General features: G+C 39.3%; 1 protein-coding gene across 1 annotated transcript; it reads left to right on the forward strand.

Moving 5' to 3' along the window:
• The first annotated feature begins 14,249 nt into the window (after nucleotides 1-14,249).
• On the forward strand, nucleotides 14,250-19,651 carry LOC145801680 (uncharacterized). Its single transcript, XM_082893418.1, has 9 exons — nucleotides 14,250-14,447; nucleotides 14,545-14,574; nucleotides 14,664-14,914; nucleotides 14,995-15,201; nucleotides 15,281-15,370; nucleotides 15,466-15,552; nucleotides 15,648-15,989; nucleotides 16,087-16,170; nucleotides 19,408-19,651. Exons 1-9 carry the CDS (start codon nucleotides 14,252-14,254, stop codon nucleotides 19,420-19,422), a joined length of 1,302 nt encoding a protein of 433 aa, XP_082749544.1. The 5' UTR covers nucleotides 14,250-14,251; the 3' UTR covers nucleotides 19,423-19,651.
• Nucleotides 19,652-72,089: the final 52,438 nt, after the last annotated feature.

Below are 72,089 nucleotides of genomic sequence, written 5' to 3' on the forward strand. Positions count from 1 at the left end.
CATGGCCGCCACGTGGAATGGCAAAGTAGAAGCCACCAGGCTGAGGCCCATGACATGTACTCAACTAAGGCATTGATTTCCCAATTGGGTAGTGAGTGTTTTCCTTTGATCACTGTTTTGTTAAGGTTTGAGGGCTTTAGTGGTATTTCAAAGTCTCCATTTGCAAGAAGTCTTGTGGAGAGAGAGTGCTCATAATTAATCACACCTAATTAATAAAATGTAGTCAAAATTTGGACTTGTTTGGTTTTTTCTACCTAAATTAAAAGTTAATAATTAGATAAAAAGGTTGGTTGTCACAAATATATATACATATATACATATATATATATATATATTAAAAATCATTCAAAATCTATGATTGGTTTTAATTTTCTGAATTCATTTTTCTAAGTTTTTTGTTTTTCATATTTTTTTTTGTTTGTACTAAATATTTTTAAAATTTTAAGAAATTTTTTAAACTTTTTTAGATGCACCTTATTTAGATATATCTAAAAAGTATTTGTTAAAAAAATATTTTTAAAAATCAATAAATACGCAATAATACAAAAAATTTATTGAATTTTTTTTTTTGGTTTTTGTATTTTTGGTATTTAGTGAATTTTTTAAAGATTTTTTTCACAAATATTATGTTTTTGTTAGTGTATTTATGTTAGGTGTATTTAAAAATAAAAAAAAAATTACTTAAAATATTTAAAAAATTCAATAAAAATAAAAAAAAATGAAAAAATAAAAAAAATTTACGATTTAGAAAAACCCACTTCTCCAATAATATCCTACAACTAAAATTTTTTTTAAAAAAAACCCACTTCCCAAACACCGACGTAATGTGAGATGTATATAAAGCAAGTAAAAAGGAGTGAGAGAGTGCTTACCATCAAGATGTGGTTGAAAAGGAGGAAGAGCTGCAGAAGCATAGATATGCTGTAGAGACAGAAGATGAACAAAATAGAGCATAGAGAGAGAAACAGAACCATTAGCTGATGCTGTAGTGTAGCTGTGTTTAGCAATGAGGAAAGAGATGAGAGTGAGCTATATATATATATAAAAATAAAAGGCCTTGGGTGTGGAGAGATACAAAAAATAAAAAATAAAAAATTGTTTGGTTTTGATTTTAAAATAATTTATGGAAAATTTTATTTTTTTATTTTTCGTATTTTAATATTTTTAATGTTTTTTTTTTTAATTTTTAGACATATTTGACATAAATACACTTTAAAAGTATAGTATTTGTGAAAAAATATTTAAAAAATACACTAAATATCAAAAAATACATTTTTTCATATTTTTGTGTATTTATTAATTTTTTAAAATATTTTTTCACAACTATTTTACGATTTAGATACATCTAAGTAAGGTGCATTTAAAAAAGTAAAAAAAAAAATTGCTTAAGATTTTAAAAATATTTACTAAAAATAAAAAAAATACAAAAAATAAAATACTCAATTTTCAGAAAACTAAATTTAGAAAACTGAAACCAAACACACTGAATATGTTGTTTTGGAAGATTCGGTAAAAATGGATTTTTTTGGTCTTTTTTTAAAAAAATTATGTAAAAAAAATAAAGAAATAATATGATTCAAAATAAATTAAAAGTCAAAACTTGACTTTTAATAAAAAAATCAAAAAGTTAAAAAAACTATTTTTAACTTCTTTATCAAAAGAGACCATTGTATTTATTCAATGAAGTAAATATAAAAATAAAAAGGGAAAGAGAGAGTGGGATGTTAATATTAAAATAATTAAACTATTATATTTATTTTAATATTTTACTGATTTTCAAATAGTACAATATCAAAATAATTAAGAATTTTGTTTTTTTAAACGTAAAAAATGAAGTTACATTAGGAGGTCAATAATGCAACATGCATCAGTGACTTTCCACATTGATTAGCACTAATGTGCGATTGATGCAAAAGCAACTACTGGCTAATTTATCTTCCTAAAATTACTAAATTTCAAATTGTACAATACCAAAATAATTAAGAATTTTGTTTTTTTAAACGTAAAAAATGAAGTTACATTAGGAGGTCAATAATGCAACATGCATCAATGACTTTCCACATTGATTAGCACTAGTAAATGTGCGATTGATGCAAAAGCAACTACTGGCTAATTTATCTTCCTAAAATTACTAAATTTCAAATTGTACAATACCAAAATAATTAAGAATTTTGTTTTTTTAAACGTAAAAAATGAAGTTACATTAGGAGGTCAATAATGCAATCAATGACTTTCCACATTGATTAGCACTAGTAAATGTGTGATTGATGCAAAAGCAACTGCTGGCTAATTTATCTTCCTAAAATTACTGAATTTCAAATAGTACAATACCAAAATAATTAAGAATTTTGTTTTTTCAAACGTAAAAAATGAAGTTACATTAGGAGGGCAATAATGCAATATGCATCAATGATCTCAGCTGTTGCAAGGAGGATTGCAAGGAGGAGTTGCAAGGAGGGGATCCCAACTACTAGTAAATCTATCAAAAAATCTGTGATTGATGCAAAAGCAATTACCAACGTTACTCGGTAGTTGAACTACCAACCTTTATTCAAAATTTAAACTTAGATGTGAAAATAACCATGTAATTATTTATTTATTTACAATTAAGAGGGTTAGATTTATAATTTTAGGCTGTGTTTGGTTGAAAATTTTGAAAAGAAATTTTAAAAGGAAAAAAGAAAAAGTGTGTGAAATATGTTATTCACATTTCATATATATTTTTTCTTTCTCTTTTCAAATCTTTTCTTAAATCCCTCAACCAAATACAACGTAAAAGTATAAAAACCAATTTCTTGTATATTAAGTTGGTTGGGACTAAAAAAGTATAAAAATATAAAATAGACAAAATAACTGATTAAGACAAAATATTACATTCAAATCATAATCATTTTATTTTTTCTTTCAAAAAAAAAAGAATGAAAAAATTCTTTCCGAACAAAACTAATTAGTTAGGTTAAATTAATCAAAAAATTAAAAAATCAAGCTAATTTTTTTTTTCCCAAACGACCCGTGAATATAGGCATACATATTCAATGTTGGAGCCTACCTTACTGGCGGATAGTTTTTAGTCACAACTGCCCTACTAACTTGAAAACACACCTCTTGCAAAAATAAATGGTTTCATTTGATTTTTCAAAAAAAAATTGTGACATCCTCATTTTTTGTTGTATAATTTTTTTTTTTTCATATTGTAGTTATTAATTTTTTTTAACATTTTAAATACACCTAATATAAATACAACTAAAAATAAAAAATACAAAATAAAAGTAGTGTATGTGAAGAATTTTGGAAAAAAAAAAAATTTGTTTAAAAACAAATATAAAAATAGACTTTTTGTGTGTGTGTGTGTGTGTGTGTGTGTTTTTCTTGTTTTAAATGAACCATTATTATATTTTGGCATATTTTTATGGGTAAAACACCAGTAAATTTCAAAATATGGTATTGTAAACTGTTTAATCCTCCATTTTTTCTTATGAACCCAAAGGTCCTATTAAAGTGAAAATTATACAAAAGGGTAATAACTTACATGTTTGGCTTTAATTTTTAAGGAATAAAAGTGGGTTTCTCTAAATGTGAAATTACATATTTAGGCAATCTGCATTATAGAAGTTTTAGATTTTTCCTCATTCTAGAACAAATCTCACATTACGAACAAATACGTAACACTCCAATAACGTAATATTCTAATGTAACACACTAAAAAACTCCTTAGTATACTTTTTCTAAACATAATAACGTAACACTCCAAATAAAAAAACTCCTTAATAGAAAGTATTACTGTAAATGTAATTTTTAAATAATATCTTAAATCTACTTTTTCAATGGGACTAATTGGTCTATGAGAAAACCCTTGTGACTAAATGGATCACCATTCCTTAAAATGGGATTTATAAGTAGATAGAAAAAACATTAAAGACAAAAAAGAAGAAAAAAAAGAAAAACAAGAATCGAAAGGTACCAAACATATTAATTTAAAACATCCAAAATTCTCTCTCTAAAATTGAGCGCCCTCTCTCTCTCTAAAATGTTGTTCCAGTAGATTTGAGTACAAAATATGATTAATTCAGCTCATCTCTTCATATGTATAGGTTTGATTAACTTAAGATGCTAATTAAGGATTAACTTAACTAATTAAGGCTAATTAATTAAAACTTAATTTTTATGAATTGAATCAAATTTTAATTAAACTTCCCAAATGGTTCTAAAAATTATGTCATCCTAATTAAACTTATCACTTTCGGTTTTTGAAATCATTAAGACTTTCAATTTCTGATCTAAAGTAGAAATCACAATAGATAATTCATCAAATGGACAAATATGCACAAATTACACATCAAACGCATAATTAACATTTAAGATTAAATAAATATAACTATACTACATGATGGGATTATCAATAGCTGTGGGATTTGAACCAATGCCCTTTCGGACCAAAGTCGAAGGCGTATTTTGACAACTATGAAAAAAGTTAATTATTAAGGGAGGAGAAGAAAAAAATATTACTGTAGACACCCCATTTTTGACTGTCCTCAAGACTTGGATGTCACCGTTTGAACACTCGGTGATCATCCATGATTGTGTTCGTTTGGAGTTCCCGGAGGTCTCGGCTCGCGCGCCTTGCCTCAGGATCCCCGAACTCGACTGTTTAGTGTCTGGTTTTGCACCAAACACTTTTGTTTTGCCTTAGAGGGGCAGGGAATGCCTTGTGAGACATCCCCATACACCACCGGCAGTGGCTGGAGGCCACCGGCTGGTCTTTTTCTTCCATCGGCAATTTTGTTTGTCGGTCGGCACACTTTATTGCCGGTCGGCATAATATGTTGCCGGTCGGCACTGTTTTTTGCCGGAATAGCTTTTTTGGGCAGCCGACCACTGTTCCTCCACTTTATGGAGATATTTTGTGCCAGCTGTGATAGCTGGCACCAACTCCTTTCCCCTCCATACACGTGTATGGAGGGATTTCCCTCTAGCCAAGCTTGTTGAATAAGCTTTGCAAGAGGGATCCTTATAAGAGAGAGGCTTTCCTCTTGGTTCTAGGTTAGAAAAAGAGAAGCAAAATCAGTCTTGAGAGATATAGATACATATTATCTCTATACCTCTCTCCCTCTCCCTTCTTGTGTGTGTTTCTTGGCCCAAAAGGTGTGTTTTACCTTACTTTTGCACCATTACACACACCATTACACCTTAGTCCGAGATTGAGGGACTTGGGGGAGTTGTTTCTTGAGTTTTGGACTGGTTTTGATCCAAAGAAGGAGGTTAGGCCATTTGTTCTTCAAGGGTTCTTCAAGGGTGAGCATCTTCCCTTTTATTCCCCAAACTTGCATTGGTTTTCTACCTATTTTGTTTATTGTTTTGGCTCTTGTGTATAACATAAAAAAGGCTCATATTTTCCTGCTCTAACACTTTCATTAAGGTCACTTTGTGGTTTGATTGCAAACTCACCCTCTTAGGCCTTGTTTAGCCTATTTTGGTGCCATTTTGATAAGGTTTTGTGCACTTCAGCCTCTTGATCTTTTGACCACCAAAAATTAGTGTATTTTAGTGTCAAAAAAGTTGGTTTGAAGTCTTGCATAGGGGAGGGACACCCCTCTCCCTTTATGGTTTTGTTTCCTTGCCTTTTGGGCTCAAAAGGATAGCATGTGTGCTTGTTGTTTCTTGGCTTCATTTCAGTACTTTTTTAGGCATCTTAGGTCTTACATAACCTCTGTTTTTGGTCGGATTTGGGCCCCCTTGTATGCTTGTGATACTTGCTTTGTATTGCTCCATCTTGCTTAGAAATACATCCCATGATTAGGCCATGATTTTTGTGTGTGTTGGCTTGGTTCCATGAAGCATTTAGCATTGTTTTTTCATGCTTAAAAATCTGTTGGTTATCAACTTGGTCATGTTTGGCATATTTGTTATGGTTGCTATGTATTTTGGCTTGTGAGCCCTCAAGTATATGAGTCATAAGTGCTTTGGTTGGTCTAATTTGAGGAGTGGAGGTTGTTTGCCATGCCATTTTAGTCCAAAAATCATGCCTACATGTGTGCATGCATGGTCTTTTCCATATCTTGAGGTTGTGTCTTCCTATGCCTAAGAATGAGCCTTGGTGTATTTGTTTCATAGGGCTTATTTTAGTTGCCATATTAGGAGTTTTTGGGGTCATATCTTGCATGCATAAATTCTGTTTTTACTTGTTTTAATCATGCCATGAATGGCCATGTTGGTGGGGGTAAGTTGTCTCCTTTAGTGCCTTAGCTTTGGGACCATAAGTTTGCTTGTTAACATGAGTTGATTGTCTATCATTTTAAGCACTTTTGGCCACTGTTTTGAGAAGGGTAAGGGCCTGCCCCCTTTGCCACTTCAAGCCCTCTTGCATGCTTGCTCCATGTTTGCCGCATATTTGTTCCATTAAGCTTTGTAGCACATCAATTCCATGGTCAATTTGCTCCATGTTTGCATCATGTTTGTATCTTGCGCACTTGGTATCATACATTTTGTCATGATAATTGCATATTGCTTGTTGTGTTTTATATCTTGGTGGCGTGTTACATTTGAGGCTTGTGAGCATTACATGCATTGCATTTACTTGGTTTGGGGTGTCAAACCAAGTGTGGGAGTCAAGGACCATTCGTACTTCAAGTGATGTAATGTGCCTTGATCCCCGGTCATCGGGACCTTTGACTCTAACTTGATAAGGCCTCGGTTTTCATGTTGTTTGTTGCATGCATTTTCATATCAAATGGCAAATTCGATCCTTTGACTCACCATGTACCATTGATGATTCAAGGATCGAAAGTCATGCTTCTTTGAGTCCAAAATATGATAAGAAGTAGGACCATGCTTACATGTGTCCAAAAACTCCATACTATGCACTGTCTGTCCTCTGTTTGCTGTCAAATTGTCTATTGCAGGAAGTTTCTGCCGACCGGCAGAATTTAGTGTCGACCGGCACTATCTGGAGTGCCGATGAATCTGATAAAGTGCCGACGGGAATTTTGGAGTGCCGGTGGCAATTCTGTCTGGCCGGTGGTGCTCTGCAGGATGTAGAGAGCTTGTTCCAGCACTTTGGAAATTTTCAGAAAGACAAGGTAGTACAAACAGAGGCGACAAGAGTATAGTACGGGTTTTCCGGGCAGGACGGATTCGAGCATGCATCATCTGCGCGCCCCGAGGCAGAGGCTGTGGCCACCCTCTTCATTCTTTTGCTTCTTTTTTTTTAAATTAATTAGGAAATTTTGTAATAATTTTATTTGTTCATTATTTTGGGACTGTAATATTAATTCGAACCCTCTGAGTGAGGGTAAACATGTAATAAGTGTGGGTGAGTGTGTGTATGTCTTCCAATCCCCATTTCTTTCTTCCCTTTTATTTACCAGCCTATGATGGTAGATTAGGGCATTTTTGAAATTAGCATACCTTATGATATGCATGCGTGCATTCATGCATCTGTTAACATACACCGGGCTCGGTACATCATGCTAACCGCATTTGTATTTTAAAATTCCAAAATTGAATACATGAATTAGTTGGTTGCATATCGTATGCCATATCTAGGTTAACCGAGCCTAACTAGAATTGCACCTTGTATGTGTTGCATTAGGCAAAATAACATGAACTAGGACACGCGCATTTGCTAACTAGTTTATTGTTTTGGCACGGAGTACAATGTAAGTGGTTATGCTTTAGCATCCAACATGCGTATGAATGTTGCCATAAGAGTATGCTCGCCATGCGGCTAAGTGTTTACATGAGATAAATTGTTTGAATGCCTGTGGATGGAGGTTGAATTACCTAAATTGGAATAATGCATTAAAACTGCGAGTTTTAAGCCCACTAGATAGTGGCAAAATCATCTTTTCTAAAAGCCCACTTGAGGGTGGCAAAATCTGCATTTTAGCCTACTTGCGAGTAGCAAACCATTTTCAAAACAAACATGAAATGTTTTGTTCCAATTTGGGTGATTTGGTCTATACTTGTTTGTTGCGCGCACAACATAGTAATTCTAGGCTAATAACCGGTTTAAGAACACGTAACGTTTTCAAAATTGGATATCACGGTTAGTAGAGGCCGGTCTTCGGACCGGGCGAAAGGGGGTGCTCATAGCTGACCTTCCCCGATCGTACCCAAGCTCCCGAGCCGAGACAACTCCGGTGATGACGGACATGTGGCCTTCGGCACCGAGTCAGGGTTTCCTAAATTCTCCCATTTTAAAATATTTAGGTGGCGACTCTGTATCTGGCAAAGCAGTCCATGTTTGGCACTACTTTTTCAAAAATCTGTTTCTCAAAACGATTTGCCAGATTTGGACTCTTTGGTTCAGATTAAGAACCGTGACACAAATCGAGTCCGAACTGTAGCATGAGGCCTCCCTCCGCGGGCGCCGTCTACAATTACCAATACATGGCAGGGTGTAAGTGACATTTCCACCTCACAACCTTTCATTTGTACCCCACCATAAACACATTTGCACCACACATGTGTTTGTAATTTTTTTTCTCTTCTCCTACCTACATGTAAAAAATAATAATAATAATAAAAATAAAAATAAATAAATAAATACCAACAAATGGGAGGATGGAAGTGACATTTGCACCCCACCACAGGCATATTTGCGCCCCACATGTGTTTGTAATTTTTTTCTTTTTCTCCCACCTGCATTTAATTTGTAATTTTTTTCCTTTTCTCCCATTTGCATTTAATTCCTCCATATATTTAATTTATTTGAGTCATATCATTTTTTTATTTTTTTATTTTTGTACATTTTTTCAAAAAATCAATAAATAAAAAAATCACTTCTCAAAATAGGCTTAAATCTTTGGCCTTGAACCACTTGGCCAAACTGTCCTGAATGCTGTAGATCCTGTTTGTATTGATATTAATAGTAATTTCACACGTGTCCACCTATGATATTTTTATGGGATATATGATTAAGGATACAAGAAAAGGGACTTAAAAAGACGGAAGTTTTTGCGACGGCGAGATTACCGTCGCAAAAAATGATTTTTAGTGACGGCGTTTTGTACCGTCGCAAATAAGATCTTTAGCGACGGCATTTTACTGTCGGCAATAAAACTACACGCATAGGGATAAAAATACGGAAATTAGTGGTTCATTTGCGACGACCAAAATTTCCATCGCCAAAAAAGGTTATTAAAACGGCTTCGTTAGCTCTAATAAGTTATCACTTGCGACGAGGAAAAATTTACCGTAGCAAAAAGTGGAAAACATTTGCCACTCTTCCCTTTCATCTTGGCGGTCACATTTGGGTCGAAATCGCTAAATGTTCGAAATCTCCAAACGACGAACGGCGGACTTTTTCCCCCTCTGGACAAGCGACGAACGGCGACCAAGGTAGGGGTGGTGCGGTGGTGCGGCGACGACGGCAGCGAGGGCCGGACCGGCGACGACGACAGCGATCTCACTCAGCGTATGCTCTCTCTCTTTCTCTCTCTCTCTCTCTTTCTCTCTCTCTCTCTCTCTCCCTCTAATCACGTGAAGCAGCTTCTCTCTCTTTCTGTTTTCCCTTGTGCATAATATATAGCTGTGCAGATTTGTGCCCTTATCAGTCCAAACCTCCATTGTTGCTCAATGTTCATATATCTCTCCATATATATATATATATATTTTTATATATTTGCCAGTTTGGATTTGTATACATTTCTCTCCATATATCTCTTTGTTCTATTTTCTTTCTCTCTTTATATATATATATATATATATATTTTTTCTATCAAAATATTGTGATTTCATTTTTGCACAATTAATATTCACAGTGATAGTGAAATTTCAATGCAAAACTTCACTCTATGATAGTTGATTTTCACTGTCAAATAGAAATTTCACCAAGTTATGAATTACATAAATAAACTTATTAATGAATTTGAAATGAATTGATTGAGTAATTCAAAACACAAAGAAATCTCACTGAAACAACTGAATGAAACTTCACTGAAAATAGAAAATTTTGATTTAGCCTTAAATTGCACTGTGTTTGGCATAGTGTAGATGAGAGAAATTTCTTGTGTTGAAATAATATAAATATTTCATTGATTTTTATTTAAAGCTCAACTGAAATATTTTGTTCAATTTTGTTGATTTAAATTGTCTTCGCATTTGAATTTGTTGCTTTTGTTTGTTTACGGTGATATTAAGAGTGAAATTTTACTTCACCAAAAAAAGTTGTTGAAAAATCATGTGGGAGAGTTAAAGCAAAAAAATCTTTGCCAACCAATGGAGATTATTGGAAAATTATCGTAAACCAAACATGTTCACATAAATTCTCTTTTCAATGCTTGTCTATTACATCTCCATCTATAATTTTCCACTGTTATGTCTAGTTTTTCCAATTTCTCTTGGACTTGTAATTCACCTTGCATTGAACTAACTGGGATAAGTATTTCATTTTTTATGTTCTCCCATCAAATCGGTAAATAACTAACTGGGATAAGACCACCTACCTATTTGAGAGAAATTAGACGAATAGGTATCATGGTACATGAATACGTAGGTATTATATTTAGAGTTACTTTGATGAGATATTTTTGTGGATGTGTACAGATGATGGATAAGAGTTGGATTGATTTGCCCAATAGGATGTCGAGCGAATACATTAATGGGATTGATGAATTCCTTTTGTTTGCCTACACCAATAGGGTTGAAGGTTCGATGATCAGTTGTCCGTGTAGGAAGTGCGAGAATCGATACTATTTTGTACGAGAGGGTATACGGGAGCATCTGATTTTGAATGATTTTTTTAAAAAATACAAACATTGGATTAATCATGGAGAATCTTACGTATCTCTGCATGGTAATCGAGAGAATGAAACATTAGCTAATTTAGACATTGGGGATGATATGATTGGAATGATACAAGGGGCTATAGGAAATCCACATGCCGGTACAAGTGTTGAGGGTAATGAACCACAAGGGCCTGATCCCCATGCATTTGAACCCAGCTCAGTCCAAATGCAGAGACTGCAAAGTATTTCAAACTTCTTCAAGATGTACAAACTGAATTGTATCCGGGTTGTCAGAAGTTCACATCTTTGTCATTCATTGTTCGACTTTTACATTTGAAGGTGCTTAATCAGTGGACAGACAAGTCTGTTGACATGCTGCTTGAGTTATTGAATGAGGCGTTCCCGTTGGGTGTGAAACTCCCGGACTCATATTATAAAGCTCAAAAGGTCACAATAGATTTGGGCTTCACGTATGAGACGTGGGATGCATGTCCCAACAGTTGCATGTTGTTTCGAAACGAGGATGCCAATCTTGATAAATATGTCATATGCAACAGTTGTAGATGGAAAGCAAATGGTGATGGTGGTTCAAATGGTCCTAACAAAGGTGGCAAACGAATAGCTGCAAAACAGATGAGGTATTTTCCTTTAAAGCCAAGGTTGTAGAGGTTATTTATGTCATCCAAGATGGCCAAGTTAATGAGATGGCATGCAGAGGAACGAACTGATGATGGTGTCTTCAGGCATCCTGCTGACTCCCTTGCATGGAAAGATTTTGACCGTCGGAATATTGACTTCAGTAATGATTGCCGAAGTGTAAGGCTTGGCTTAGCATCTGATGGTTTTAACCCATTCAGAACGATGAACATAGTTCATAACACTTGGCCTGTTGTGCTCGTTCCATACAACTTGCCGCCATGGATGTGCATGAAGCAACCATTTCTAATTTTAGCCGTGCTTATTGACGGCCCAAAAGGACCTGGTGACAAGATTGATGTGTATATGCAACCATTGATTGAGGAGTTGAAAGAACTATGGAATGAGGGTGTGTCAACATTTGATGCATCAACAAATCAAATGTTTCAAATGCATGCAGCTTTACTGTGGACCATTAGTGATTTTCCTGCTACGCAAACTTGTCAGGATGGAGCACTAAAGGCGAATATGCATGTCCTTGTTGCAATAAGGAAACTACATCGTGTTGGTTGAAGCATAGTAGGAAACAATCATACTTGGGTCATCGCAGATTTTTACCAACTGGCCATAAATTCTGGAAGGATAAAGTATCATTTGATGGTAGTCGACTCAAACCCAAATTGTTGTCTGGAACTGAGATGTTGCTACAATTAGAATCTGAGGGTATTTTAACCCAATACAAGAGGGATGACCTTAAGGAGAGGCACAGGAGACAGGTAGAGAAGGAGAAAGTTGGACATCGCACCCACAGTTGGAAGAAAAAGAGTATCTTTTATGAATTGCCATATTGGGAGCACAATCTAATAAGACACAACCTCGATGTGATGCATAGAGAGAAGAATGTTTGTGACAATGTGTTGTGGACAATATTAGGGGTTGCAGGAAAATCGAAGGATGGTGTTAATGCTCGGCGTGATTTACAAGATATGAATATTAGAAAACCCCTACATTTGCAGTTAAGAGGGTCGAATAAAGCCTATTTACCAGCAGCACAATTCACGATGACCAAGGATGAGAAAGATTTGTTCTTGAAAGTGTTGAAGGAAGTAAGAGTTCCCGACGGGTATTCATCCAATATATCACGTCGTGTGCGCTCACATGATAGAAGTATTGGAGGTCTTAAGAGCCACGATAGTCATATTCTGATGCAACAACTTATTCCATTGGCTATTCGAAGATCGTTACCGAAGAATGTAATTGAACCCTTGATTGAATTGAGCAATTTCTTTAGACAATTGTGTTCAAAAGTGAATCGTGCGACGGATTTGCAATATATTCAAGATCGTATCTCTATAACACTTTGTCATCTAGAGAAAATATTTCCTCCGAGTTTTTTTGATATAATGGAGCACTTGCCTATACATCTAGCTGATGAATCCTTATTGGGTGGAGCGATTCAGTTTCGATGGATGTATCCAATTGAGAGGTATCTTCTTACTTTGAAGCAATACGTGTGTAATAGAGCTCATCCTGAAGGATCAATTGCTAAAGGATATCTTATGGAAGAATGCATGAATTTTTGTGCACAATATCTCAATGATGTGGAAACCAAATCTAGTCAACACGTGAGGAACTATAGTGGTGTTGATAATTTGGGTCATGCTATTGGTGAAAACACAAGCTTTTATCTTGATAATACTTCTTGGGTACAAGCTCATCGGTACATCTTATTCAATACAAGCGCGGTTCAATCATTCATAAAGTAGGTTAAGTCACTCACTCAATATTTTATTATGTTTTATTGAATTTTCTACAAAATTTTTTGTATTGCTAAAATTTCAATTTACACAGCGAACACCTTGAAGTACTTAAGCTCAAAATGCCTCGTGTTGACGATCATCAGCTTCGGCGTGAACATTTTGAAACTTTTCACATTTGGTTCAAGGAACATGTATGTATTTAACTCTATAGATTCTAGTTACTTAAGTCGAACTACATTTTAAATTTTACATTTTCGTGTTAAATAGGTCCAAACTTTGCGAAGGACTACTGATGTCATATTTTCTGAAGAGATTATTCTATTGGCAAATGGTCCTCGTAACTTGGCAAGGAGGTTCAACAGGTATATACTGAATGGGTTTCGGTATCGAGTAAAGGCCATGGATGATCGTCGAGCCACACAAAATTGTGGTGTAGCTTTGAAGGCAGATACCATAAGTTATGCTAGTCGAAAAGACAAGAATCCTCGTGTGGGGTCTGTGTACTATTATGGACAATTGACAGATATTGTTGAGATTCGATATTCCAATGAGAAGAAACATGTGTTGTTTAAGTGTGATTGGATTGACAACATTCACGGAAAGAAAGAAGATGTCTTCAATTTCACGTTGGTGAACTTAAATCATTTGTTGTACCGAGATGATCGAATTACCAATGAACCTTTCATCTTGGCGTCCCAAGCAGAGCAAGTTTGGTATGTTGCAGACCCGTTACAACCAGACTGGCAAGTCGTGGTGAAGATGTCTCAAAGAGGTTTATTTGATATGAGTTCGACTGATCCACAAATCGAGCCATACATGAGCCAACAATTGGACGAAAATATAATGCTTCGTGATGAAGAAGTCGGTTGGGTGAGGGAAGCCGCAGAAGGGGAAACAGTTGATGTTCAAATAGGCTGATAGTGGTGGAAACATTAGTAATTCAATTAAGGCCAAGGTTGTAGTTAATCATCAATTTCGTAATTTACTTTATCTTTGTAATTGTATTAGTTCAATTAATGTCATATTATAGTTGACGACAAACCATTGTCTATGTTTCTAATGTCAATTAATGTTAGATTGCTTGCAGATTATTATGGGAAGGAAGAGGAAGCCTGATCATCCCCGCGCATGATGTCTGATGTGCTACATAACAGGACATCAGTAGCACCACCATCAGAGGAGGCATCACATCGGCCACTATCGGAGGGGCCTTTAGTGGCACCACAGCAGCTACCATGTACTCAGCCTCCACGCCTACCATCGGTGCGTCCACCATCAGTGGCACCACAGCAGCTATCATCATCAGCTTATGAGCCATCCGCAGGTATATAAATTTGCTTTGATTTGTATGAAAATTATTGAAGCATACATTTATTTATGCTCATTTTATATAACTTGTTTATTCTCATTGTATTTTGCAGACCCTTCGACTTCTTCACAGCCCACCTCAGGTTTATTTGATATGATTTGTATTCACATTATTTAAATTTGCATTTGTTTATTACCATTGCATATTGTTTATTGTTATTGTATCTCACAGGTCATGTTAGTTCTTCATCAACCTCGACTAGGCGTGGTAGAGGATGTGCCAAGGGCATTAAAAAGTGGGGTACTGGTAAAAAGCTAGACATACAATTTGATGGAAATTACTGCCCAATAGGGGATAACGTGGCTAAGTTAACTACTCAACTTGGCATTATTGTGCGGAATGGTAACATTGTTCCTCTTACTTTTCTTGACTGGAACAATGTGCCCGATGATATTATTGATGCTATCTGGAAGGATGTGAAGGTAAAAGTATATTTTTGTCCACAAATTCGAATTCCAAAATTGTGTTATTATTATTTAAACTTTGAAATTGTGTTTTATAGGACAATTTGAATATATGTCCAGAGGAGTACAAGCCAATCTGCATGAAAAACTGCAACAGCATATGGAAGGATCACAAGAACAAGCTTAAGGCTAAGTATTTCAAGCCTAGAAGTTCTTATCCTAATCTGAAGGATGATGTTCCTATGCACATTGTGCCAAGCCAGTGGGAAGAACTTGTGGAGTATTGGCGTACTTCCAATGCTGAGGTATACAAATAAGTTATATTTATGATATGTAAACATACAAATCATATTTACATACTCACATTTGTCGAACCTGTTATAGAAAATTGCAAGTAAGAACGCTAAAAATCGACGAGCTCACGGCATAGCTCATACCACAGGGCGTACTACTTTCTCTCAGATACGGCATGAGGTTTACATTTTATTGTTTTATTTTTGTATATAAATAAACATTGTATATTTACAAATTATTTAGATTGTAATTTTCATATTTCTAAAAAAATGCAGATGACCAATAAGGGGGAGTCTACTGATAAGATGAATGTTTGGCTTATGACACGTAGAGTAGATGACCCAGAGGTTATTCAGACCTTGGTAGTTTCCAAACACCTTTGATTGTATTTAAAGTTTATTTTTTGTGTGTCAACCATCTTAATTTGGCATATACTTGTATGTCTTATTCAATACAGGATGAGTTTAATCGTCAACTCTCTATGCTACATGAGGATGGTCAGACATTGGAGGCTAGGAATGCCATTTTCCATGAGTTGATAGGTCATGACGGACATGGATATTGTCGCACATACGGGAGAATTGTGCCTCGGAGAGCGGTGTATAAAGCTGGTGCTGGGCCATCACAGTCAACACCCCAGCCATCGACTATTGATCAGATCACGCAGAAGGTTCGTGCAGAGCTAAGGGATGAGTTGAGGGAGGAGCTGCGAGCAGAGTTCTCTACACATTTACAGCAGATGAGAGCTGAGATGATGGCCTTAGTGTCACAGGGGGCGAGTGTGGATCCCAACAGACAGGTTCGATATAAATTAAATTGTTTGATAGTTCAATTTTCACACAAGATTATGTATAAAATTCGAATATGATTAACACATTATGTATTGACTATCATAGGTTCCTGAGGCATCGAGTGGCCACCGGGCATTTAGGGAATCTGCAGAAGACGAGAATCCATATACCCCACCACCAGAAGATCAGGTATAAAATGTATCTTTGCATTCTAAGCTAAAATGTATCTTTGCATAATTTAGACATTCTAAGTTAAAGAGAGACTTGTGGGAGAAGACGTTTTTTGAATCGGGGAGTTAACGCCCCAAAATCACCAAAAGGAGTCGGTTTAGCACGAAACTTGGCACACACGACCGCCTAGGCACGAGAGACTTGTGGGAGAAGACGGGGCTCGAATCGGGTTCCCGGTTTGGGAGTTGGAGCCGGATTTCACTTTAGGCAAACTAGTTCCTTAAGAAACTTGAATTCGAGGAGTTAACGCTCCAAAATCACCAAACGGCATCGGTTTAGCATGAAACTTGGCACACACGACCGCCTAGGCACGGGAGACTTGTGGGAGAAGACGGGGCTCGAATCGGGTACCCGGTTTGGGAGTTAGAGCCGGATTTCACTTTGGGCAAACTAGTTCCTTAAGAAACTTGAATTCGAGGAGTTAACGCTCCAAAATCACCAAACGGCGTCGGTTTAGCACGAAACTTGGCACACACGACCGCCTAGGCACTAGAGACTTGTGGGAGAAGACGAGGCTCGAATCGGGTTCCCGGTTTGGGAGTTAGAGCCGGATTTCACTTTGGGCAAACTAGTTCCTTAAGAAACTTGAATTCGAGGAGCTAATGCCCCAAAATCACCAAATGGCGTCGGTTTAGCACGAAACTTGGCACAGACGACCGCCTAGGCACAAGAGACTTGTGGGCGAAGACGGGGCTCGAATCAGGTTCCCGGTTTGAGAGTTGGAGCCGGATTTCACTTTGGGCAAACTAGTTCCTTAAGAAACTTGAATTCGAGGAGTTAACGCTCCAAAATCACCAAACGGCGTCGGTTTAGCACGAAACTTGGCACACACGACCACGTAGGCACGAGAGACTTGTGGGAGAAGACGGGGCTCGAATCGGGTTCCCAGTTTGGGAGTTGGAGCCGAATTTCACTTTGGGCAAACTAGTTCCTTAAGAAACTTGAATTCGAGGAGTTAACGCTCCAAAATCACCAAACGGCGTCGATTTACCACGAAACTTGGCACACACGACCGCCTACGCACGAGAGACTTGTGGGAGAAGACGGGGCTCGAATCGGGTTCCCGGTTTGCGAGTTGGAGCCGGATTTCACTTTGGGCAAACTAGTTCTTTAAGAAACTTGAATTCGAGGAGCTAACGCCCCAAAATCACCAAACGGCGTCGGTTTAGCACGAAACCTGGCACACACGACCGCCTATGCACGAGAGACTTGTGGGAGAAGACGGGGCTCGAATCGGGTTCCCGGTTTGGGAGTTGGAGCCGAATTTCACTTTGGGCAAACTAGTTCCTTAAGAAACTTGAATTCGAGGAGCTAACGCCCCAAAATCACCAAACGGCGTCGGTTTAGCACGAAACCTGGCACACACGACCTCCTAGGCACGAGAGACTTGTGGGAGAAGACGGGGTTCGAATCGGGTTCCCGGTTTGGAAGTTGGAGCCGGATTTCACTTTGGGCAAACTAGTTCCTTAAGAAACTTGAATTCGAGGAGCTAACGCCCCAAAATCACCAAACGGCGTCGGTTTAGCACGAAACTTGGCACACACGACCGCCTAGGCACGAGAGACTTGTGGGAGAAGACGGGGCTCGAATCGGGTTCCCGGTTTGGGAGTTGGAGCCGGATTTTACGTTAGGCAAACTAGTTCCTTAAGAAACTTGAATTCGAGAAGTTAACGCTCCAAAATCACCAAACGGCGTCGGTTTAGCAAAAAACTTGGCACACACGACCGTCTAGGCACGAGAGACTTGTGGGAGAAGACGGGGCTCGAATCGGGTTCCCGGTTTGGAAGTTGGAGCCGGATTTCACTTTGGGCAAACTAGTTCCTGAAGAAACTTGAATTCGAGGAGTTAACGCTCCAAAATCACCAAACGGCGTCGGTTTAGCACGAAACTTGGTACACACGACCCTCTAGGCACGAGAGACTTGTGGGAGAAGACGGGGCTCGAATCGGGTTCCCGGTTTGGGAGTTGGAGCCGGATTTCACTTTGGGCAAACTAGTTCCTTAAGAAACTTGAATTCGAGGAGTTAACGCTCCAAAATCACCAAACGGTGTCGGTTTAGCACGAAACTTGGCACACACGACAGCCTAGGCACGAGAGACTTGTGGGAGAAGACGGGGCTCAAATCGGGTTCCCGGTTTGGGAGTTGGAGCCGGATTTCACTTTGGGCAAACTAGTTCCTTAAAAAACTTGAATTCGAGGAGTTAACGCTCCAAAATCACTAAACGGCGTCGGTTTAGCACGAAACTTGGCACACACGACAGCCTAGGCACGAGAGACTTGTGGGAGAAGACGGGGCTCGAATCGGGTTCCCGGTTTGGGAGTTGGAGCCGGATTTTACTTTAGGCAAACTAGTTCCTTAAGAAACTTGAATTCGAGGAGTTAACGCTCCAAAATCACCAAACGGCGTCGATTTAGCACGAAACTTGGCAAACACGACCGCCTAGGCACGGGAGACTTGTGGGAGAAGACGGGGCTCGAATCGGGTTCCCGGTTTGGGAGTTAGAGCCGGATTTCACTTTGGGCAAACTAGTTCCTTAAGAAATTTGAATTCGAGGAGTTAACGCTCCAAAATCACCAAACGGCGTCGGTTTAGCACGAAACTTGGCCCACACGACCGCCTAGGCACGAGAGACTTGTGGGAGAAGACGGGGCTCGAATCGGTTTCCCGGTTTGGGAGTTGGAGCCGGATTTCACTTTAGGCAAACTAGTTCCTTAAGAAACTTGAATTCGAGGAGTTAACGCTCCAAAATCACCAAACGGCGTCGGTTTAGTACGAAACTTGGCACACACGACCGCCTAGGCACGAGAGACTTGTGGGAGAAGACCGGGCTCGAATCGGGTTCTCGGTTTGGGAGTTAGAGCCGGATTTCACTTTTGGCAAACTAGTTCCTTAAGAAACTTGAATTCGAGGAGTTAACGCCCCAAAATCACCAAAAGGCGTCGGTTTAGCACGAAACTTGGCACACACGACCGCCTAGGCACGGGAGACTTGTGGGAGAAGACGGGGCTCGAATCGGGTTCCCGGTTTGGGAGTTAGAGCCGGATTTCACTTTTGGCAAACTAGTTCCTCTAGTCAAAATTATTTACTAAACAATCTTTCTAATTATATGGTAGTTAATTTTTTTATATTTTTCTGTAATTAAAATATTAACACCATTATATTGTTATTAATTATTTTTATTTTGTTTTTTTCAGATATTTCCTGAGTAGCAGCTTGCTTCGTGTGGAATGTGGGCACGTAATGATTATGACAAACTTCTGTTTTTGTAACTCACGAAAGAATCAAGACAAAAACTTTTGGTTTTGATTTTGATTTATGTTATTTAAATTTGTGACCAACATTATGTATGTATTATGTGACCAACATTAGGAATTTGTATCATTTGCCAACTTTTGTTTATGTATGGATTTATATTATTATGTAATTTTTTGATTTTTTTTTAGCTATTTTTCACTTGCCAACATTAGTTATTTTATTTATGTATTTATATTATTATATCATTTGCCAACATTACAGGTTATTTTTATATTTTAAATAATTCTAAAACAGGGTTTTTTTTTTTAAATTTTTTTTGAGACGGCAGAACACCCCATCGCAAAAAAATAAAAAAAATAAAAAAACTATGCTAGACTTTTTGCGACAGCAGCCATACCGTCGCAAAAGGTGTGGAATTTATTTGACAAACAAGGCTTTAGCGACGGTGAAGTTGCCGTTGCCAATAGTCATTAACGCCGACCTATCTTGCGACGACATTTTTTGCGACGGAATTTTGCCGTCGCAAATATCTATTTTAGCGACGGGGTCCTTGTGCCGTCGCAAAAAAGCCCAGATCTTCATCCATAATGGCGACAGAAATCTGCCGTCGCAAAAAAGAGGTATTCCCGTCGCAAAAACAACGGCGACAGCAGGTGCCGTCGCTAAAGGTCTTTTGCAACCCCCCTTGTTGCGACCCCCACGTGCTGTCGCAAAAAAAAAAATACCGTCGCAAATAGCTTTTGAGACGGCGTTTGGATTATTTGCGACGGCGTTTTGCCGTCGCAAAAAACTATTTTTTTTGTAGTGATGCACCATATTAGTTTTCAATAAGTGTCAATGTATGGCTTGTATTTGAAATTCATTTTATGAAAATAACATATAACTAGGTGGACTACGACGCGCTACGTGGTAGTCGCATTATGGTTAATAAAAATAATATAGTATGGCAAAAAAATAATATTTTTTTGAGAAAATCTTGAACACAAAATACACAATATTTCTTTCTTTCTATCCTGTCAATTATAAACACATCTTGCACGAAATTGTGAACCTTGGACCCTTCTTGTCTTAAAATAGAACTTTGGATTGGCCAATTGTTAGGATTGCTTTATATCGTCCTTCTCTCTACCACCAACATTGCCACCCCTTTTAAAGCCAGAACTGAAAACAATTCACCTTCGAGTTTTTCCTACAAAATTAATTGAAAAATAACATTAGAAATTTGTGTGGGTACAGATGATTTTATAAAAATGTGAACATCTTGTAAAATACTTTTTTCCATAGTTCATTTTCAAAATAAATGTTTAGCCACTATAGAGTAATAAACCTTTTCCACAAGCAATCATCAAAAACATGTGTGACAGAGAAAGCAAAAGTATTTTCCTTGAATCGAAGCTATGTAACAATTGATGAAAGAGGGAACATGCGAGGTATATACTGTAACGCCCTCAAAATAATAGCCTTAAACCCATTAAATAAGACATGCATTGATATTCAAAAGCTCCACATTCTTTCATTTAACAGAGTTTCATTACAAAAAGTATTACTTGTTAACAACAAAAGCAAATGCCCTATGGGCTTACAGCTTTCCAAGTTAACACTTGGTTTCAACAAAAAAAGTACTAACTCAAACACGTTAAGCCCTTGGCTTGAATTTACATGTAATACATCAAGTAAAACAACAAAAAGTCCGCCTCTGGCCTCCCAAGCTACGTCCTTGGAGGTGGCATGCTACCTGTACCTGAAAATGATATTCCCATATAGGGTGAGCCACAGCCCAGTAGAAATACACTAAACCAACCATGAACAATGACTAAAAGATTAGCAACTGATAGACGGTCAACACTGACACTTCCATTTACATCTCCCTACGTTTCCATGACAGCCAAATCTATGTTACAATTCACTTTTCGTTTTTGTTCAACTTTGAGTTTGAAAACAAGGCTCAGTACTCTGACCAGAACATTTGGTGAGATTATAGTTCATCACTAGAACACTTTCGAAATCCAAGGTGGATACACATTATTTTGTTGTATCAATAACACATAAACTACTCCCATACTTCGCAAACAATGATGATATACATTTTAGTGCTATATCAAATCAAACAAACTTTTCAACAGATAAGCATATGAGCTATATCACTACTACAACAGATAAGCATATGAGCTGTATCAACACTTCAACCGATAAGCATATGAGCTATATCAACATTCCAACAACCGGTTTAGAGGTACATCCCCCATCTTCCCCTAAACCATTAACCGGTTTAGAGGTACATCCCCCATCTTCCCCTAAACCGTGGAGTACATCCCCCATCTCCTCCCATACACAAGTAATGCACATAAACACAGAATCACATATGCAATCAATCAATACATAAAATTAATGTATTCTATCAACCGACATGCTCTATGACACATCCAATTGATTAGTTTTAGTTTGCCTAATCATCAAGCATTGTCTACAACAATCAACACTACCCTCCACCGGTAGCCCAAAGCAATTATTTCTAAGCAGGAAATAAATGCACAATGGATATTCAATCGACATTTCAATTTGGTGAGTGACAAATAATTCAACTACACCCTTTAATCCCCATGCACTCCCAATCTCAGCAATTCCAATTCATTTCCTCATTTCCCACAATTAATTATCTCAATTAATTAAACAATGTAATTAGGTTATTTTCCATAATTACCATTACCACCCTTAGGTCCCATTTTCATCAATGATTCAACATTTATTCCATTTCTCTATACCAAACATGCATCTAGGTTTATTACAAATAAAACCCCAACTTTTGTAAAATAACACAAATGGCCCGAACTTTCACAAAATTACCAAACCAACCCCAACATCTCAAATTACCAAAATTTAAAGACAAAATCCATAGAGAGGAGTAGGATATCCCTACCTCAAATTCAGAGCTCCAAGGGAGAAGATGAGTAAAAACTCAGAAGTGCTCCAAATCCCAAATTTCTCAGATCTTAACAAAGCCCTCGACGATCAACACACTTCTTACAAAGGCCCAAGGTGAGGAAAACACTCTAGGTAGATCAATCCTAAGAGAGAAGTTCGATTTTAGAGTGAGGTGCTCTCCAATGGAGGTTTTGAAAAAGTAAGAGAGAGAAAGGAAATCAAAAAGTGATCAAAAAGGTGGTTTCACGAACTGATATAAAAGCAGGTCCGCTCGAGCGTACAACACCCCGCTCGAGCGTACAGACACAAGTTCACGCTCGAGCGTCCAAAGATCCGCTCGAGCGTCGGGTGCACTCTCCCAGAATTTTCTGCAGACGACCAAAATGCTGAGAGAAGGAAATTCACGCTCGAGCGTCCAAACTGCCGCTCGAGCGTAAAGGCAGCAACAAAAGTTCGCTCGAGCACAAAACCGCCGCTCGAGCGGAGAGACCAAAACCTGGGCAAAAATTTCAAAGCTTTAAAACACAACCAACTAATTCCCAACTCGCCCAACGCAACCCAAAACTCTAAAACAAAGAGTAAGGGATAGAAATGAGGATAAGACAACAACGAATCTACGAAACTGAGTCCAGATTATAGTTATACAACAACAGGGAATACCGGGATCGCTATATATACCATTTGTAAGTTGCTCGTAATTTCTCACTCGGTGTTGTTCGAAGTCGAGGTAATGGCTCCTGTGTGAGGCAATTTTTTTCTTTGTTGGACAACTTGCTAGATTATAATTATACTCTCAATTTTCACTCTAATCATCTTTGAAATATCCGTATTGGCTGAACTTATGAGTTGGTTGACTGGGAATGCATTTCTTAGCTCTCCTACAATAGGAATGCTCTGCATAAGTCATGCTTCATTTGAAATGTGGCATTGAAAGAGGCTTTGGTGGACCACTCTTCCTTTAGTCCTTGAATGATATAGCCAGTTTTGCATGCGCTGCAGTCATAGCACACTTGATCCAAATTGTTTTCCCATAAAATGCAATCGGAGTTTTTCGAAGCAAGCTCTGTTTTTGGGATCTCCCAATGTGTGTCATTTATGTTCACAAAACCAGAGTGTAGAGGTGGTTGACAACAACTGCGCATGACTAAAACAGCAACAAAAACAAAGTAAATATTTTGGTTGATGCAATACTAAGATTTGAACAAGGTCATTTTGAGCTGATTTCAAACAAGTTTTAGCAATGCTCAAGGATTTAGATTTTGAATATGTTGATTTTGAAACCCACGTAAAGAAGTTCTAAGTTTTTTAAACTGCATAGTAATCAAAAGATGCATGATTTCCCATCAAAGATCAAACAATAGTGCTCTATTTGGTTCATTGGAATGAGATTTAACGAAATGGAATGGTGATTCCTTAAACTTTATTTGCATTTCCTTCTTCTTCTATTTTCACTTCACAAATCCATGATCCAAATGCAACCTTACCAGAATTATAGGGAGGTATTTTTGCTATACTGAGAAAGGTAAGAGCTATTTTTGCATACTAAACTAAAAATAAAAATAGTAAATACCTCATTTGAACGAACAGGGAAAAATGATATCTCTAATTTTGGTATTTATCAATTGATTTTGTCAACCTTCACATCTGTCCAAAAATCAAGGGCAATAAAGGATATCTATAACCAGAAAAGTGATCCAACTCACGACCAAGTGTGCTTAGTTAGTTAAATACATCATTTGGTCTGCTTAAATAAGTTTAAAATGAAGTATTATCCTAACGTAGAAAAAATAAGCTTTTACATCTGCCTATAGATCAGCTTTCAACTTAGAATAAACTACAAGAAGTAAAACCACATAGTCACAAGATTGGCAAGATACCCTCCCTTGCAACAAGAATTGTAGTAACAACACAATTTATTGCTAAATTTGTTATTTTTGCTCCATCTTATGCAGTTGTGGTCTTTCAAAGAAAAATTTGGAACAAGTATTGGTATAACAGTGGGGTATTGCATGACAGTATCACCAACCAATACAGAACCTTACCCGACTTTGTGGTTGCCCATTTGGTTTCCATTCTTATAATCAAAATCACAAAATCACAGTAGGATAGAAGTTTGCAGGAATGCCACCAGAAGGGGGGGGGCCCGGTCTTGAGATTTTCGGGGTCCAAGGGCCTTGAGATTTTCGGAATCCAAAGCCGATAATCAACTACTAAATTTCTAGGGCCCTTCACATTTTTTTTTATTGAATGAAAAAAAAAATTAAGATAAAGGACAAAATATTTGTATTAAAATCACAAAAAATACTTAGAAATTTTTTTTTTAATTAATTGAATAGAATTTTTTTTTTTTTTTTTGACGTGTGCTTGCTGTGCTGAGATCAAAATATTTTTTTAAATCAAAATTCAAAACAAGAGCACCACCACTTAACAAAACACAAAACTTTTAAATTATGTGATGTGAACTATTAAACTTAAATAAATTCTTCTTAATGATGTAAATACCAATATTATAATAGCAATTAATTGTGCAAAAGACAAGATAAATATTTAATTAATTGAATAGAAAAAAAATAAATAAAAAAAAAATTTACCTGTTTACTGCTGCTCCGTTCCTATGCTGCGGGTGTGTGCTATATCAAACAAATGTAGGGAATGTTGGATTAATAGAAGATAGGGTTAAGAATTAGAAAAAATGGGCCTTTCAAATGGTTGGGCTGGGCCTTAACTATTGACCTTTTAATAGGTCAAAAAAATTAAATTAGTTTGGGCCTTTTTTAAATTTTTTTTTGGACTTAAAACATACCCAATATATAAAACTAACTTATAATAGGAGGGGCCCCCTATTTTGGGCTTATTTTGAGGGGCCCTAAGCCATGGCCTTGTGGGCCTATGGCCAGGGCCAGGCCTGGGGGGGGGGGGGGTTGGAACAATTAAGGAACAAGAACATTAAAAAAAAGATTAGGAATACATAAATCGATCATAGGTGCTCTCAAACTAAAAATACCGTCTCTAGTGAAACACACATTTCATAGATCAATACGATGATCCATATCCATGCACCAGAATTTGAATTGCAATTGAAATTCTTGTTGAGTTAAGAATAGTTTCTACATGTCATGACCCGAACCCGTCCCCATGGGTTAAGGTCATAACCGGCCAGTAACCAAGAGATTACCTACGGCCTCAGACCAAATTAGATATATTTCAACAGAGTTAAGGGGCCAAACGAAAACAACTTGAAACTTTTGTCCATAGAGCTGTGCTTACATGGCACATCATAACATTTCACACCTGCTTCACTGGGGCTGGGTTTGGATATTGCTTGGCTCACCTACAATCACATGAATGAGAGTGAGCAAAAGCCCAGTGAATAATATCAAGCGAATGAGATACATTAACGGTATTTAAAACAAAATACATCAGACGGCCTTGGGCCCAATTCATATTTCTGTCTAATATATCGAATGACTAGTGATCCCAACATATCAAACGACCTCAGGCCCAATTCATTCATATCCAACGGCCTTTGGTCCAATCGTTCAGTCCAACAACCTTTGGTCCAATCGTTCATGTCCGACGGCCTTTGGCCCAATTATTCATGTCAAATGGCATTTGGCCCAATCATTTATGTCAAATGGCCTTTGGCCCAATCATTCATATCAGACGGCCTTTGGCCCAATCATTCATGTCAGACAGCCCTTGGCCCAATCAATTGTATCCAACGGCCTTTGGTCCAACCATATGGCATAACCAACATTTGTCCACAATTCAAATTAGCAAGCTTACAAGACTTATATAGAAATAAGTGATTGGGCAAATAACATACTTCAAAATATCTTTACTAAAATATTACTCACAGTGATCTGTCGGAGGATTCATCCTTGTGTTTGACCATACATAAATCATAACACATAATGAGTCACAAGAAATTCAATCCGTTCGTAATTTATTGATTCCTCTTAGGCCTCATTCTTATCATTTTAGCTCACTTACAATGCTTAATGTATGCCTAAGAGTGCTTAGAAATGGGAGAGAACGGAAATTGAAACATAAATCAACTTTACAAAGCTTTTGAAATAGGGTTCGCCGCTCGAGCGTGGCTTTGGGCCGCTCGAGCGGACCCCTTGGGTCTGCAAAAGCACTGGATACCTCATTTTTATGCTCAAGCGTGACTTCGGACGCTCGAGCTGAAAGTCAAACTACGTGGCTTTACGCTCGAGCGTGAATCTCTCCGCTCGAGCGGACATGCCGAATTCTGGGTTTTCCAGCAACTAATTTGAGTTTCAAACTTGCATTCAAACTAACGTAATTTGCATATTATGACTCAAAGCTCACATATACATTTACTAACATGATACAACACCAAATTTATCACATTATGAAGCTCAAATCTCATGAATTAATTGCATGCATGCCCCAAATTATACCAAATCTATCTCCAACACATCAAATTCATGCATTCAAAACTCATACATCCATGAGTTGCACTTGCATGTGGGATATAACTTTCATTCTCAACTTAAATGATGTAGAGATGTTCAAAAGCATGAACTTTAATCAGAATTCAACATGGATCATATATTTCATGCTCAAAGATACAAATTCAAGGAAATTTCTTACATGCATGCATTCATTGACTTCAAATTCATCAAGATCAACTCAATTTATGTTCTAGATCATCATCTTACTTTGAATCCACAAAATTACAAAGTCAACTCATGAATTTACTCACCTAGAAGTTCCAACTCTCCAAATTATAGCTAATTCTTGAGTTAATCTTCAAAATCTTCAAGTTTCTTGCTCAAATCTTCAATTGCCTTCACTCCCTCACTCTAACCGATCCTCTCTCTCTCTCTCTCTCTCTCTCTCTCTCTCTATAGAAATCTCAGATTTTATGAGTTCATAAGGAGTGAGATTAAGTGTGACATGGCCCTTATATACGCACCCTTAATCTAGTTTCATTAACACTAGTTAATTGAGCACTATTTAATCAATTTAATCTAATTAATTTGTTCCGAATAAATTTTCAATTAAATTTCACCATAGGCTCTAAAAATTACGCTAATCACAATGGCGTGATCAATTTTAGTTTCTGTGGCCGATAAAGCCTTCAATTTAAATTCTAAAACAGAAAATCAGACAAATTTTCCTACGGTAAACAGATAGAAATTCAAAACCACATATAATCATACAGTTGGAACTCCCAATCATGTTATACACATAATCACAGTCATAATTAAGATTAATTAGCATGATACGGAACAGGGTTATCACAGTCTTCCCTCCTTTAGGAAGTTTGGTCCTCCAAACTTATTTTACCTTCGTCTGAAAACAAATGTGGATAGCGTAGTCGCATTTCATCTTCTTTCTCCCATGTAGCGTCCATCCCATAGTGTTCTTTCCATTCCACTTTCACCATCAGGATGGACTTGCTTCTCAACTGTTTCACTTGCCGATCAATGATTCGTTCCAGTCATTCCTCGTATTCCATATTTTCATCAAGAGCTATCCGGTGATAACCAATTACATGAAGCGGATCTCGAAGATAACCCCTCAACATTGATACGTGGAATACATTGTGCATTTGTTCGAATCTCGGTGGCAAAGCAACTCGATAAGCAACTGGACCAAGCCTTACCAGAATTTGAAACGGCCTTATGTAACAGGGCGACAATTTTCCTTTCTTACCGAATCTTACTTGGCCCTTCATCGGAGTCACGCGAATAAACACATGGTCACCAACCTCATATTCAAGAAGTCTTCCGCGAACATCTGCATAATTCTTTTGTCGACTCTAAGCTGTTCTGAGCCTTTGCTGAACAATCTTGATCTTCTCATAAGTGTCTTGCACAATTTCAGGCCCAATGAGAGCCCTATCCCCGACTTTTGTCCAACAAATTTGTGATCTACACCTTCTACCATACAAAGCCTCGTATGGTGCCATACCGATGCTGGAGTGGAAGCCGTTATTGTATGCAAATTCCGCTAGTGGCAGATAATCTTCCCAACTCCCCTGAAAATCTAAAGCACACATTCTGAGCATGTCTTCTAAGGTATGTATGGTTCATTCTGATTGCCCATCTGTTTATGGATGGAATGCAGTACTGAATCTCAATTCTATTCCCATTGCTCTTTGTAGGCTCTTCCACAATTTGGATACAAATTTCGGATCTCTATCCGACACAATAGATACCGAAACTCCGTGTAAACAGACAATCTCATCAATATATATAGTAGCCAGTCTATAAGCATCAAATGTAGTTTTAACAGGCAAAAAATGTGCAGATTTAGTCAGTCTATCAACTATAACCCAAATAGAATCCATACCTTGAGAAGTTCGAGGTAGACCAACAACGAAGTCCATAGTCACATGTTCCCACTTCCATTTCGAAATAGGGAGAGGTTGAAGTAGACCACCTGGTTTCTGGTGTTCAGCTTTAACTTACTGACATCGAAGGCACTTGGACACATACTCTGCAATCTCATTCTTTATTTTGGGCCACCAATAGCTTTGTTTCAAATCTCGATACATTTTGTTATTACCCAGATGCATAGCAAACACTGATTTATGGGCTTCATCTAGAATTCTCTTTTTTAGTTCTGGAATATCTGGGACACACATTCGGTTTTGAAATCTCAACACTTCACTTTCAATGCTAAACTCTACTCTCGGACTTGTCTCAAATTCATCGATCACTTTCTTGAGGAATTCATCCTCTTTTTGCCTCTGTTTAATTTCAGTAATTTTTGTTGGTTCAGCTAAAATGGCGGCTATCAATCTGCCCCGTTCGCACAATACCACTTATATTCCGAACTTCTCGAAATCTTGCAAAATCTCTTTCTGTTCAGTAAGTAAACAAGCCAAACTCCCCATCGATTTCCTGCTCAAGGCATCAGTAGCCGTATTAACTTTCCCGGGGTGATACTGAATCTCAAGGTCATAGTCTTTTATCAATTCAAGCCATCTTCTCTGTCATATATTTAACTCTTTCTGTGTAAAGAAGTACTTCAGACTTTTTTGATCTGTGTAGACTTCGTATTTCGCCCCATACAAATAATCCCGCCAGATTTTTAAAGCAAATACGACTGCGGCCAATTCTAAATCATGTATTGGGTAGTTCTTCTCGTGTGGCCTCAACTGCCAGGAGGCGTAGGCAATCACCTTTCCATTCTGCATTAATACACAACCCAAACCTTTATAAGACGCATCATTGTAAATCACAAAGTTTTTCGTACCTAATGGTAGTGTCAAAACTGGTGTAGTGGTCAATCTCGTTTTCAGTTCATGAAAGGCATATTCTCTTTCGCCATTCCATTCAAATGGTTGTCCTTTACGTGTTAGCTGGGTAAGAGGCACAACTATCTTCGAAAAATCTTTCACAAACCTTCTGTAATATCCGGCCAAGCCCATGAAACTGTGGATCTCTGTTACATTTGTCGGTGTAGGCCAATTCACAATTGCCTCTACTTTCTGCGGGTCCACTGAAATTTCCTCCTTGTTGATAACATGCCCTAAAAAGGTAACTTCATCCAACCAAAATCCACATTTCTTTAGTTTGGCAAATAATTTCTTTTCCCTAAGTGTTTTCAAAACAGTCCTCAGTTGTTGTTCATGTTCAAGTTTATTCTTTGAGTATATCAAAATGTTATCAATAAAAACCACAACAAATTCATCAAGGTAGGTCTTAAAAATTCGGTTCATTAGGTCCATAAAATGCTGCAAGGGCATTAGTCACCCCAAATGGCATAACAAGAAATTCATAATGGCCATACCTTGTTCGAAACGCAGTTTTCTCAACGTCTTCTGCTTTTACTTTCAACTGGTGATATCCGGATCTCAAATCAATCTTGGAAAACACTTGTGATCCCTACAACTGGCCAAACAGGTCATCAATACGGGGTAAAGGATATTTATTCTTTATTGTTACCTTGTTTAATTCTCGATAGTCGATACACAGGCGCTAGGTTCCATCTTTCTTTTTCACAAAGAACACTGGTGCACCCCATGGCGAAGTACTGGGTCGAATAAACCCTTTGTCAATCAGATCTTGCAACTGTTCTTTCAGTTCTTTCATTTCGGCAATAGCCATTCGGTAGGGGATTTTAGAGATAGGCTGGGTGTCTGGCACAATTTCAATAATAAACTCTATTTCCCTGTCAACCAATTCCCCTGGCAATTCATCTGGGAATACATCTGGAAGCTTGCTAACAATAGGGATACTGTTCAATTCAATATTCTCAAATTGCTCAGTTAGCACACAACACAAATAACCCTGGCACTCCTTCCTGATTAATTTACATGCTTTCATTGTAGATATCAAATAAGGTGGAGGCACTACCCCGTTACCCACAAACACAATTTCCTCCTGTTCCGGTGGTTTAAACACAACCTGTTTGTTATACAATCAATGGTGGCACAATATTTAGTTAAGCAATCCATGCCCAGAATTATATCAAAGTGTCTAAAGTTCAAGGGCAACAAATCTATATACAAAATAGCATTCCCAATACACATGTCACAAAAACGATATACAGATTCACACAATACAGATTCCCCGAATGGAGCAGATACACATAATAAGTATGGCAATGGTTCTAGAGGTCTACTCAGTCTAGATGCAAATGCACAAGTCACGAAAGAGTGTGTTGATCCGGAGTCAATTAATACAAAGGTATCCTGATTACATATAGAGATAGTACCTGAGACAACGGCGTTAGCATTCTGCGTATCGCCCAGAACAAGCACAAAAACTCTCCATTGTCTCACGGTATCTCCAGTGGTAGTAGATCTCATAGTATTTCCCGGTTTTGGGATCGATGCAGAGGAGCTAGCAGCTAACTTTTCACTATTCTGATTACATTCTCTAGCCATATGCCCCGTTTTACCACATTTAAAGTAGGCCCCTAACACACGGTAACAAACTCCACGATGCCTTTTACTACAAATATTGCACATTGGAGATGTATCTCGGGAAGAATTCGAAGTACTTAAGGAGCCCGTATTCTGCTTCTTCGAAAATTTCTTCTTCGAAAAGAAGCCTTGCCTTTTACTACCCTTCCAGTCAGCTGTTGATTGGGTCTGTCTGGCTATGTTAGCCTCTGACATTATGGCCCGGTCCAACACCTCAATATAGGTTTCCAGCTTGAGAACATTTACCCTCTCTAGGATATCATCTCGAAGCCCTCCTTCAAAATGTCTCGCTTTCTTGTAATCGGTGTCAACCACATGTGGTGCAAACCTGGCCAATTCAGTAAATTTTGCCTCATACTCAGCTACTGTCATGTTGTTCTGCTTAAGTTCCATGAATTCCAACACCTTTTTGTCACGAACACATTGTGGAAAGTATTTATCATAGAATATTTCCAAGAACCGTGCCCAACCAATATCTTTATTATTTTCACGTATTAGCATCCACCATCTTCTTCCCTTATCTTCAAGAGTGAAAGTGGCTAGCAATACTTTATGTGTCTCTGAACAAGGAAACACCTCAAATAGCTTTTCGATGCCGAGAACCCATGCTTCGGCCTTCAACGGATCTAATCCTCCATGAAACTGTGACGGTTTCATTTTCTTAAACTCTTTGGTGAGAGCTATTATTCGGTCATCATTCTGTAAGTCTGGCACAAGGGGTGCCAGAGGTGGAGGTGGAGGATGTGGTTGTTGCCACTGTTGTTGTTTCCTCAATGTTTCTGCCATTTCCTGAATCAATCTTTTCATCCTATCTATTCTGGCAGTAGAGGACTCCTCTATCTCATCACCCCTCGTTCTCACCATCTGATTAAACTTGCATTATTCTTTACATAAAAGTTTCAAAAGTGTGCATCTACTAAGGAGCATACATATTCACATAATTTACAATGCAAGTAAATCACAAACATATAGCAAATAATCTTTTTTCTCAAAGCATTTAAGCACATTCTTGATGTTTTCAGATTCATACTTATCACATATATGCATCTTATATCTTTTCTAGATGCTTATTGCTCTTTTGGACAAGTGTGTGAGTTATTAATTGGTGCTCTGATACCACTCTGTCATGACCCAAACCCGCCCCCATGGGTTAAGGTCATAACCGGCCAATAACCAAGAGATTACCTGCGGCCTCAGACCAAATTAGATATATTTCAACAGAGTTAAGGGGCCAAACGAAAGCAACTTAAAACTTTTGTCCATAGAGCTGTACTTACATGGCACATCATAACATTTCACACCTGCTTCACTGGGGCTGGGTTTGGATATTGCTTGGCTCACCTATAATCACATGAATGAGAGTAAATGAAAGCCTAGTGAATAATATCAAGCGAAGAAGATACATGAACGGTATTAAAACAAAATACATCAGACGGCCTTGGGCCCAATTCATATTTCTGTCTAATATATCGAATGACTAGCGATCCCAACATATCAAACGGCCTCAGGCCCAATTCATTCATATCCAATGGCCTTTGGCCCAATCGTTCAGTCCGACGGCCTTTGGCCCAATCGTTCATGTTCGACGGCCTTTGGCCCAATTACACATGTCCGACGGCCTTTGGCCCAATTATTCATGTCAAACGGCCTTTGGCCCAATCATTCATGTCAGATGGCCTTTGGCCTAATCATTCATGTCAGACGGCCTTTGGCCCAATCATTCGTGTTAGACGGCCTTTGGCCCAATCAATTGTATCCAACGGCCTTTGGCCCAACCATATAACATAACCAACATTTGTCCACAATTCAAATTAGCAAGCTTACAAGACTTATATAGAAATAAGTGATTGGACAAATAACATACTTCAAAATATCTTTACTAAGATATTACTCACAGTGATCTGTCAGAGGATTCGTTCTTGTGTTCAACCCTACATAAATCATAACAAATAATGGATCACAAGCAATTCAATCCGTTCTTAATTTATTCATTCCTCGTAGGCCTCGTTCTTATCCTTTCAGCTCACTTACAATGCTTAATGTATGCCTAAGAGTGCTTAGACATGGGAGAGAATGAAAATTGAAACATAAATCAACTTTACAAAGTTTCTGAAACAGGGTTCCCCGCTCGAGCGTGGCTTTGGGCCGCTCGAGCGAACCCCTTGGGTCTGCAAAAGTACTAAATGCCTCATTTTTATGCTATCTCTCTTCCTTCTCTCTACCACCAACATTGTCACCCCTTTCAAAGCCAGAACTGAAAACAATTCACCTTCAAGTTTTTCCTACAAAATTAATTGAAAAATAACATTAGAAATTTGTGTAGGTACAGATGATTTTATAAAAATGTGAACATCTTGTAAAATACTTTTTTCCATAGTTCATTTTCAAAATAAATGTTTAGCCACTATAGAGTAATAAACCTTTTCCACAAGCAATCATCAAAAACATGTGTGACAGAGAAAGAAAAATATTTTCCTTGAATCGAAGCTATGTAACAATTGATGAAAGAGGGAACATGCGAGGTATATACCATTTGTAAGTTGCTCGTAATTTCTCACTCGGTGTTGTTCGAAGTCGAGGTAATGGCTCCTGTGTGAGGCAATTTTTTTCTTTGTTGGACAACTTGCTAGATTATAATTTGTAGACACCCCATTTTTGACCGTCCTCAAGACTCGGACGTCACCGCTTGAACACTCGGTGATTATCCTTGTTTGTGTTTGTTTGGAGTTCCCGGAGGTTTTGGCTCTCGCGCCCTACCTCAGAATCTCCGAACTTGACCGTTCAGTGTCCGGTTTTGCACCGAACACTTGTGTTTTGCCTTGGAAGGGCAGGGTAGGGCTTGTAGACCATCCCCACCCATCACCGGCAGTGGCTAGAGGCCACCGGCTGGTTTTTGCTGCCACCGGCAAAATAGTTTGCCGGTCGGCACTATTTGTTGCCGGTCAGCACTTTTTTGTGCCGGTCGGCACTTTGTTTGGCCAAGATGGCATTTTTTGCCGGCCGATTGCTGTTCATCTGCTTTTGCAGATATTTTAGGACAGCTGTATAACTTTTTCTCCCCTCCATACACGTGTATGGAGGGATCTCCCTCTTGCAAAGCTTGTTGAATAAGCTTTACAAGAGGCTTATAGAGGGGGCTCTCTCTAAGGTTTAGAAAGAGAGGCTTTAGACATTTTTGAGGGAGGAAAATACAGAGGAGAGCTCTGGTTTTCTAGGGTTAGGGTTAGATACACTCACCTATCTCTCTTTCCCTCTCATTTTGCACACTAGGTGTTTTGTGTCTCACTATTGCACACAAACACCTAGTGTTTCACCTTCCTCTAGGAGCTGAGGTTCTAAAGAGTGTGTTTTGAAGTTTTGGTCTTGGATTCAAGCTCAAGGAGGCCATTGGAGCATCTTTGTTGAAGAAGGCATCAAGGGTGAGAAACTAGTCCTTTTTTCCCCCTTTTTTGCATTGATTTGCTACTAGTCTTAGAGCTGTTTTTGTGATTATTGTATAACATAAAAAAGTTCTATTTTTAAGCCCTCTTTATTGTTTATTAAGAGTGTTTTGTTGTTTGAGGGGTGTTGACCACCCTTAAGCCCCAAAAGGCCTCATTTTGAGCCATTTTGTGCTAGCTCCGGGATTTTGGTGTTGAGGTCTCTTCACCACTGAAATCTTGAGGGATTTCAGTGGTAAAGATGATGCTTTGAAGTCCCAAGAAGGAGAGGGCCACCCCCTCTCCTTGTTGTCCTTGAAAAGGGCACATTTTGGCCTCTTAAAGAAGCCTATGCTTGAGTGTGTGTTGAGCATGTTTGGTTTGTTTTTCATGCTTATATATCCATGATATAACATGATTTCAAGTTGGTTTTGGAACCTTATGCATGTTTAGCATAGTTGCCATGTAATGCCTTATTTGTGCCTTAACATGTTCTAGGTTGTTAGCCTTTGTTGGAGCATGTTTTAGGCTTATATCTGTGAAGTTTATGTGCTTATTTTGCCATGTTTTAGCTCTGTCCATAATCGTTTGGGTTGATCTTTGCATGCATTATATAGCCCCTTTGTATTTGGGCTTGTTGGCCTTGAGTATGTGCATGTGTAGCATGCCATCTTTGCATTGTTTTGGTGATTTGGAATCATCCTACATGCTATTTCAGTCCCATTTCCATGCTTGTTTGATTACCTTGCATGCCTCTTTAATGCTTTGAAAGCATGTGTTGCAATGCTCCATGTTTTGGTCATGGTGTATGCCTTTGTATTTGGGCCACTTAGATGCCATCTAAGGAGTCCTTTGGCCTTGTTTTAACATGCTAAAAATCTGTTTTTAGTTGTTTAATGCACGCCATGTTTGGTCATGATAAGTGTAGTTCAATGCCTTATCAACTTGCCTTGAACACTTGGACTTTTTGTTGCATGCTTGACTTGATTTATAACTTGATTTGGCATCATTTTATAACATGATTTTAAGGCTCATGTTGCATGCTAATTTGTCCATGTTTCCTTCTTTCAAGTGTGCTTGAATGTTGTTTGATTCATGCTTAAGTGTTGGTCCTTATGAGCATGTGTGTGTGCATGCCATTTAGCTCTCACTCTTTAGCACTTTTGGCTACTGTTTTAGGCCTATTTTAGAGTCGCCTAATTCATGTTTAAGTCCATCTTTGCCATCCATTTGCATTGCTCTATGCATGCTTGTATGCTTGCATGAGTTGATTGCCATGCCATGTTGCATTCCTAGCTTGTATGCCTAGGTTGCATTGCATTTTGCATGCATGCCTTGTTCCTTGAATTGGTGATAGGAATAGGGCCTAATTTGTTTGATTGGTTTGCATGCATTTGAAATCAAAGTTGCATACTTGGTTCCTTGGGCCATCATGCATGGAAATGCGTGATTGGTGGTCCAAGAACCGAGGCACATGTCCCTTTGAGTCATCACAATGATAAGAGACATGGTTGATGCATACATGCCTTGAAATATGCTGCCATGCCTTGTTTTGCCCTTTGTTGCTGTGAGTTGCAGGTTCTGCAGGAATACTCTGCCGACCGGCAGTGTAATGTGCCGACCGGCACAATTTTCTCTGCCGACAGACCCTATTTTGTGCCGATGGCCATACTACACTGCCGGTGGAAGTTTCATCTAGCCGGTGGTGATCCCCTCTGTCCAAGGATGTAGTCCTGAGGTTTTGACAACCTCCAGAGGAGGAAAGGGAGGAAAACAGAGGCAGCTTGCGCATGGTGGCGCGTTTCCCGAGACGCTTTCCTGCTTTAATTAATTTAATTTAATTTGTTAATTAAATTAGTTAATTTGTAATATTAATTAGCTTGCGTAGTTAATTAATTTGTAATATTTATTTGGTCCCTCCGAGCGAGGGCAAATCTGTAATAAGTGTGTGTGGGTGTGTGAATGTCTTCCAATCCCCACTTCTTTCTTCCCTTTTACTTACCTGCTTTGATGGTTAGTATTAGGTCACGTCTAATTTAGCATACCTTATGCTATGCATGTGTGCATCCATGCATTTGTATTACATGCATTAGGCTCGGTACATTACGCTAATTGCATCAATACTTTAATTTTCAAACTGAATACGTGATAATTGTGCATTTTCACATGACATGTTTAGGATAGCCGATCCTATCTTAGCGACATTTTGCATGTGATGCATTAGCCACTTTTAACATGAACTAGGACATACATGTTTGCTAACTAGTTTACTGTTTTGGCACAGAGTACGATGTAAGTATTTTTGCTTTAGCATATCGCATGAGTGTGAATGTTGCCATAACAGCATGCTTAACATGTGGCTAGATGCTTATGTGTTAAACTGTTTTGAATGCCTGTGGGTGAAGGCCGGATTGTTTGAGTTGGAAAAACTCGTTGAAATCCGTATTTTAGCCTACTTGCGAGTAGCAAATTCCAAAGCATTTTCAAACCAAACGGATATGCAATGTTTATTTCCAAATTAGGCAATCTAGTCTATACTTGTTTGTTGTGCGCATAACATAGTAATTCTAGGCTAACAATTGGTTTAAGAACACATAAAGTTTTCAAAAACGGATATCACGGTTAGTAGAGGCCGGTCTTCAGACCGGGCGAAAGGGGGTGCTCATAGCTGACCTTCCCCGATCGTACCCAAGCTCCCGAGCCGAGACAACTCCGGTGATGACGGACATGTGGCCTTCGGCACCGAGTCAGGGTTTCCTAAATTTCCCCATTTTAAAAATATTTAGGTGGCGACTCTGTATCTGGCAAAGCAGTCCATGTTTGGCACTACTTTTTCAAAAAATCAGTTTCTCAAAACGATTTGCCAGATTTGGACTCTTTGGTTCAGATTAAGAACCGTGACACAAATCGAGAGTCCGAACTGTAGCGCGAGGTCCCACGCGGGCGCTGCTACAGTTTCTGGCGACTCTGCTGGGGAGTTTTAGAGAGTTTGACTCGAACTCGTGATATCCTGTTTTTGATCTCATTTATGTGTTTTTTTTTGCATTGCATGTGCATTGGTGCGCCTAGGAACACAGTGTTTGCCATCTGCCATTCCTGAACGGTTTGCCGGAGGCTTGTCTTGTCAAGGCATGTCCATAAGGCTGACCGGCTATGGGCTCTGACAGTGTGGGAACACAAACCCCGGTTTACCGGGGCACCCTTTTTTTTGACCATTCGACCTAGTGCATATTCGGAATCCATAGTGACCATTCCAAGCTAGGACAGGTTGCTTACCCGATTATAGGTTGTTTGAAACCGCTGCGTGCGTAGTGAAATCCTAGTTCCTGACAAAATAGGACAGGGAAACCCTACCCCAACATAGGGGTGTTTTGGCTCTCTCTTACTTGCTATGTGCTTTTAGAGTGTATCTCTACAGGAATGTACATACCAGTTTGCAAGTTTGGGGCATCAGGCCTAAGGGCATTGGTATCAGAATCTGAGAATCAGTTATCCGCGGGTATCAGATTCAGTATTTTGGGGAACAGAAATCTGGGAACAGTGATCAGCAGTAGGGAACAGTTGTTCGGCTACACCCGTGTTTGATCAGTTTGGGCTGAAGTGCTGTCTGTTTTTCTTTCAGTCCAGAGAGTTGCAGAGTTGATACAGAACAGCTAGTGTCTCCCCTTTGCTGAGGCAAGATTTATGGCGACACAAAGTTCAGAAGAAATTGTGGTTATGACAGCCGCACCGGAGCAGGGAACCACTCCGCAGAATGAAGCCAGCATCAGTATGTCATATCCGCCCAGGTCGCCCGTTGTGCACCCGGTTTGGGCTCCCCAGTTATACTAGGCTCGTGAGCCCACCACCTTCGAATTGATGGGGATGATAGGCGATCTCCAAAGGTCTGTGGCAGACCTCGCCTATGGAATGTCGGCTTCACCACCAGCGGCACCGTATGCCGGGAATTTTGTACCACAGGAGCCCCCGCTACTGGGGCGGATTGTGATAGAGCTCAGCCAGCCAGAGATGGCTTCTGGCTATAGCCACGATATGTCAGCACTAACCCCGACCCTCGATCAGGCTGAGGCCAAAGGAAAGGACAAGGCAAAGGTAGATGCCGACCCTATTGAACAACTGCTGTGGGCAGTCGAGGCTCTGAAGGCCAGAGGGATGAACAAGCAACAAACATCCGCAATAGTGACCAAAGCTATAGATGATGCTTTCCCCGCTCCAACCAAAGGCAGTTCAAGCCAGGAAGAAAACCGGGATGGGCCCCGTCATGCCCAAACAGTTCCTGTTGTTCCCAACCCTGCACCGGGAAAGGTTCAAAAAGCCAAGGCAGCACCAGCTGATCCTTTCGCCAGCGCGTCTGGCAAGAATCCTCAAACTGCAAAGTACCTACCTCGAGGGCGCAGAGTCTTTCACGACCTCCACATGCCTTTGTCTAGGGCATTGTTGATATTGGCGAAGAATGGGCATCTTAAGCCTTTGGAGCCCCGACCGCTCCCGAAGAATCTCCCCGCCACCCATGATGCTACCTTGTACTGCGCGTACCATCAACAGTCCGGTCACAGCACCGATGGATGTTCCCGCCTTCGCCATGAAGTGCAGGATTTGATTGATAATAAGGTTATCCTACCACCTACCTCAGGCAAGCCCGTCACCACTCAGTTGTTGGATTTCGAGGGCTCAGATACTGCGAGTATGTAAAGTGAACCGCCTGCGGGCAACATTTGGTATTTTTTTTGATGAAGCGTTTGGCACGCATTTTTGAGCATCGGTGAAACCGAGTTTTGTAAATTCTGGCTTGGATATCGAGTCGGTCTTTTGTTTTGAGTCTGTCTCTTTGTCTTGAGTCAGTCTTTTTTTGCTTAAGGGTCTGTCTTGTTGTATCGAGTCAGTCCCCGTTGTATATAATACCCGGTGATTCAGGGGTTGTTGTCCCGAACACCGTCTTGTTTTATTATTATCTGTTTTTGTTTTGAGTCTGTTCCTGCCGAGGGGCCAGTTACACCAACAGAGCCGATTGAAATAGCTGTTGCTATCTCAACTTCATGCTTGCTTTCAGCATAAGGACCAGAGAATTTGATTGGGCTGACAGTACATCTCGCCTGCTCTCCTGCGCGCCAAACTCATAGCATTAACCTAAGTTTTCAAAAAAAAACTTTTTGAACACTGCGGTGATGAAAACGAAGAGGAAGGAATTCCTTGGGTTTTGTAAAATTTTGATCATTTTGAGAGAAAGAGAGGCGTGCTAAGCCTTTTTATGAATGAAATCATGCTTGTCGGCGTGAGTACTGAGAAGGACCCTGGCCTGATCCAGATTGGTTCCACACTATCTTCGGCACGAGCGATTCGTCGCTTTCTTAAAAACTTTCAAAAACAAATATTTTACGCGGCCTTGTGAAGACCTGTGTGGAATCGTTCTTGAGATCGCGCAGCTTAGGATCGCTCTCAGCCTCAAGATTCAACCCGTTCCGACTTTGAACCCATTCAGACTGTTCAAAAAGTTCAACGGACAAACGCCATGAAAGGCCCGTGTGGCCAGTTTTGAGGTAGCCTTCGATCAAGAAGCATCAAGGCCGAATCAGAAGGAGTAGATCTCGCCGGAAGAAGCTCGTAGAGTAACCCTGATGGGTTCCCCGCAAATCAGTGCAACGGCCGTTCTCTTAGACACGGAGAGGCTTCCAGTTCAGGAACCATTTGGCATGGACTTGCTACACTTTTACCCTTTGAGAGGCTCGCTGGGTCGAAAACCCAGAAGGGCGACCCAGGCAAAAGTTAGAGCAAGAGAAAAATACAAAAAAGAAGAAAAGAAAAGAAAAGACAAAAGATACCAAAAAGAAAAGAAAAAGAAAAATGCAAAAGAAATGAAGAAGAAATAGAAAATGAAAAGAAGCTCGCAAGGTCGAAAACCCGCATTGGGCGCCTTGGCAAAAATAAGAGCCAAACAAAGTGAAGGTTAAAATACCCGAGTGGACCTTAACCGGAACTACGTAAGGCTTGATTCCCATGTTTGGGATACGTAGGCAACTTCATCATGAAGTCCAGCCCCCAACGCTTTCATAAGCGTCTCAGTCCATGCAATGGTTTCAATTTCGTTCCAAAGTCCAGTGGCCAACACCCTTCAAGGTGACTGTGTCCATATATGTGTTGTGACCGTCTTCGTCATCGCTGTGTCTAAGAGCTCGACCACCGCCAATGAAGACTGTCTGTGAATTGCTGCGGCACCATCCCAAACAAGGGGCAACTTTCCGTTGCCACGAGCCGCTGTGAGCCGCCTTTCAAACTAGGGGCAACTTTCCGTTGCCTCCCACCCTCCTTCAAACCAGGGGCAATTTTCCATTGCCTCTGATCCGAGGTCGCGCATCTCGAAGAGTAAGTTCCATGCTTGTTGAGCATCAACTGTTTAAAAAATAGTTTTTGAAAATTTTTACTGAGGTTGACTATTTTCTCGAAAACTATTTCATTTTCCAAAACCGGACCATTGTCTTGGACCTAAAAGGAAAATTTTCAGTGCTTGCTGCCTGACTTGCATGCTTTTCAAAACAAAAGTCGAACAAGTACGTTAATCCGACTCTCATTTCGATCAAAACCGTTTTAGTAGAAAGCAAAAACGAAAAAAATGGTTAAAATGATGAACTAGGGGCACAGTTGAGCCAGGCGTTCTGTCTCTCCCCCGTCATCGACGTACTTGCCAGAAGAGCACTCTGCCTGCCCGAAGAATAGCCGTGAGCTAACGGTGTCGAGCATAAACCCGCACCTTTCCATTTATCCATCAATCACCCCGGGGAGGGATGAAAAATGAGAGAATGAAGAATAGAGAGGTGTAAGTTGAGAGAAAAGCGAGGAAAAGGGTTTCGAGAGAAAATCCGAGCTTGAGAATTGAGTGATGTGAGAATCACAAATAAGAAGGGGTGGGAAACAATACCCAGATTGAACTGGCTCCTCGTGGTCCGAGGTCCCCCATCTTTGGTTACGCGTCTGCGTGTCGTGTCTCTTTCATTTGACGGTCTCGTCTTTTGTTTTTAGTCTTTCCCGAGCGTGTCTCGTTGTGTTTAGGTCGTGCACCTATATTTGAGTCCTTTCCGCTCTGTTCAGTGGTAGGCTCGATATCCCGGTTTGAAAAACCCTCATTCGATTTCAAAAATCGCTTATGCTCAGAATGCTGTGCCATTCTCTACATTGGAACGTGTTCCGACTCCAACCGGTTCCATCTTTGAGGTCCGTCCTGATTAGATTGGGCTGTCTTGTTTGAGAATTGCAGTGTGCAGAATGAACTGAATGCTGTGTTTTGGGCTGTATGCAGATCAATCCCCAACAGAGTAAGGGCTGTGTGTCTAAGAATCAGGCAGTGGGTTGCTTGGGTTGTTTCGGTTGTTAGCTGTTTAAGTTATCTGATTATTACAGTGCAAGTGTTCAATTTTCAGACAACCAATCAATTCCATTTACATTGAGGTGTAACATGATGAGATGCGATGCAATGCATGAAATGTGTAAATGTAAACACTTTTTCAGATAAAAAGTCCGTTTCATTTCATTATCTTTTCAAATGTACAAGCTTTGGAAACAAAACCTGCCTGTGGCAGTACAAGGTAATCTATCTACCAACCAAAAAGAAAAGTACAAGGAAAGAAAGAAAAGGTAGCAAAAATCTGCATCTATGTCAAGCACCCCAAGGGCTGTCAGTCGGTCCTGGTCCTCTTCCTGGACGAGGGTCCAGGAGCATCATCAGCAACGTCGTCAGAGCCAGAGCTAGAACCGTCTCCGGTCTCCTCCTCCGATGACCCTGCCTCCGCCTCTGACTCCTCGTCGTCATCATCATCCGGGGCTGGAGCTCGCGAGCTGCTCCCGACGTGAGTACGCCCACCCCTAGTGCGGGGAAATATCCTGCCCTCCTCGTCTCTCCCCCGAGCAGGGACAGCAGGTCTAGCTGGAGCACCTCCTGCCATGGGAATCTGGAAAGGAGGCTGAAAAAGTGCACAAAAGTGAAATGCATCAGTATACTGTAGACAGTTTATCAGTGCAGAATGCAGTGTATGGATACAGTGTATGAATGCCGTGAGCAGTTTGTCAGTACAGAGTTTAGTGCAGAATGCAGTGTATGCAGTGCTCAGATACAGTGAGATCAGTGTATCAGGTGTTGTGCCGTGAATCAGATTATGCGAAGCAGTGTATGAATGGTTTGAGGCCAGTGTCAGAAGGACATACCGGTATGCTGTAGACAGCCAGAAGGTCAAATGTCCGCTGGAGCATCCCCATCATCGAGGCATTCATCGCCAACGACTGACGGGTGTACTCAGGAGAAGCCTGCAAAGGTATCAGATGCATTAGTATTCTGTGGAATATCAGTAAACTAAAGTGAGATAACTGTACGAAGTGCAGTGATACATACCGGCGGAAGGTCGGGGATGTCAGTGAACTCATGCCCAGCTGGTGGAGGGGCGAAGGGGATCTGATAGGTCGCCCCACCCTGCCCCTGGAAAGTCAGTACAGCAGGCAGGGCAGGCCAGCCAGCTCCTCGTCCTCCCCGCGCTCCGCCCCTGCCACGGACTCGGGCCCTCCTCGAAGATCCAACCCCTGCTCCTGCTCCGGCCCCAGCCGCCGATGCTACAGGCCTGGCCCCCTCTGCTCGACGACCGCTCAAAGGTCGCATCAGGTACGTCCGCACGTACTCCTGATAGTCGCCGGTGCCTCGGAAGTCGGCCTCCTCCCAGCCGATGGAGTAATCATCCAGCTGCTCAGGGGTCAGCCCCTCGGTCTCCCTCATCTCTGCAGGAGGGTGAGCCGGGACTATCTGCTCAGGTAACCCGCGGGTCTGGCGTAGAAAACGCTCCCCCAGGTACCAAGCCCGACAGACCGGGCCCTCTAGCAGAATCCGGAAACGCGAGGTCTCCTCAGCACCAGGGAACCGACCCCGCATCGCCGACGGCAAGGAAGCCCATGGCCGCCATGTGATCTGAAAGTAACAGACAGTTTGTTATCTACTGTTATTGAAACATGCAGTGGGAAAGCGAATCTAAACGAACTGAAAGTAAAGCATACCTCTGTGGGGGTGATGGTGTCGAAGTATCGGCGGAAGAAGCCGAATGTCTCCCGAGGTCGCCGGGTGCATCCCCCGTCAAAGCGACTCGAGAAAGGAACAGCCGGAGGAGGCTCCGCAACTGGTACAGGTGCAAGCCTAGGGAAGTAGGCATAAACCCACAACTGCAAAACAGATGTCAGTATGACCTTCAGATAAAGCAGGGTATACAGAATAAAGCAGAAATGGCAGAGCCGTGTGTTGTGCAGTGTATTGTGTGCAGTGTACAGTGTGAGCAGTATACAGTGAGTGTAAAGCAGACCGCAGTGTGTGCAGTATACAGAGTACAGAAAGTACGAGACAGAAATGAAAAGTGGAGAAGAAATGTACCTCCCAAGCTCGCCAGTAACCTCCGAGCAGCTGGCCGCTGCCGCGAGAAGCCGAGCTCATATATCCGTACAAGGTGGCCAGAGCAGCGCCGCCCCAATCGAAGTGCAGAATATCTCGGACGTCCACCAGTGCACTGAGAAGGCAGAGAGGCACGGTGTTCGCCCGGTCGGCGAAGATAGTAGTCCCGAAAAGGAACATGAGGAAGCCCCGAGCATATCTCTCCACGTCCTCCTCGGTCATCTGAATCTCCTCCCCCAATGCGGGCAGGACCCTGAACTGTGCCTCGAACCAGGAATAGCAGACGAAGCCTGGGCGAGCTAGCGGAGGGGCCTCCCCCAGTAAATGAACCTGAGCGGCGGTCCACTCATCCATCGCTATGTCGAAGGGGATCGGATCACCCCCTACCCCGATGCCTGTGAGCATCGAGAAGTCATAAGGGGTCATCGTCATATCCCCTGCGGCAGAAAAGTGGAAAGAATCGGTGGTGTCCCACCACCTCTCCGCCAGAGCAGCAAGAAGAGGTCTGCAGGTGGACAACCTAGAGAGCCCTCGGCAGAAGGTGCCGAAGCCCGCTCGGTCCACGATGCGCTGGACCGCATCAGGGAGCTCGTCATACCACTCCCGCGCACCAGTATTCCCATACCCGCGAATGGTATGGGAACCCTCCTGTAAACAGAAAACAACAATTGCAGGACAACATTCAAAATGCGATTTTGAAAAGACAAATATGGCATGTATGCAAGTTTGTCAGATTCAGGCAGATACCGGGTGCCGGTGTGCTTATAGAAAATACGTGTGCTGTGTCAGCGTGTTTGGGCGTTTCAGAACAGATGTGGCATGTGTGCAAATCGAACAGATTCAGACAAATACTGGGTACCAGTGTGTGTGCAGTAGAATACAGTGTGTGCCGTGTGTTTGGGTGATTCAGGACTAGTGCAGTGTGTGTGCATGTGTCAGTCTCAAGCAGATATCAGTTGTATGTATGTTTACAGTCAACTACGGTCTACGGCATATCAGGTTTCAGCAATTAAAGAATACAGCTAACTATGGCAGTTTTGTATCCTACATTGCAGAAAGTAAAGCAGAAGATGAAGAGTTACCTCGGGAGTGCCGAATGAAAGGTGGGAGGTAGGCTCACGCAGCAGTAGCTCAGGGGCCGCGTACCTCTCGAAACTCCGGAACTGACGCAGGCCGTCTGGGGGCAGAACGTGAATCGCCGGCCGGTAGGTCGCCGGGTCGAACGGGCGCTCGCTCAGTGGTAAGAGCTCGACCCCGGGGTCCATCTCGTGGTCCGGGGGAGTCCCGACACGTGGAATGTCGTCCGCCATGTAGAGAGTGGTGTGAAAATGGTCGGAAAAGGAAAACCGAGCCGGAATACGAAGAGCCAACTGAAAAGTCAACTCCCGAGAGGGTCGGAAATGGCCGGGAAGGCCGGAATGTGAAAGGACACGGAAATGAAGAGGAAAGTGAGGGGAACAAACCCCGAGAAGGCGAGAACGCCGAACGAGGCGCCGAAACGAGAATGTGATCGGTGGAAAGTGTCCGAAACGCGAAGAGAAACGCGAATCCGACGACGAAACGGGCGTAGAACGCGAAGAAACGGGCGAAAAATGAGACAGAAGCACTCTAGAGAGAGAGGGCAAGAATTTTCGGCGGTGGAAAAGTGAAGAATAGGGTTTTCAAGCCCTATTTTATAATGCCCGAAGTGAAAAGACAAAACTGCCCCGATTCAGCAACTGTTTGCCGGTCGGCAATGTTTTGTGCCGGCCGGCACTTTTTTGTGCCGATAGAATTATTTTTGTGCCGATGTCCAGCCGGTGGCCTCCCATTACTGCCGGTGGGGTTCCCACAGCCTTGGTTAGGCCATATGAGAAGTTTGTGGTCTTCATAGCTCAAGAAAGTGCAAGAAAGTGCATCTCCGATGTTCAACCGGCCTCCGTTTTGACTTCGGGCCGTGTCTCCAGTGCGTGGCACTCGAATTCGTGCAAGGTGTATCCTTTTTGTATCCTTTTGAATTCAAAAGTTGCCCCATGTGTGTTGCACGAACTCATCACACTACTTCGGTGCATTACATCGCGCTGTCACACGCCACACATTTGCATTGTTATGCACGTGTTACATGCGTTGCAACACGCACCCCTTTGCATTGTCGTGCACATTTCTCATGCATCATCATTGCATTTCCATTCCATGCATTGTCATGCATTCCGGAATACGTGCGTTGTTGCGCATTTAAGCCCATTTACACTCCGTGTGGCATGCACGTCACACTTGGCATTGCACTTGTTAGTGCATTGTATTTTGTTCGCGCTATTTTGCGCATCGCACTATTTTGTGCATTGTATTTTGTTCGCGCTATCTTGCGCACCTTACTTGCACTTGTTAGTGCATTGTATTTTGTTCGCGCTATCTTGCGCACCTTACTTGCACTTGTTAGTGCATTGTATTTTGTTCGCGCTATCTTGCGCACCTTACTTGCACTTGTTAGTGCATTGTATTTTGTTCACGCTATCTTGCGCACCTTACTTGCACTTGTTAGTGCATTGTATTTTGTTCGCGCTGTTCTGCGCATTGCACTTGTTAGTGCATTGTATTGTTCGTGCTGTTCTGCGCATTGCACTGTCTTGTGCATTTCAAACCTCGCGCTGTTCTGCGCATCGCACTGTTCTGTGCATTTCAAAATTGTTCGCGCTGTTTTGCGCATCTCATTGCATTTTGCATGCATTCCATCGCACTGTCTTGTGCACTCGCGTTGCCTAACGCATTGCGCTATTTTGCGCATCATACCGTCGTGCAATACCGCCGGTCTGGCGAGACCTTAAACACGCACGGTCTGGCGAGACCTTAAACACGCATGGTCTGGCGAGACCTTAAACACGCACGGTCTGGCGAGACCTTAAACACGCACGGTCTAGGAGACCTTAAATCCTTTGGAGGTGCGAAACCTTCAGCGCATTGTCACGCGTCTTGTAAATACCCCCATGGTCTGGCGAGACCTTAAACACGCATGGTCTGGCGAGACCTTAAACACGCATGGTCTGGCGAGACCTTAAACACGTACGGTCTAGGAGACCTTAAATCCTTGGAAGGTGCAAGACCTTTATTGCATTGGTGTGCACACTATTGCTTTGTACATATCTTAAGCCGCGTGTTGTCGCGCATCTCATGCAATATGCATCACTTGCATCATTTGCATTTCAAAAAAAAACAACAAAACATGCATTGTCATGCATACATTTTGCATCCCGGTCTAGGAGACCTTAAATCCTCTGAAGGTGCAATTCCTTCGGTGTTTGTCGTGCCCGAACGACTTTCGGTGGTCTAGTAAAGCCACCTGTCTGTGCTTGCGATGAGTTCCTAGAAGACCAACGGGGACGGTGGAAACTAGAGTTCGAACGGCTTATGCCTAGAACGCAAAGGTTCGGGAGTTCCGAGACTAAAGTCTGGTTTAAATACCCAGAGGTTTACCCTCGGCTTGAAATCTATATGGAAGCCCCATAGGTTGAGGCGGCATGTCTACGCCTCAGTTCTGGATACTGAACCAACCTAGTATATCACCCTGTTGGTAAGATAGGGAAAGTTGCAATCATAGTCATTGCATATTTGCATTGTCTTGCATTTGCATTGTAGTTTGCATGCATTCATTGCATCACCTTCCGCCTTTGGCTTGCGCCTTTCCAGGTTGAGCTTGGTCTGGTATGTGTCCTTACTTTTCATGTTAGAACACAGTTCTTGTGTATCGCGCCGATTCCGCGTTGATATGTTGGTTGAGGGTTGCGGCACCTTTTCTGTGTTACACATGGCTCGTATGTGTGCATGCCTTTCCTAGGCAAGATTTGGTTTGGCTTGTATGCCATATCCATTGTATCCATTCCATTGCATATTTGTAAATATTCCATTGTAATATTGCATGCATTCATTGCATCACCTTCCGCCTAATGGCTTGCGCCTTTCCAGGTTGAGCTTGGTCTGGTATGTGCCCTTACTTTTCATGTTAGAACACAGTTCTGTATGTGTATCGCGCCGATTCCACGTTGATATGTTGGTTGAGGGTTGCGGCACCTTTTCTGTGTTACACATGGCTTGTATGTATGCATGCCTTTCCTAGGCAAGATTTGGTTTGGCCTGCGTGCCATATCCACCCATTACATTGTAGTGTAATTTTTGCATCCGGCATTAGGATCGTAGTCCTTTCTCCAGCGGGTTGTTTCCCCACTTGTGTCATTCCACCCAATACTTGTTCTTGCGTCTGTCTACAATACTCATAGTTCAGTTGACCGTTCTATGGTAGACAGACTTGTTACCTCCATCAATCTATTTGACATAGGTGTGGTTTCGAACCGCTCGTGATTGGATCACGATTCAATTGCTTTGCATGTAGCTTGCATTGTTTCAATTACATTGCATCTGCATTTGCATTGTTTATACATTGTTTTGTATATATCGCATATCGTTTTGCATCCACATTTGCATTGTCATGCATGTTGCTAACAATATTGTACCTGTTAAGTTTGTTTTCTTTTTCAGGCACGATATTGTATGTACGGTTCATTTGAAGCTGGTGCAACCAGACGAGCCGCGCAGGTATTGTATCTCCCGAGTGAGACGTATTGAGAATTCCATAATTCTCTTACATCCTTTCTGCATTGTAGTGTAGTTTGGTATGCTAGCTTAAAATTGTTGCATGTTTGCTTCATTACAGCTTTCTTTGCATGATCATAAGTTATGCTCGGCTCTGTGCATTGTCGTGCATTTTGCCCCTGCCTTCGGGCGCATATCTTATTTGTATTGCATGTTTGTCTAAGTCTTCGGCCTTGTCAAAAATGGGTCGTCTCTAGGCTTTGACATTCACTCCCGTCATTGTTATGACTTTCGAGTTCTGTCAAAGAGGGGCAACTGTAGACACCCCATTTTTGACCGTCCTCAAGACTCGGACGTCACCGCTTGAACACTCGGTGATTATCCTTGTTTGTGTTTGTTTGGAGTTCCCGGAGGTTTTGGCTCTCGCGCCCTACCTCAGAATCTCCGAACTTGACCGTTCAGTGTCCGGTTTTGCACCGAACACTTGTGTTTTGCCTTGGAAGGGCAGGGTAGGGCTTGTAGACCATCCCCACCCATCACCGGCAGTGGCTAGAGGCCACCGGCTGGTTTTTGCTGCCACCGGCAAAATAGTTTGCCGGTCGGCACTATTTGTTGCCGGTCAGCACTTTTTTGTGCCGGTCGGCACTTTGTTTGGCCAAGATGGCATTTTTTGCCGGCCGATTGCTGTTCATCTACTTTTGCAGATATTTTAGGACAGCTGTATAACTTTTTCTCCCCTCCATACACGTGTATGGAGGGATCTCCCTCTTGCAAAGCTTGTTGAATAAGCTTTACAAGAGGCTTATAGAGGGGGCTCTCTCTAAGGTTTAGAAAGAGAGGCTTTAGACATTTTTGAGGGAGGAAAATACAGAGGAGAGCTCTGGTTTTCTAGGGTTAGGGTTAGATACACTCACCTATCTCTCTTTCCCTCTCATTTTGCACACTAGGTGTTTTGTGTCTCACTATTGCACACAAACACCTAGTGTTTCACCTTCCTCTAGGAGCTGAGGTTCTAAAGAGTGTGTTTTGAAGTTTTGGTCTTGGATTCAAGCTCAAGGAGGCCATTGGAGCATCTTTGTTGAAGAAGGCATCAAGGGTGAGAAACTAGTCCTTTTTTCCCCCTTTTTTGCATTGATTTGCTACTAGTCTTAGAGCTGTTTTTGTGATTATTGTATAACATAAAAAAGTTCTATTTTTAAGCCCTCTTTATTGTTTATTAAGAGTGTTTTGTTGTTTGAGGGGTGTTGACCACCCTTAAGCCCCAAAAGGCCTCATTTTGAGCCATTTTGTGCTAGCTCCGGGATTTTGGTGTTGAGGTCTCTTCACCACTAAAATCTTGAGGGATTTCAGTGGTAAAGATGATGCTTTGAAGTCCCAAGAAGGAGAGGGCCACCCCCTCTCCTTGTTGTCCTTGAAAAGGGCACATTTTGGCCTCTTAAAGAAGCCTATGCTTGAGTGTGTGTTGAGCATGTTTGGTTTGTTTTTCATGCTTATATATCCATGATATAACATGATTTCAAGTTGGTTTTGGAACCTTATGCATGTTTAGCATAGTTGCCATGTAATGCCTTATTTGTGCCTTAACATGTTCTAGGTTGTTAGCCTTTGTTGGAGCATGTTTTAGGCTTATATCTGTGAAGTTTATGTGCTTATTTTGCCATGTTTTAGCTCTGTCCATAATCGTTTGGGTTGATCTTTGCATGCATTATATAGCCCCTTTGTATTTGGGCTTGTTGGCCTTGAGTATGTGCATGTGTAGCATGCCATCTTTGCATTGTTTTGGTGATTTGGAATCATCCTACATGCTATTTCAGTCCCATTTCCATGCTTGTTTGATTACCTTGCATGCCTCTTTAATGCTTTGAAAGCATGTGTTGCAATGCTCCATGTTTTGGTCATGGTGTATGCCTTTGTATTTGGGCCACTTAGATGCCATCTAAGGAGTCCTTTGGCCTTGTTTTAACATGCTAAAAATCTGTTTTTAGTTGTTTAATGCACGCCATGTTTGGTCATGATAAGTGTAGTTCAATGCCTTATCAACTTGCCTTGAACACTTGGACTTTTTGTTGCATGCTTGACTTGATTTATAACTTGATTTGGCATCATTTTATAACATGATTTTAAGGCTCATGTTGCATGCTAATTTGTCCATGTTTCCTTCTTTCAAGTGTGCTTGAATGTTGTTTGATTCATGCTTAAGTGTTGGTCCTTATGAGCATGTGTGTGTGCATGCCATTTAGCTCTCACTCTTTAGCACTTTTGGCTACTGTTTTAGGCCTATTTTAGAGTCGCCTAATTCATGTTTAAGTCCATCTTTGCCATCCATTTGCATTGCTCTATGCATGCTTGTATGCTTGCATGAGTTGATTGCCATGCCATGTTGCATTCCTAGCTTGTATGCCTAGGTTGCATTGCATTTTGCATGCATGCCTTGTTTCTTGAATTGGTGATAGGAATAGGGCCTAATTTGTTTGATTGGTTTGCATGCATTTGAAATCAAAGTTGCATACTTGGTTCCTTGGGCCATCATGCATGGAAATGCGTGATTGGTGGTCCAAGAACCGAGGCACATGTCCCTTTGAGTCATCACAATGATAAGAGACATGGTTGATGCATACATGCCTTGAAATATGCTGCCATGCCTTGTTTTGCCCTTTGTTGCTGTGAGTTGCAGGTTCTGCAGGAATACTCTGCCGACCGGCAGTGTAATGTGCCGACCGGCACAATTTTCTCTGCCGACAGACCCTATTTTGTGCCGATGGCCATACTACACTGCCGGTGGAAGTTTCATCTAGCCGGTGGTGATCCCCTCTGTCCAAGGATGTAGTCCTGAGGTTTTGACAACCTCCAGAGGAGGAAAGGGAGGAAAACAGAGGCAGCTTGCGCATGGTGGCGCGTTTCCCGAGACGCTTTCCTGCTTTAATTAATTTAATTTAATTTGTTAATTAAATTAGTTAATTTCTAATATTAATTAGCTTGCGTAGTTAATTAATTTGTAATATTTATTTGGTCCCTCCGAGCGAGGGCAAATCTGTAATAAGTGTGTGTGGGTGTGTGAATGTCTTCCAATCCCCACTTCTTTCTTCCCTTTTACTTACCTGCTTTGATGGTTAGTATTAGGTCACGTCTAATTTAGCATACCTTATGCTATGCATGTGTGCATCCATGCATTTGTATTACATGCATTAGGCTCGGTACATTACGCTAATTGCATCAATACTTCAATTTTCAAACTGAATACGTGATAATTGTGCATTTTCACATGACATGTTTAGGATAGCCGAGCCTATCTTAGCGATATTTTGCATGTGATGCATTAGCCACTTTTAACATGAACTAGGACATACATGTTTGCTAACTAGTTTACTGTTTTGGCACGGAGTACGATGTAAGTATTTTTGCTTTAGCATATCGCATGAGTGTGAATGTTGCCATAACAGCATGCTTAACATGTGGCTAGATGCTTATGTGTTAAACTGTTTTGAATGCTTGTGGGTGAAGGCCGGATTGTTTGAGTTGGAAAAACTCGTTGAAATCCGTATTTTAGCCTACTTGCGAGTAGCAAATTCCAAAGCATTTTCAAACCAAACGGATATGCAATGTTTATTTCCAAATTAGGCAATCTAGTCTATACTTGTTTGCTGTGCGCATAACATAGTAATTCTAGGCTAACAATTGGTTTAAGAACACATAAAGTTTTCAAAAACGGATATCACGGTTAGTAGAGGCCGGTCTTCAGACCGGGCGAAAGGGGGTGCTCATAGCTGACCTTCCCCGATCGTACCCAAGCTCCCGAGCCGAGACAACTCCGGTGATGACGGACATGTGGCCTTCGGCACCGAGTCAGGGTTTCCTAAATTTCCCCATTTTAAAAATATTTAGGTGGCGACTCTGTATCTGGCAAAGCAGTCCATGTTTGGCACTACTTTTTCAAAAAATCAGTTTCTCAAAACGATTTGCCAGATTTGGACTCTTTGGTTCAGATTAAGAACCGTGACACAAATCGAGAGTCCGAACTGTAGCGCGAGGTCCCACGCGGGCGCTGCTACATAATTATACTCTCAATTTTCACTCTAATCATCTTTGAAATATCCGTATTGGCTGAACTTATGAGTTGGTTGACCGGGAATGCATTTCTTAGCTCTCCTATAATAGGAATGCTCTGCATAAGTCATGCTTCATTTGAAATGTGGCATTGAAAGAGGCTTTGGTGGACCACTCTTCCTTTAGTCCTTGAATGATATAGCCAGTTTTGCATGCGCTGCAGTCATGGCACACTTGATCCAAATTGTTTTCCCATAAAATGCAATCCGAATCTTTCGAAGCAAGCCCTGTTTTTGGGATCTCCCAATGTGTGTCATTTATGTTCATAAAACCAGAGTGTAGAGGTGGTTGACAACAACTGGGCATGACAAAAAACAGCAACAAAAACAAAGTAAATATTTTGGTTGATGCAATACTAAGATTTGAACAAGGTCATTTTGAGCTGATTTCAAACAAGTTTTAGTAATGCTCAAGGATTTAGATTTTGAATATGTTGATTTTGAAACCCACGTAAAGAAGTTCTAAGTTTTTTAAACTGCATAGTAATCAAAAGATGCATGATTTCCCATCAAAGATCAAACAATAGTGCTCTATTTGGTTCATTGGAATGAGATTTAACGGAATGGAATGGTGATTCCTTAAACTTTATTCGCTTTTCCTTCTTCTCCTCTTTTCACTTCACAAATCCATGATCCAAATGCAACCTTACCAGAATTATAGGGAGGTATTTTTGCTATACTGAGAAAGGTAAGAGTTGTTTTTACATACTAAACTGAAAATAAAAATAGTAAATACCTCATTTGAACAAGCAGGGAAAAATGATATCTCTAATTTTGGTATTTATCAATTGATTTTATCAACCTTCACATCTGTCCAAAAATCAAGGGCAATAAAGGATATCTATAACCAGAAAAGTGATCCAACTCACAACCAGGTGTGCTTAGTTTGTTAAATACATCTTTTGGTCTTCTTAAATAAGTTTAAAATGAAGTAAAACCACATAGTCACAAGATTGGCAAGATAAGCTTTTACATCTGCCTATAGATCAGCTTTCAACTTATAATAAACTACAAGAAGTAAAAACACATAGTCACAAGATTGGCAAGATACCCTCCCTAGCAACAAGAATTGTAGTAACAACACAATTTATTGCAAAAATTTTTCATTTTTGCTCCATCTTATGCAGTTGTGGTCTTTCAAAGCAAAATTTGGAACAAGTATTGGTATAATAGTGGGGTATTGCATGATAGTATCACCAACCAATACAGAACCTTACCCAACTTTGTGGTTGCCCATTTGGTTTCCATTCTTATAATCAAAATCACAAAATCACAGTAGGTTGGAAGTTTGCAGCAACGCCACCAGGGGGGGTGGGGTGTGGTCAATTAAGGAACAAGAACATTAAAAAGAAAGATTAGGAATACATAAATCGATCATAGGTGCTCTCAAACTAAAAATATCGTCTCTAGTGAAACACACATTTCATAGATCAATACAATGATCGATATCCATGCACCAAAATTTGAATTGCAATTGAAATTCTTGTTGAGTTAAGAATAGTTTCTACGTTTTGATATACAATTCTATATATTTATTTTTTGAAAGAACAGAAAGAAACTGTAGATTTTCTATTTCTAGTTTCATAGTCATATTAGCAAACAGGTGGTGTGCATAATTTACACACAAATTAAAGAAAATAAAAAGAAGAACATAGAAACCACATGACGGCACATTTTGGAAGAAAAATAAGCATGGAAGCAGCTAACTACATACCAGATAAAAATCACCTACTCATCAAAATGGTGTCATTATTATGAATAATTAATATATATATATATATATATATGTTACGATTATATATAGACGAAAAGGCAAACATATAGTTTTAATTTTAACGAGAAACACCATCCCTTCTCTTTTTAATTAGATAGATTCATCTCTGAAAGAGATTGTAGGAATTGGCTTCAAACTTTCCCCAGCCACTTCTCATAAAAATTCTCCTGAAATATACAAAAAGGGGTGTGTGTGATTTGTTTTACTCTCTCACTACCAGTTGGTTCTCAAACCTATCCCTTTGTGCCATCAAGTAATCCTAATCTTATTCTTTGATCTTGTTCATCATATTGAGGGAACTAATATTTTTATAGATTCTTCTAATTTATATGTACACTAAAACACGATAGTATATCTCTCCATGGATCAAAGAATGCAAGATACCTCAAATATTTTTCTATTTATTTTTAGCTATTGGGAAAAGGGATGATTTTTTATTTCTTCATTAAATTCAATAAGCTATTAAATAAATTGAAAAAAGGAAACCGAAAATGAAAGCATCTTTCTCACATATCAATGGGTAATCAATAATTGCCACCCCTAACGTCGTAGTTTTGGCTTCTATAGAATTTAGTTTCAAAATGCATGCCTTTGCAACTATTATGAGTTGTACATCACCTTAAATACAATTTCCAACATTTAAATATTAATTCCATCATTCCAACATCAAGTACTTAACTTGTTCAAGTAATGCAACATTGGTTATTACCACACTTGGCATATATTTGCACACACTTACATGGAATCAAACTTTTCTCAATCCCAATACATGAACCCTTCCTCAAACTGAAATAGCCTAAGACATAACCAACCATGTTATATTAATTGAGAACATGCTACAAACTCCACAAACCTATATTCCCATTTGCAGCTCATTAAAATCATTACCTTCAATTTGTTTTCCTATTGTGCTTGACTATTACGTGATGCAACATTGTGTAAAATGCATCCTAATTTATCACCACCAATTGTTTGGGACATTTACACCACACGATTCAAAATAATATACCACAACATTTGTTGCTTAACCACAATAATTTAGAATTCCCACTTTGTGGGTACGCATCATAAATAAGTGCACTTTTTGTCTTTTTACGAAAAGATGTGCAGAAAAGTAGAGAGGTGATGTGATGGAAAAAAGATAAAAAGATAAAAAGATGGATTATTTGAGGTATGCCAAACTTGGCCTTAGTATTAATATTAATCAATTTTTTTTTCTTGTTTAATCATCATGCATAATTTGTTGGTTGGATAAGTACATTTAGGGCAAGGTGTTTTGTTTCGGCAAATTTGGCTATAAACCCCCTTTACCTTCCTTTCATTGTTAAAAGGACTAAGAAAAAAATTATACTTTCTAAACCCCCTCATAATTATAAAGTCTTGCATAAAGGACAAAATTTATTATTTAAATATTTTATTAGACTATTATACCCTCAACTAAATTTTCCCACCTTCTCCACCCACTCTCTCTCCACCTTCTCTGTCTCTCTCCTCCCTCTCTCCCTTCTGTAACTCCTTCAAGCTTCAGATCTGGAAGCTCAACTACCGGCTTTGGAAGTCCTGTGTTGACCTCGCCAACGCCGCTGACTTCCGATCTTCTTCTGCCGCTCCCTCCGGTGAACACGCCAAACTCCGCGCACGTCTCTGCTGATTTGCTCTTCCTATGTATATGTGTATGTATGTATTTATATACATGTGTGTGCAGCGGAGGAGTTTGGGGTGGAGGCGATGTCGACGTTCGTGTTGCTAAAACATGGGAAGGAGGTCGATAGAGTCGTCGAGGCCAAGAAGGATGAGCTGGAGAAGAAGGTTGAGATGCACACTGAAACCAGAATTTGCTGCTTCGTCTTTTAAGTACTATATTGGTAGGCAAAAGCCAGTATATTCTCAACAAGTCCAAGGCATGATATCAAACAACATGACTGCAAACAGTTGTTATAGCCGTTTGAACAAGTGAACACTTAAGTTTCTCAATCTCAAGTATTCTACAACTTTTTATTAAATAAACCAGAATGCTTGCGCTTAAAAGATTGACCAATGCACAACAGTCGAGGTTTTCAATTTTATTCTTCCATATATTTAGCTAAACATATGAGAATATTATGATGAGATGTAGTAATTAAGGCTAACAAGTAAAGCACCAGAAATTTTTTTTAAACACAGATTTGAGTTTTGAATATATATGTATATCTATTTGTGTGTATGAGTGTTGTTGAAGACATGTATTCTTTGAAGTCAAAAGATAGAGAGATATTTGGATGTGCTCTTTGAAATGGCCACCTCAATTAGATTATGATTATGTTGATATTTGAATATTTTTGTTTTGTTTTTGATTTGTGTATTTTGTGGTTATATATCCTTGTAATATAGATTTGTGTTTTTACTAGTTTTTGAATTGATCTGTTCATACTCAGCTTGTTCAATGGATGATCGATCTATTAAAATGGATGATCTATTCAATTTTTCTCTTTTTCTCTCTCTCTCTCTAATAAGAATCTCTCTAATAAGAATTTCACACAGAAATGTTACTAATCAGAGTAAAGTTTACTCTGAATCAAAGTAAAATTTTACTCTGATTAAAAAATGTTGATTTGCTTGAAAATATAAAATTTTATTTTGAATCATAGTAAACTTTACTCTGATTTAGAGTAAAATTTTACTTTGAATCGGAGTAAAGTTTACTATGATTCAAAGTAAAACTTTACTCTGAAATTTTACTTTGGTTAAAAAACATGTCGATTTTCTCAGCAACCAAACTATATTTGGTTTTTTTGTTATGTTTCTCTAATTTTCTCAGCAACCAAACACACAAGGTTATTAATACATGACACTTTAGTGTGATTCAAAGTGGATACTCTCTTTATATCATAGTAAAATTGTACTTTAAGAGTAAAATTTTACTCTAAATCAGAGTAAGTTTACTATGATTCAAAGTAAAATTTTACTCTAGTTAAAACCATGTTGATTTGCTTAACCATATAAAATTTTACTTTGAATCATAGTAAATTTTATTCTGATTCAGAGTAAAATTGTACTTTCAAAGTAAAGTTTTACTCTGAATCAGAGTAAAATTTTACTCTGGTTAAAAACATGTTGATTTGCTTAACAATATGAAATTTTACTTTGAATCATAGTAAACTTTACTCTGATTCAGAGTAAAATTTTACTCTGAATCAAAATAAAGTTTACTTTGATCCAAAGTAAAATTTTACTCTAAAATACACTGTGAAGATGACTTAATAAGAGAGTTAATAGATATGAGGGTTATATAGTAAAAGAAACAAGTTTTAAAATATTAAGAGGTTTTGAAAGTACCTATATAATTCTTGTCCTTTTAAAAGACAAATTAGACAGTGAGGGGTCTATTACCAAATCCCCCTTTTGTTTTTCCCTATAAAGGTATTATTTTGGAGAAGGAAATGAACACGTGACATTGAGATGTAAATTTTTTTTCTTCCAAACAAATACTAATAGATAATCTATCTTTTTTTTACCAACAGTGGGAGATGAAGAAATAATGCTACGTGCCCTTAGGGAAAGTGAAATTTGTTCTTCTATTTCGTTCTAAGCTAGAGAGGAAAGTTAGGTTACTATTGCTATAAATTTTCGTCATCTCAACTTTTGAGTTGAAAAGGCAACAATGATGGAAATCATATTGTTGATTAGGATGTTAAGCAATATTCCATCCAAGGACAATAAACCAATAACAATACAATCACTTTGCTTGGTTTGGATTTTCTAAAAACACTTTTCAGAAAATTCTACATTCTTGTTTTTCGTATTTATTGTTTTTATTGATTTTTTTTATAATATTTTAAGTAATTTTTTTAATTTTTAGACACACCTAACACAAATACACTTAAAAATTATAATTTTTGTGAAAAAAAATCTTTAAAAAATTCACTAAATACCAAAAATATAAAAAAAATATGAAAATTCAATATATTTTTCATATTTTTGTGTATTTATTAATTTTTTTGAAATATTTTACTTTTAAAATACATCTAAGTAAGGTGCATTTAAAAAAGTAAAAAAAAATGCTTAAAATTTTAAAAATATTTACTAAAAACAAAAAAACACGAAAAATAAAAAACTTAGTTTTCAAAAAACGAAAACCAAACACACTAAATAATTTTCCCAGTCAAAAACACTAAACAACATACAAAATTGGTTGTTGATATATATATATTTTTTTTCTTTCAATGGCATAATGTCAAACACATGGTGAGCAAAATATCAAATTGTATGATAATAACCTAAGAACAAAAGCACATAGACACCAATACCTGTTGTAATTTTGGAAAATTATATCCCAATACCTATTGAACTATCAAACTGCTCTATATGTTATGAACTCTTCTTCTTTACGAAATGAAAAACTCATCCCACAAGAAGTTTAACCGTATTAGCTCCTTTGATTCAGAAGACAATTAAAATTATGAGGGAAAAAAAAAGCTTTATGTTCTAGGCAACAATTTAGAGCATGAATTTGATTAATAAACAGAAATCAGAGCAAAGCAAAGCAAAGTAAAAAAAAACTAAAAAAACTAAAAAAAAAACTACTTGTTCTTAACCCTAACATATCCTTCTTCCCTTGCTTCAAGTTTGTTCTTACCATCATAAATTTGAAAATTCAAACCAAATAACCAAAACCAAAATATAAAATTCAAGCATTAATAAAAAATAAAAAATAAAAAACTCAAAATATAATGGAAATAAAAACTTGTAAAAGATATTGTAGATAAGACACTTACCAGGCAACCAAGGAAGATAGTAGAATAGAGGTCTTATCAAACAGAATTGGCCAAAGTATATTTGCCTATACTGTTGACCTCATTATCTCCTATATCTCGAAGTTCTCATCCTGGAATGAGAATGTGTAACGCCCCGAAATAAATGCCATAAATCGACTCCCAACAATATATACACAATGACACAAACAAAATAGTAATCTTTCATTAATCAAAGTTGATATACAAAAGGTGACATATACATTATACATGCATAAATGATTCATCCTGAATTTATAGCATGTGTTACAAGTAGTGATGAGAAATGAAAGTTAAACAAATATTCATATGCCTTAAAGGCTTACATCTTTCCAAGGCTGTGTTTGGTTACAACAAAAGTATATACAAATCCAATACATATAAAGCCCTTGCCTTAAATCACAATGATAACATAATAAACAAAAGAAGCTTTCAGCTCTAATTCTTCCCAAGCTATTGTCATGATAGAGGCATATTACCAACACTTGAAAATGGTTTTCCCAAATAGGGTGAGCCCCAATAAAAACAATCTAGTACAAAGTATGATTCTTAACAAAGATATAAATATGATGTGCATATACAATGCCCATGATAAAATCATTCGGATTCTTACAAGATCATAATATGCCAAGTTTTATATATTCAAACCATATTATCTTAATTCATTTCATGACAATTCATTTCACCTCAATCCATGAGTCAAGTCCATTGTTATCCAAACAACCCAACTGAGGCCACAACTCAGTGGTTCTCTAACCAATACAATCATTACACAAACACTTCAAATTTGCCATTTTACAAAAATTTCGTTTGCGGGATCGGCACCTATGTATAAGCGCGGCTTTAGGGACCTTCACCCTGGACACACGAGCCAACTTAATTCAATGGAGTCCATCCATTTTATTCTCCCAAACATGGAGTACATCATCTTTCTCCTCCCAACATTATACATATACAATGTCATATTTAATGACAACAAATAACAGATTAATTCCAATTCACATAATCCTCATGCAATTTCTACAAAAATCATAGCCATCCTCCACCGATAGTCTAAAATAGATATTTCTAAACAAATATACAATCTCCAAGATAGATAAATTATCTAAATTTCCATAGGTGAGAGATGATACACATCCAACTCCACTATTTATATACACATTCATCTAATTTCACATTCCCAATGCCAATTTCATTATTTATACAAAATAATTATTTGAATCATTTTAGGGCAAGCTTCATTTTCATCCAAATCCAACCCATGTGCCAAAATCAACAAATTTAACACAACACATCCTCATGTCTATGCCCATAACCATTTTCAATATTTTAATTTGAAAACCCCTCTTTTGATTTTAAACCAAAGCCCTAGGTTTGTCTAAAATCTTCCAATCCCAACATTTGTTACACAATCAACAAATAACTAAGTTAAAAGTCATATGAGAGTGTAGAAAGTCCCTACCTCGAAGTGAGAAGACAAGCAAAGCAATGGAGGAACTCCAAAGACGCCAAAACCAAGGTTTATTCGAATCAAAACGTAACCCTTGAGGTGCTCTATCTTTTTTCCAAAGACACTAGGGTAGAGAACCCAATGGATCTAGATGAAAACATAGAGAGAATGTGAGTTCTAGAGAGAGAAACTCAAGATCTAAGGTTTTGAAATGTTTTAGAGAGAGAAAGAGATAAAAAAGTGGTGTAAAAAATGACTGTTACAAACTAATATACGCACAGTCCGCTCGATCGCAAGAAGTGATACTTGAGCGTTAGACACAATAAGTTATTCCACTTGAGCACAAGAAGAGACGCTTGAGCGCAGAATGCACACTCCTAGTAGTTTTGCATACATATACCAATCGCTCGAGCACAAGAACAGCTGCTTGAGCTGAACCAGCTCAAGCGTAGAATACACTCTCGCAGTAGTTTTGCAGACCTGCAAAAGTACTGAGAGTTTACAAAATCTGCTTGAGCGCAAGAAGTGTAGCTCGAGCGGAGGAGTTTTGAGCGCAGAATGCAGAATGCAGACCTACAGACGCTTGAGCGCAGAATGCACACTCCTAGTAGTTTTGCATACATATACCAATCACTCGAGCACAAGAACAGCTGCTTGAGCTGAACCCGCTCAAACGTAGAATACACTCTCGCAGTAGTTTTGTAGACCTGCAAAAGTACTGAGAGTTTACAAAATCCGCTTGAGCGCAAGAAGTGTAGCTCGAGCGGAAGAGCAAAATTATGGATAACAAGAGTTTGGAAACTAAGCAACCAACTTGTCCCAAATGTAACCACAACAATCCCAAAGCCAAATTTAAGGAGATACAAGGGAAGCAAGATGTAAACAATAATATGAAACCATTAAATCCGAGTTCGGGATACAAAAAGAGTCGGGTCAAAACCGGAATTGCTACAGAATGCAATGAACAAAGGTAGTGTTTAGTTCACTGGAATGAAATGGAATTGAATGATCATTCCATCAAATATTTATTCTCATTTTTGACTGGCTAAAAAATAATGACAAAAAACATTACAAATGAAATCTTCATTCACCAATTCAAATAAACGAATAAAGGAGAACACAAGTGAATGACTAATTGTACAACTAGAGTAAAATTAGAAGAGCAAGTTAGGGATGGCAATAGGGGTTAATGGGGTGAATATTACTTCCCTATCCCCATTTCCCTATAATAAATTTTTTCCATTCCCCATGGGTACTACCATCTCAATATCCTAATGGGTTTGGATTGTCCCCAACCCAACTTGACCCTTTTTTTATTTTTTATTTTTTTATTTTTTTAAAGGTTCACACTTTTTTTATTTTATTTTTCTCAACAACAAAATCAAATACAAATTAATTAATTAATTAATTAAGTAAAAAGTTTGTTTTAAAATAATCAAATATATAATAAATGATAAAACCAGATTAAGCTCTCAAGAACATGAGATAAAATTGTTTACAGAGTCAACATCTTTAAACCCCATCATCTTAGTCTGATTTTACTTTCCACAAACACTTAAGAAATTACGATGGTAATATTACTTATAGGCTATACAAATCACTCCAAAAAATAATGCAGAAAAAAATCAAAATTTTTTAGATAACATGTAGATTTACATGAATGAACCAATGTTTTATTAAATGAAAAAGGGCATATACCCACAAAATCAAAATACAAAACAGAATGTGACCAGAGCCAACCAAAATCAATTGTCAAAAGTTTCAAAGCAAAATTGTAAAATTTTGAATCCTAATTTTCCTTGACAAACATAAGGAATTGCTGTGATTGTTACTAACCAGAAGTGAAGTGAAGAATGGGAAGAAAACTGAGTAGGATGTTGATGAATGAGTGGAAAAAAAAGACTGAATTATAATTTATGCCAAAAGAGAATGATCAAGAAACAAGCAAACCCAGAAAATAGGATGCATCAATCCGCATATGTATGTATACAAATGTATATATATATATATATATAGAGAGAGAGAGAGAGAGGAGGGAAATTACAGGACGGGTTTTGTGACTGAGTCCACATTAATAAAAAAGGAAGCAAAGACGGGCAAGAAAAACCACACCCAATTGCACGAAAACCTGATAAAGAGATGAAAATAAAATTAAAAATCAATAATTAGTTCTAAGAAATATATAAACAAAATAAATTTCCTTGTTTTCAAGAGAATCATTTTTGAATGAAGTAACATAAAAGAAGAGAGGAATGAGTGAGAGAGACAACCTTGAAATATGCTTAGGCTACTATGAGAACGAGAAGAGAATCCTAAACACAACATATGGGGGAAATGGGCGGTACCTATTCCCGACCCATATCCTATGAATATTTAAAAAACACCACTTAATTGACCCAACGAGTAATAAAAAGAAGGAAATCCACGGGTTGGGTCTCCATGTGCATCCATAGGGTACGATCTCCATTACCATCCCTAGAGCAAGTAGCTCTAATTGGTAATTAAAAAAACACATGAAAATTTATATTAAACACTCAGTTACACATATTGTCGGGCAGATGGTGTGCGGAATTTATCTATGTAGTAACAAACACGAACTCAATACATAACCATACAACTCTAACATAAAAATCTCCATAGAGGAAAAAAAAATTAAAGGCAAATCAGAAAAACATATACCAGATTGTCCATTTTTCAGAGCAGATCTCTAGACACAGTGGATTGGAATTGCATGAGGGAATATATAACTTTGTATGGTCAGTCACTGCTTTTGTTTTTGAGCACATGGGAAAACATTTTTGTAGACCAAACTCATGAAGAAAACAAGGTGCACCGCTTGCCCTCATGCCGGTGCACTGAACAACGAAGGTTCTAGGAACTGATATGAGGAGCACAATAAGAAGTGAGGACAAGTTCCACCGCTTGCAGTGATAAACAAGGAGGGTTCTAGGAGCCGATCGGTATGAGCAAGCACAATGAAGAGAAGACAAATCTCGTTGCTTGCAGCAATAGATTTCAGCACATGCGGCACTAGCATGAGGGCAAGCCAACAGTCCATCTTCTGAGCACAAAGTCACACCATCACAGATAGTCGGCTCGGGGCTCTGACTTACCCATGAGACACATCTGAGGCAATAAAGCGTTAGGAAGCATGTGCATTATAACACAGTTGTATGCTTTTATATATGGTTACAGATTATGAGCAATACTAGATATCATTAAAAAACTTTCATGAAAATGATCATGAAAGATTTATGACCCTTGGATTACACTTAAAATAAAACACCACACACTAATCAAGGTAATCCAAGAGTCATAAATTTTTCATGATCAGATTCATGAAATTTTTTTCATGATCCGTATCTTTTCTCATAGATTATTGAAAGTGTTTCACTTTTTGAAACACAAAAATATGTGGTTGTCTTATTTTAATTGAGTAAAAAGTGAAATAATATTTAAAAGCTAGAGTAAATGAAAATGATAATACTACAATTCACTATTTTAAAATGGGTATATCATAGGTAATTTATGACACTTTGTGTTGGACCATTTTAATATCTTATATTTATTTATTGGTTTATCTTTTTCATAAATGGGGTTTTATTACTTTGGTAACCTCTTGGTCATAAATGGAGGTTAAATAGAATTCATGAACCTGTTTAATGGTCATTATTTTGGTGTAACCATTTTCTTGTTTAATGGTCATTATTTTTGGTGTAACTGTAAGGTCCTTATAGCCTATATATATAGTCTACTCTTTTCTATCTATAGAGATTAACTATTCTATACAAGAGAGATTACTAGCAAAGAAGGGTGTTTTATTGGTGGAGCTTTGGGTTCACCATCTTGTGCAGAGTTGGCCTGAACCATACGACAAGTGGTCGGGCTGTTGTATCCTAGAGGGGACAAGTCATAGTGTTGTGACTGCTGCATCGGTATTTGGATTCTTACTACCGCAGTGGGCTTGATCTCCTTAAAGAAAACGAGATATCCGTGCCTCAGCCTGATCTATTTGTATCTCATTTTCTTTGCATCATTTATCAATATTGTTTAGTTTTTGGTATTTTCTCCAACACTTTGTGATGCTTATATACTTGATGCAAAACATCTCATATTGAATGACGCAAGGATAGTGTAGAAAGGAACTAGATATTGTTTTAAAAGATGAAACAGGGATTAGATATCATTCTAATAGACGAAAATTTTAGAATCCACATGAACACCCTTGAATCCATAAGGAAGATAGAAGAAAAACTCTTTAAAATATTATTGATTGAAAGCTTCCATTACATATGCTTGTACGCTTATTTATAATAAACTAAATCTAATACTTATAGGAAAATTAATTCTAAAATAAATTAGGAAACTTAAATCAACACGAATTAGGAAATCTAAGAGAATAAGAAACTAAAATTCTAAATTATTTAAAATCCTAGTCAAAATCCAATTCCAAAATAATAAAATTAAGAAATATAAAAATTATAGAATTTTGTTTTACATCATACTCCCTTTCGTTAAAAAAAAAAAACAAAACAAAACAAAACAAAACCTCGTTCTCGAGTTTCACAGGAATAGCAGCAGATGGAGATACACGAAACTTGAATAAGTCTTGCATGTTGAAAGTTTTTGAAATAGCCAAGTCTGCAGAAAGCTCCACCACATAAGCATTATCATTAATTTTTTGCAAGATGCGAAAAGGGCCAATTTTCTTTTGTTTCAGGTTGTTGTATGTACCCACTGGAAACCTTTCCTTCCTTAAATGTACCATCACCATGTCTCCTACCTCAAAAGTTTATTTCCGGCGATGTTGATCAGCAGCCATTTTATATTTCTCAACAGACTCTTCTAGCTTCTGTCTAACCTCTTAATGCATTTTAAATACCTTTTCTGCCATATGATCTGCAATGATACTCATACCAAGAAGTTTAGGCAATGGAACTAAATCCAAGGTGTGCAAAGGCGGCCGAATATAGACAATCACAAATGGGGATTTGCCACTCAATCTGTTACGGACATTGTTATAAGCAAATTCAGCTTGAGATATAGCGAAGTCCCACTGTTTTGGACTGTCTTGGCACAAACTACACAAGATATTTCCTAAGGTTCTGTTAACCACCTCTGTTTGTGCATCAGTTTGCGGATGACATGTGTTGCTGTACTGCAAAGTTGTATCCAGCCGCTTCCACAAAGTTTGCCAAAAATGGCTCAAAAACTTGTTGTCACGATTTGAAACTATGGTTTTGGGCAACCCAAGTAATGAAACCACTTCTCGAAAGAACAATTGGGCAACATGAGTAGCATCAAATGTCTTTCTGCAAAGAATAAAATGGCTAATTTTGGAAAATTTGTCAACAACCACAAATATAGAATCCATACCACGTTGAGTTCTTGGAAGTTCTAGAATGAAGTCCATAGACAATTCTTCCCATGGTGCTTCTGGAATGGGGAGTGGAGTATAAAGACCCATACCACGTTCAGTTCTTGGAAGTCCTAGAATGAAGTCCATAGAGAATTCTTCCCATGGTGCTTCTGGAATGGGGAGTGGAGTATAAAGACCAATGTTCTGTGCTTGTCCTTTTGTAGTTTGGCATGTATAGCAACGTTAAACATACTTCTCAACTTCACCCTTCAGTTGTGGCCAGTAATAACGAGATTCCACCAGTGCGGCACTCTTATCCCATCTCATATGACCTGCTAATCCACCATAGTGTGTCTCAAGAATAATGGGCTCTCGTAGAGACCCTTGAGGAATACACAAACAACTCTCAAAGAATAGAAATCCATCTCGTAACTGAAATTTGTTTGAACTTGGCAGCCCTGAATTACACTTTGCCTATGCCTCCTTGAACTCATCATCTACGTAGAGCTCCTTTAGATAATCGAATCCATAAATTTCATTCCGAACAATGGTAAGCAACTCAGCTTGGCTACTCAATGCATCAGCTACTTTGGTCAATTGACTAGACTTATGTTTGATAGAAAAAGTGAATTTTTGAATGTATGCGATCCATCTAGCATGCATGCGGTTTGGTTTTACTAAATTTTGAAGGAATTTGAGAGCTTGGTGGTCGCTATTCAAGACAAACTCCCTTTTTATTAGATATGGTTCCCAATGATGTAATGTTCGGACTACGGTATATAACTCCTGCTCATATGTGGTCCACTTTTGTCAGGCCTTGCTAAGTTTCTCATTGAAGAAGGCTATAGGTTTGCCTTCTTGAGATAAAACAGCTCCCATGCCCATGCCTAAAGCATCACATTCAACTTCAAATAATTTCTCAAAATCTGGAATAGCCAAAATTGAGGCAGTGGTCAGTCGTTCTTTAAGAATTGCAAAACTCCGATTTGCCTTCTCAGTCCACAGAAGTTTATTTTGCTTCAGACAATTAGTAAGGGGCGCGGCTATAGTGCTAAAATTCCACACAAAAAGCCTGTAGAATGTTGCAAGTCCATGGAAGTTGTGAACCTCATTGATTGTTTTAGGAGTTGGCCATTCTTGGATTTCTTTCACTTTGGCTTGATCTACTTTAATCCGTTCAGCGCTTACAACGTACCCCAAGAAAATTAGGTTGCTTGTCATAAATTACATTTTTTCAAGTTGACGTAAAGCTTATTTTCCTGCAATGCATGAAAAAAGTCCCATAAATGTTACAGATGCTCGGCTTCATTATGACTATAAATCAAAATATCATCAAAGTACACGACCACAAATTTTCCAATGAATGGGTGAAATCCCTGGTTCATTATTTGCATGAAAGTACTAGGAGCATTAGTTAATCTGAATAGCATCACCAACCACTTGTATAATCCTTCCCTGGTTTTGAAAGCTGTCTTCCATTCATCACCTGGGTGACTATAAATCTGGTGGTAGCCACTCTTCAAGTATATTTTGGAGAACACCTTAGATCCTGCCAATTGGTCAAGCATGTCATCTAGTTAAGGTATAGCAAATCTATACTTTGCAGTGATCTTCTTTATGGCTATCAATACACATTTGCCAACTCCCATCTTTCTTTGGAGTTAACAAAGCTGGTACGACACAAAGACTCACATTCTCTTTGATTAATCCCTTTTGAAGTAACTCGTTCACATGTCCTTGTAGAATCTCGAATTCCTTTGGGCTCATTCGATAATGTGGCAGATTTGGTAGACTTGCCCCATGGACCAAGTCAATCTCATGCTGGATATTTCTCATAAGAGGTAATTCTACAAGTAATTCTTTCAGCTTGAGCGTCTGAAACTCGGACAACAAGGATCTTACTTGTTCAGGCACTACATCTAGAGATGTTGCCTATCTTTTTTTTGGTTTTACGACCACGACATAAATTTGTTGCGTTTCTTAGACCTCCTTGGTGATGTCAGGTACTATAAGGAATGATCTTTTCTTGAGGATGGTAGCATGACCCTCACTCCTCATAGGAGCTAGAACAATCTTAATGTTGTCTTTGCAAAAAGCGTAAATATTGTCTTCGAATTGATGAATCGTGTTCATATCAAATTGCCAAGGTCGCCCCAATAACATATGACAAGCATCCATGTCCACAATGTCATACATCACTTTATCCTTGTAATGTTGTCCCATTTTTTTTTTTTTTTGAACGGCTAAGAAAGAGACTTCATTGATGAAAATGTAGTACAAGGTACAAAACAAATTACACCAATAAAGAGAAAAAGATGAGGGGTGCAGGAGCATCACAATGAGCTAAATCATCCCAACGAGGTTGGCACCAAATAGCCCATCCTATTAATTGCTAGCACCCCTAAGTTGGTGAGGAGCCAACGAAAGGGACAAACCAAACTAGCAAAACAGCACAAAACACAGATCAATAAAGCAAACACCAGCTGAAACAGATCAATACACCAGCTTGCATACTCAGATCACCAGCACCCATTAGAACAAATCAGAACAGATCACAGCAGCCATTAGAACAGATCACTTGCAGCCCTAAGAACATATCAGAACAGGTCACCAGCAGCAGCAGCTTGGGCACCCTTAGGACTGAACACCAGCAGCTTGCATACTCAGATCAATACAACTCAGCAGCTCAGAACAGATCAAAACAAATACAGAAGGCATAACACCAGCAGCAACCTTCAAATTAGAACAGGTCTATAGCAGCCATTAAGACAGATCACCAGCAGCCATCAGAACATGGCACTCCCAGCCAATCTCAAGAAGCTCAACAAACACAAGAACCAACTTTAAGACAACAAACCAACACAGCAAACCAAACTGAAATCAAAATTTTGCAAAGAGCCCAGAAGCTCACATCACTAGCCTCACCAAACTATAACAACCCTTGCCTTACCCCTGAGATATTGTAAAGGAAATCTGAAATCGAAAAATGAAGCTCCTTTGAAGCAGCCTTAAGCCAGAAAGCAAGCCTAATGAGAATCAGCTCTTGTAGCTCCTGCAGATTTGGATAAGACGCATTAAAGGAGCAATCATTCCTATGCTTCCAGATTGACCAGAGTGTTACCAGAGGAATGGCACGCCAAATCTGCAGCTCAGCTTTCCTACAAGGGTACCTTGACCACCATTGCAGCAGACCAATGACAGAGTCAGGAATAACCCAAGAGACACCCCACCACTGCAGAAGACTTGACCATACTCTCCAAACAAATGGGCAAAGCATGAGAACATGCTCCAGGGATTCCTGCTGTGATTTACAAAATACGCACAATGAAGAGGCTGAGCTAGACAAGACTCCAATCCACTGCAAAAAAACAGAAGTTTTGATCTTGTGTTTCCATGCGAGCCAACCAAATAACTGGACCTTTGGAGGAAGAAACTTGATCCACACCAGACGACTGAACCTCTCAATCCCTCCATAAGCACTGCTGGTATGATTGTATAGGTTAGACACAAAAGTTTGCCCTGGCTTGGCTGCACTCCAAACTGCACTGTCCTGAGTCTTCAATTGAAGAGAAAGGGCTGAACCTACAATGCCATAGGGCCTTAGCAATTCATTCTTTTCCCAAACAAAGAGTGGCCGCCTAAATGTGAATAACCAATTCTTAGTTGTGCCAGATACTTCCACAAAATCCTTTAGAAGACCGTTCTTTTGTAAAGATAAACTAAAGAGACGAGGGCACTCATCTTTTAGACAGAGATTCCCACACCAAGGATCAACCCAGAAACTTATGCGATAGCCATTTCCCACCTTTAACTGGAAGTTGCTAGCATAGAAGAGTGAAAGAGACTGGTTTTGTTCACCTGCTGCCACTATGCCATTCCAGATATATGAGGATGAGGTGTTTAAACTTGGGTTTGGAACCCATTTTCCACCAAGGAACCAATATTTAATGCAAATAACCTTATACCAAAGTGACACTGGTTCAGAAGCAAATCTCCACCACCATTTTAGAAGTAGACACACATTCACATCTCTGATTCTTCGAACCCTCAAATCACCTTGCTTTATACTCTTGGTAACCTCTGGCCATTTTACTAAATGAATTTTACGCTTCAGATCTAGCCCTCCCCATAAGAATGATGCTTGAATTTTGTCCAACTCCTTTGCAATTCCCTTAGGTAGCTTGAATAGTGATAAGTAGTACACAGGTATACTTGATAACATAGCTTTCACCAAGGTTAATCTACCTGCATAAGATAGTAGCCTCATTTTCCAACCAGCTAGCCTTAGTTTAACCTTTTCAACTACTGGTTTCCAAGTTTTCTTCCTTATAGGGTTTGCACCCAAGGGTAGACCTAGATACTTTAATGGTAGATTTTGGGATTTATAGTTCAAGAGGGAAGCAAACTAAGTAAGGGCAGATCCGGAGATACCAATCCCACAAACTACACTTTTATGGTAATTAATTTTAAGTCCTGAAGCCACTTCAAAGCATCAAAGAATTTCTTTCAAATTTAGCACCTCTGATAGCTCAGCTTCACAGAACAAAAGGGAATCGTCTGCAAATTGGAGGTGTGATAATTTCACCTCATCATTGGCCCCAACTAATACCCCTTTAAGCAATCTCAGTTCCATAGCTCTCTAAAGAAGGATATTTAATGCCTCAACAACCAAATTGAAAAGGAATGGTGATAAGGGGTCACCTTGCCTGAGCCCTTTTTGGGGGTTAAACTCCTTGGTTGGAGATCCATTGACAAGGATAGAAATTCTAGCAGTAGTAACACACTCCTGAATCCAAGAGATCCATTTTTCGCCAAACCCAAATTTTGCCAGCATTGAAAAAAGGAAATTCCAGTTGATGGAGTCAAAAGCCTACTCAAAATCTATTTTAAGTAGCAGCCCGGCTTTCTTGGATTTGACCCAACTATCCACAACTTCATTTGCAATCAAAATACCATCCAAGATGTTTCTACCTCGCAGAAAAGCAGATTGTGTATCACCTATAATCCAAGGCATAACTAGCTTCAATCTATTTGTTAGGACTTTAGATAGAATTTTGTAGATGGAACCAATCAGACTAATAGGTCTGAATTCGTTCAGTGTTAAAGCTTTCTCCTTCTTAGGGACAAGAGAAATGAATGAGCTATTCAAACCTGGGAATAATCTGCCACTGGCATGAAACTCTTGCATAAAATTGAGTACTTCACTTTTAAGCACCTTCCAAAATTTCTAGAAAAACATCAGATTAAAACCATCAGGTCCTAGTGCTTTGTTCCCATTACAATCACTTACTGCTGCCCAAACTTCATCTTCAGAAAAATCTGCTTCAAGCACATGGAAGTGGGTGCTGAGCCTAATGTTTTTGAATTCACCTGACAAGGTTGGTCTCATTTTCCAGTCATCTTTGAAAAGGTTTGAAAAGTGAAGCCAAACCTCATTTTTGACAGAAACTGGATCCTCAATAACCACATCCCCAATTGTGATGGAGTTAATAGTATTTCTGGTTTGTCTACTAGTGGCCATGACATGAAAAAACCTCGTGTTCCTATCCCCTTTCAGATTCCAGTCCAACCTAGATTTTTTGAGCAATTCCCATTCCATCTTCCTGCTCAAAGACCATATTTCATTCCTTTTCTCTCTTTGCAGCAACAATTCACTATCATCCAGAGGTCTGGTTTCATCTTTTAGATCAAGATCATGCAAAGCAGATTCAGAGGCTTCTAATTTTTTAGCAACATTACCATAAGACTCTTCATTCCATTTTTTTAAAACCAACTTCAGGGACTACAATTTCCTCTTCAGTATGAAACCTGCAGATCCATTCAGGTGTCGTTCTCTCCAGTTGCTCTCTACCAAGAAAGCCAGAGATGGATGTAAGGTCCATGCATTCAGAAATTTGAAGGGTTTGGGCCCCCAATCCCTACCATCCTCCATGAGTAGA

The sequence above is a fragment of the Camellia sinensis genome, chromosome 10 (assembly GCF_055761805.1).
Source record: "Camellia sinensis isolate YWXY chromosome 10, ASM5576180v1, whole genome shotgun sequence".
Classification (NCBI taxonomy): domain Eukaryota; kingdom Viridiplantae; phylum Streptophyta; class Magnoliopsida; order Ericales; family Theaceae; genus Camellia; species Camellia sinensis.

Coding starts and splice junctions, on each gene's coding strand:
- LOC145801680 (XM_082893418.1), top strand. CDS start 14,252: ATGATGTCTGATGTGCTACATAACAGGACATCAGTAGCACCACCATCA. Junction 15,202..15,280: donor GGCGTACTTCCAATGCTGAG/GTATACAAATAA, acceptor AACCTGTTATAG/AAAATTGCAAGTAAGAACGC. Junction 15,990..16,086: donor GTGTGGATCCCAACAGACAG/GTTCGATATAAA, acceptor TGACTATCATAG/GTTCCTGAGGCATCGAGTGG.